Below are 71,571 nucleotides of genomic sequence, written 5' to 3'. Positions count from 1 at the left end.
CTTCATTATTTAAATATTATAAGGGATTGATATTTGTCATTTTAAATGACATAAGTTATGTCATTTTAGGAGAGAGATAGACACAGAAAAACAGAAATCATGGGAGAGAGAAAGTTAGTGGTTTTTTTAATTTAAAATTCAAATTTTCTGTGTCTGTATCTCTCTTAAAATGACATAACATTCTGTCATTTAAAATGACACACACATATTTACGATTTAAGATGTTCAAATATATTATAATGTTATACTTTCGGTTAATAATTCTTAATAATGTGATTTTGATTACTTGTATTGTCTAATATCTCAACGTTCTTAATTTGAAAATTAAGAAGCATATTTGAGGACGAATCTTTATTTAACAGTGAAGAATGATGCACTTATAGTAGGTTTATTGCACATAGCCCAACTATTTATTTAAGAAGCTCAGAGTCAATCAGAGTTGTGGCCCGATAAAAATGACCCAATTGTTTAAATAAGTAGTGATTCGAAATCTAACAAATTACGATCAAATAGTGATTTATTTGACAATAAAATGAAAACAACTCATTTGACATATTTGAAATTTAAGATTTGGGTAGTGTTTTGAATAATTTAATTATAATTATTTATTAATTTTTAAAAATTAATTACTGTTATATTTATTTTAAGAAATTTTCTTATTTTTAGGATTTTAAATTGACTTTAATGTTTCTAAAGTGAATGTAGATAAGTTATCTACATTTGCTGCTAAAGCGACGTCATTTTGGATTGAAAAATTAAAAAATTATAATGAAAAGGATTATTATAACCTATAATTACAAAAATACATTGATTTACTTCTTAAAATTACGTCGTTTTGGGCTCAATGTAGATAAATTATCTACATTGACGGTAGAAAAAGCCAACCCTTTAAAATTTGGCTTTAATGTTTCTAAAGTGAAAGTAGATAATTTATCTACATTTGCTCCCAAAATGACGTCATTTTGGGTTGAAAAATTAAAAAATTATAAAGAAAAGGACTATTATAACCCTAAAATAAATTATAATTACAAAAATACTTTGATTTCCGCATCAAAATGCCGTCGTTTTGAGCTCAATATAGATAAGTTATTTTTTTATTTTTTTTTGGTAATCTATAAGTTATTTACATTGACTATAGAAAAGTGAATCCTTTAAATTTGAATTAATTTATAATGGATATGATGTTTATCCTTTTAAAGGATATAAATTATGTCATTTTAAGAGAGAGATAGACACAAAAAATAAAAATATGGGTGATATTTTTAATTTAAATTTTAAATAAATAATTATTATTTTATGTCTATCTCTATCTTAAAATGATATAACTTTATATGATAAACACTTCTCCCATTAGTTACCGGCGTCACTCTCCACATCGATCCCAACAATATTAGGGTTAGGGTCTAAGGAAAAAGTGTTTGTCATTTTAAATGATATAAAGTTATGTTATTTTAGGAGAGAAATAGACACAAAATAATTTTTTATTTAAAATTTAAATTAAAAAAAAACCTCCCACTCCCTTTCTCGTAGGAGTGTTCATCAACCGATCCACACCGATTTAAACCGCGGTAACCGAACCAAAAAACCGATAACCGAATAAATCGAAAATCGGAATCCGAAAAAAAATCGCAAATTTTAATTGGATTGGATCGGTTTTTGGATGGGTTGATGAAAACCGATCCAATCCAAACCGATCCAATATATTAATACTCCTCTATCTACTTGGATTTTTCCCTAATCATAGCCTAAAAATTTCTAAACCCAAGATCCATTAACCCTTCAACTAAACCCAAGAAAAAATCTAGTCATATCTCATCAACAAAATTTTATAGTTTACCAATACTTTTGTATTTAAAAAAAATAAAAATTACAAAGCCAATATATACAAAAGATGTTATTTGCACATGAAATAAATTTTAGAATTTTTGAAAAACCGAAAACCGATCCAATCCAAACCGAAAAAAATTGGATTGGATCAGATCGGATTTGAAAAAAATCCAAAACGAATGGATGATTATATTATCAAATCGAAGGGGGTGGATCGGATGATTTTTGCTTCCAGAACCGATCCAATCCAGACCGCGAACATCGCTATTCTCTCGCATGATTTCTATTTTTTATGTCTATCTCTCTTCTAAAACGAGATACATTTAAAATAATAAATACAAAACCCTAGGGTTTAATTACCTTAATCGTTCGAGTGCAACCATGTCCTCGTCGAAAGAGACGGAAGTCATACTTGCGCGTCCAACTAGAGTAAAGAATAAATCGTCTGCATCCAATCAAATCACAGCGGAGCAGATTCTTCGTGAGTCTCGGGAGCGTCAAGAGGCGGAGATCCGTCCACCGAAGCAGAAGATAACCGATGCGACGGAGCTTGGCGAGTCCCGCTTGCGGAAGCGTAAAGAGTTTGAGGACTCGATTCGGCGATTTCCACGGAGCAATGGCGAGTGGATCAAGTACGCCCAGTGGGAAGAGTCACAGGGTGACTTCAAACGCGCTCGCTCCGTTTGGGAAAGAGCACTGGAAGTTGACCCCAAGAATTGCATCCTGTGGCTCAAGTATGCGGAGGTAGAGGCGAAGAACAAGTTCCTAAACCATGCTAGGAACGTTTGGAATCGCGCGGTTACTCTTTTGCCGAGGGTTGATCAGTTATGGTATAAATATATTCACATGGAGGAGATGCTCGGCAATGTCGCCGGAGCGAGGCAGGTTTTCCAGAGGTGGATGAAATGGATGCCTGACCAGCAGGGATGGCTCTCTTTCATCAAATTTGAGATGAGGTACAATGAAATTGAGCGAGCTCGAGGGATATTCGAGCTTTTTGTTCAGTGTCACCCGAAGGTTGGGGTTTGGATTCACTATGCCAAGTTTGAAATTAAGAATGGGGAGGTTGCTAAGGCAAGGCATGTTTATGAGAGAGCGGTGGAGAAGCTTGCGGATGATGAGGAAGCAGACCAGCTGTTTGCTGCATTTTCTGAGTTTGAGGAAAGATGTAAGGAGACAGAAAGATCAAGAGATATATATATAAATTTGCAGTTGATCATATTCCCAAGGAAAGGGTAGAAGATTTGAATCGAAAGTTTGTGGCCTTTGAAAAGCAGTATGGGGACAGGGAAGGGATCGAGGATGCTATTGTTGGGAAGAGAAGGTTTCAGTATGAGGATGAAGTGAGAAAAAATCCTTTAAATTACGATTCGTGGTTTGACTATATTAGATTGGAAGAAAGTGTGGGGAGCAAAGAAAGAATCAGGGAGGTTTATGAGAGAGCTATAGCCAATGTTCCTCCAGCTGAGGAGAAGCGCTACTGGCAGCGCTATATCTATTTGTGGATTAAGTATGCACTCTACGAAGAGCTTGATGCTGGTGATGTGGAGCGAACAAGATATGTTTACAGTGAGTGTCTCAACCAGATACCTCACTGTAAGTTCTCTTTTGCGAAGATATGGCTTCTGGCAGCCCAGTTTGAAATTCGTCAGCTGAATCTTAAGGGTGCTCGTCAAATATTAGGAAATGCCATTGGAAAGGCTCCTAAAGATAAGGTAATATTTATGTAGATTCGAGCATAATAACTTCTTTCTTTGCAGCATGGTTAACTTCTCACACTGCTTTACTCTTTGGACAACAGATTTTTAGGAAGTATATAGAGATGGAACTGCAGCTTGGTAATATAGATCGATGTAGAAAATTGTATGAAAAGTATCTGGAGTGGTCGCCTGAAAATTGCTATGCTTGGAGCGAGTATGCAGAATTGGAGAGATCTTTATCTGAGACTGATCGAGCTCGAGCAATTCTTGAGCTTGCAATCGCCCAACCAGCATTGGACATGCCTGAGCTGTTGTGGAAGGTACACACAAAATTTATTTCTTGTGTGAGTCAATGCGTGACATACTCGCATTTAACTGTGTGATTCATTCTTTATGAAGTGCAGGAATTTACTTGAATTTTAGGGTTGTTGATGGAAAGGGAAATTATGGAAATAGGTCGGGTAGCTTTTTACTTCTATATCAGAGCAAAATTTAAGCAAGCAAACTGTAGCATCATGCTGTAACCTTAGTATATTAATTCTAAATAATTTTTAATCCTAAAAATAGTGAATTGGACAGGCTGTTTCATCATTGACATGTCATTTATACTGTGCTTCTGAGATGGTTAGTCTTGGCTTCTGAGATGGTCAGACAGGCTGTTTCATCATTGACATGTCATTATATAAACAGTGCTTCTGACATGCTATAAGCCTTGGCTTCAGAGAGGAGCATGAGTAATTCCAACACTTTATGTAATTCAATGTTACTGTATACTAGCTAAAATTTGAAGAATGTAATGTCTCTTCTTTTGTAACCTGGTGAATACTTAAGAGCTATACATTTATGTGAAAAGAATTGTCAATAGGTAAGGCTGCCTTTTTTTAATTTTGAGGCGGATTGTGAACCCTACTTATGCAAGATGGTTGGTCATCATGTATGGCTGAATGGAGAATTTGTGATGCTACAATGAACATGATCCTTTAGCGTATATGGAGGTCATTGTATGATATATGATTCATGACTATATTTTTAGAGTTCTGAATTAAGATTATTATAGTTTAATATAAGTAATCACTCACTGACATGTGTTCACGGGCTTGTGTTATGCAATGATGTTTCAATAAAAGGAATATCGAACATGGGTCTATGACTACTTGAATGATAGAGAGGGGTCTCATTATCATATGTAAGATCTAAAGGAATGGGTATATCTAATTAACCCAACTGTAAATGGGGCTGAATGTTGATTTGTTCATATTATCATAGGCTAAGGTTTAGTAAAGTGTGGTATATGTGATAGGAGTTATAATAAGGTATGTGGGCATTTGTAACTTAATGTACAAGAGATGAATCTAAAGTTATCAGTTATGCAACCGAAGAGTAGGCAGTGTAAGATTGATGATGATGTCATGGATTAATAATGGACATCAGATTCTAGTATGTTAAATAAATAAAAAAATAATGCATCACTGTCATGGTTGAAATTAGATAACTAAATAATTCCTGAATGTATTAGGTAATAACTTACTTTTACCCTAAGATTGACATTTAATTGAAGTGCTAACCCAAACCATGAATGCCTTAAGAGTGATAAGGAAATATCTATTAATTAGAGTGACGGTGGTTTGAGGAAGTTTAAATAACTAAAGTAATAAGGTCTATGTTTTTACTCCATGACTATACATTGAAGTATAATTAGTCGGGTTAGTCTTGATAAAGTTTGACTTACAAGAATCAAATTTTGATTGAAGATAATTAATTCGACCTGTCTTGGGATTTAAATTTATGACACCTAATGCTTCTTATTGGAAGTGAGTGATGGTAATGATTTGCTACAACTAGACCTGTACTAAATATCCTTTTTGATGGTTGCGGCCATATTTTAAATATGGGGAATGTGTAACTATGATTAATGTTTGCGCTCTTTTTATTTCAAGTTGTTAATTGTAGTTGGATACAGAGCTTGATAAGATGGAGGGTAACAAACCGAGTCGACACGAGGCATTACAGTTTAATTAAATCAGCTGTGAATACGTCTTTGCTTGCTCACTTTAGAGACAGGGTTATCTTAGGGGAGTCTTATCCTGTAACCATAGAATAAATGTATGTGTTGATATAAGCTTTGACTTCACCGATGATTATAGCATTCAATCTCATCTTGTATTTTAACATTAACATTCTCATGTCTTTCAGGATCAGGTTAGAATTTGAGCTCAAAACACAATGAACACCATCTTTCACTATGCATATGCATCTTTTTTTGTTTTTTTATATTTGTATGATGCATTAACGTGGGAAAAAGTTAAACAAAAAAGAGGAAAAATTACTATCAAATAAAGTATAGTAAGTTGATTTTTTAGGTCATACGGGGGAAAAGACAAAGATATTTTTTATATTGTATATTTTGGAACTATATAGCTAGCGACTAGAACTTTAGATTTAAGAAAAAACATATGAATTATTGATGATGTAGAAAACTACAAATGAGCTCCAAAACAGTGCTCTATTTTGTCGATGTGCACATTTCAAAATTAAAAAAAAAAAACTATTATGTCTTTGTTTTATGAAAAGGTGTCACAAATTTTAAGGACTGGGCCATATGTTTGCTTTTTTGAATTGTTCAAGGAATAGTAATCTCTGTAGTATGGTTATAGCATTGTTTAATGAAAAAAAATGAGATTTTTTGCCGTGCAATTCCCCCATGAAAACATCCAATATAGTTCTCCAACATCTATTTTAGTTCTGCCCGGTGTGACACGGCCTTCCTTCATTACTCTGTTTTCTTTTATCACTCTTTTTTTTTGGAAACACATTCCTTCTCTTCCTTGTTAGAGTAATACTCAGCTCAGCTTATAATAGCAATGTAATTATCTATGATACAGTTATGCCCAGCTGTCAGCCTTGCTTGCAAGTAGTTATAATGGGTAGGATTCAGTTAGGAATCTGAGTGAGATTCGTAGTTGTAAACCTAGCCTGAACTTAATTAGGTTCGTTCAGTTTTCAGTTACAATTACAGAATGGAAAACACACAGTTTCTCTCTCTCAGCTTCTCTTTCAGTTTCTCAGTGGTTCTTGATTTCTATCACTGCTTAATTGTTGTCTTCTAATGCATATCTTGTCTAGGATAACTGTATACATATTGTTCATAACCTAACTGTAAATTTATTGATAATGATGATAATGACGGCGGTGGTGACCTCATTTGCTTCTTCTCTAGGATCTAATTCTTTTGATCTAAGGTATATTCGGCTAATACATCTAGAAGATTCTTTCTTCTACATGCTTCTATAAATCTGCATAGAAACAAACCGGCAACAAAAGAAAAATCATTTAATGAAAAAGGCACTAATTTACCAGATCACAAGCAAATTCTGAGATGATTTTTCCTTGTAAAGAACTAACCAAAGAAAAGAAAAGAAAAACTTACCCTAATAAAAATGATCCACTGCTGGTCACTTCTATTCTTACTATTACCTACAGTTGAAAATCTTGATTAACGAGAAGCGACATCACCACAAGTGGTTGTCAGTTCTAACTTGTTATAAAAAGATGAGCTCTCATTGACCTCTGCCAGTTAAACAATAATCAAATCTTTGTCCGTATATACACCCCAGAAGCATGAGAGCAATAAAATGCTGTCAATCATCACCAGAAGACAATTTTGGCTCCTTCTTCCACTTGTAAGCCTTTTCGACGATCATGTTGAGACCGGTTTCTGATATTCCTCAGGGAACAAATAGTCGATAAATTCTTCAATTCTGCCAAATCAAATTCACAGGAATGAAGTAGGAAAAACGACGGCTTGCAAAAATAGAATTGCAAAAAAAAAAAAATTGATAATTATAAAATTAACATCAATGCATTGACAACTAACGGCCTTGTCAACATTCACAATGCAAAAGCTCAAGTTGGCCTTATAAAATGGGGACATGAAAATAAATCCACAGAATCGCTGTGACTGTGTTGCATACATAACCATATCAACTAAAAGATAAACAATGAGTTAGTTACATACCTAGTAGAACCATCTTCAGTGCTAACTCGCCTTCTCTTGTTGGACTTCTTGGGCGGCTTAGACTGGACTAAGCTAACATCACCCAGCTCCCCAGAAGAAGCCTCCAGGTTGAGCCATTTCTCCAATAGCATTGCTCTTTCCTCTTTCAAATATGGAGCTGATGATCTGAAGTACTTAAGAGCTTCCTCATACACCCCTGTTGCAGGCACAAAATGAAATATAAAGAGAATCAGAAAATTATTCTTCTTCAATTCAAACTGAAAACATACAATTACAAATTAACAGCATATGAACATAGCATTGAGATCACGTACTTCTAGCACGCTGAATGCATTGCTTCTTTTGCTCATTTTCTGTTAAGTCTAAACCTTCATCATCCATAACTGTTGCCTCAAATTCCGCATAGCTTATCCACACCTTCAAGTGCTTTGTTCGATCAAGAAGCCTTTCATAAAGCGCTCTTGCTCTCTGGAATTCACCCTCAGCAGTCTCAAAGTCAATGTATGCCTGTTTAGTATATGTTGAGATATATAGTCCAACATTAGTTGTATGAGCAATTAATGTGGAGTTTATAAGACTTTGGGCACTCTCACCCTTTGAGCTAGCTTTTGGGATGGTGTATCCCAAGGTTATTTACGTGGTATCAGAGCCTCGCCGCCGCCCACTTTCTCTTGTGGAATTTCTTCGCACAGGTAGGTTGGGCCTGTTACATCATCCACTCTTCAAGCCCAATGGACTCTCGTGTGAGGGGGCGTGTTGAGATATATAGTCCCACATTAGTTGTATGTGCAAATAATATGGAGTTTATAAGGTCTTGGGCACTCTCATCTTTTGAGCTAGCTTTTAGGGTGGTGTATCTCAAGGTTCTTTACACATACTACTAACAGCAAGCGAATACTTGGAAAGACATATTGGTGTATAAGACTAGTTTTCCTTTCCTCCTTTCCCTTCTTTTGTTTTGCTCCCATCCCCTGTGGGTGTGTTTCACCAGACCTAGACCGAACAAATCTGATTTGGTTTAATTGCGTGACTATCACTGTGCAACACATCCAAGTAATTCATACCATGTTTCTTTTTTGATAATATTACACCGTTGAAGTTTCAATCTATTTTAAGCCACTCCAGACTAATCATAATTAAAAAAAATATATGTCTTTCTCACGATGAACATAGCCAGTTAATTTACCTTATCATTGATTCAGTATTCAAGATTGGCAGGTAAGACTTTTGATGAAAAATGAAACTCATAAACCTTAACCCAACCGAACTCGGTTATTACTGAAAGTGTTAAAATAAAGACTTTAGGTCTTGCTTCAGTTGTTGCCATTTCATATTTAAATCAAAGACTTAAAAGACATCTCGTTTGGTGAATCATGTTCTGATGGTGGTGTTGTCGATCTCTACCCTACCTAGTGCTTGTACCTTCTATTAGATATTAGGTATAAGGGTAGTTTAGTATTTCAATGATACTCTAGAATCTTCTCTTGCTCTTTTATATAAGAGCTTTATTGTACAAATTAATTAACCAATCAATGAAATCAATATTTTTCATTTTCTCTCTTTTACCTTCTAATATGGTATCAGAGCAATTTTTCATCCTCCATGAATGGAAATTCCGCTGCAATCATATTTTTTCTTTTTCATTCATTGATCTTCTTTTCTCTTTTTTTTTTTTCATTTTCCGGCGTGTTCCCTTATGTCTATAAGGGTAGTTTAGTTTCTATCTGTCTTGGGGTAATAGTCACTGAACCAATCTTTAAAATAGAAGAAATATCTTCTTTTTTCAGCTGTACCTTTATCAGCCTTATCATCAACAGGCTTAGTGCTGGTGACATCACCGCCGCTGATTCAGTTCCAGTGGTCAGCCACCGTCGCAACATCAGTTTTTTTTTTCTTCTGGTCATCTCTTTTCTTCTAAATCTCTCAGATCTGTTTCATTTTCTTGTTCGTCGGACCTTCGTGGACCTTTGTCGTGTCTTTCTCTCCTCTGGCCGCGTTTCTCTTCTTCCGGCCATGTCCTTCTCTCTTCCGGCGGCGTCTCCTTCTTTTCCGGTCATCGTCTCCGACCGTGTCTAATTCTCCGGCCGCATCGTCCATTTCTCCGGTCGTTTCGGTTCCAGACCTGTGTTGCTTTCAGATATGCGCTTTTGTCTACTCTGGCCGTGTCTTCCTTTTCTCCGGTCGTTTCTGTTCCAGATCTGTGTTGCTTTCAGATCTGCGTTTTGGTCTCCTCCGGCTCTTTCTGTTCTGACATTTCATATCTATGTTTTTTGTTCTCTGATATTTTTCTATCTACGTTCTTACCACGTCATCTCTTCTTTGTCATCTTTCAGCTTTGTCAAATTTTGGTCGCTGATATATTTTTATTTCCAGATCTGTCTACTCGTTCTCTTTCACTTCTCATTTTGCAGGTTTGTGAAGATTTATGGAGCTAATGGATTTTATTGCAATACATTTTGATGGATTTTATTCATGGATTTTTCATTCTGTTATTTTTCTCTTCTTTTCTTATGGTTTGTCATTGGCTTGTATTTGGTTTTGCCATTGTTTTGGCTTTATTTTGGCTTCCTATTCAGGGGGAGCATTGTTCATATTGCTGAAGTTCATTTCCGAACAGTTGATTTTGCCGATGTCCATCCTGGCAGTTAATATTAGGTTGCTGATGTCCATCCCAGCCCTTCCTTCCTTTGCTGATATCCCTTCCAGCACATTATAGCTGATGTCCATTCAAGCATTGTTTCTTTACTAGCTGATGATCATGTTATTTGGTTATTATGTTTTCTTGATTTTTCTTATTCAAGATGGAAGTTCTCTTTGTTCACTCTCCATCTTGAGGGGGAGTATTAGATATTAGGTATAAGGGTAGTTTAGTATTTCAATGATACTCTAGAATCTTCTCTTGCTCTTTTATATAAGAGTCTTATTGTACAAATTAATCAACCAATCAATGAAATCAATATTTTTCATTTTCTCTCTTTTACCTTCTAATATGGTATCAGAGCATTTTTATCCTCCATGAATAGAGATTCCGCTGCAATCACTATTTTTTTTCTCTTTGTTTCCTTTCTTCCGGATCTGGTCCCGATCTGTGAATTTTATTTTTATCATCAGAGCTACTCTTTCTCCTTTATTTTTCTATGTCCATCTTATTTTTAAATTTTGATTTCGGGTGATCTTCTTCAATGGCTTTCCCGAAAACCTTTTATCTCTACGTAAAAAAAAAAATAGAGAAAAAATGAAACATATCTAAGATCTGAGAACAGGGACGATGGCAGCAACAGTGGGTCTTGGACGCGACAAAGATCTGACACAGTAACAAATCAGACATGGCCGGATTCACAGGTACGAACAAGACATTTGGAGTAGTTGAATCGCAGTGAAGAAGGTTCAGTTTGGTGTTGGTGTTGGTGGTGATCTGAGTTGAGCAGATCTAAAGTCGTGAGGTGGAGAGTTCATCGACTCGAATGAAATAAAATTGAAGGCAAACAACTGAACAAAAAAATGTATTAGATCTGAAGGGGGGGAATAGAGTGAAAACGAAAGAGGGATCTTAAATCCCACCAAGCCATTGTCTGAAGCAACGAAAACCACTGAGAAACATGTAGAGATAAAAGGTTTTCGGGAAAGCCATTGAAGAAGACGACCTGAAACCAAAATTAAAAAATAAAATGGACAGAGAAAAATAAAGGAGAAAAAGTAGCTCTGATGATAAAAATAAAATTCACAGATCGGGACCAGATCCGGAAGAAAGGAAACAAAGAGAAAAACAAATAGCCATGGAGTTGCAACAGTTCCATGAGTGGAACAAGAGATCTGATGATTTTGGACGAGGGAGAGTGCCATCGATGAAACACGCCTTGTTCTTGGCGGTAAGAGCAATAAGCATGACCCTGCTCCACGAGTTGAAATTAGGACCAGTAAGAGTGTGAGTAACAAGAATGAGACCAGGGTGGTCACCATTTTGAAGATAAAAAGGACTTCCAGAATCCTCCATGGAAGGGAGTGAGGCACCTGTGTTAGATGTAGAGGTGGTGGATGTGGCAGGGTTTGTGATTTTACTACCACGAGAAATAAAGAAGAAGATGATCAAAAAAATTCATCTGATACCATGTTAGAAGGTAAAAGGAAGAAAATGAAAAATATTGATTTCATTGATTGGTTAATTAATTTGTACAATAAAGCTCTTATATAAAAGAGCAAGAGAAGATTCTAAAGTATCATTGAAATACTAAACTACCCTTATACCTAATATCTAATACCTTCAATGTAACTTCATAAATAAATAATCTCAAGAGAGAATCCATTTTAAATGCTAAAAGCATCAATTTAATCACTTTACAAAGAACGCAATATTACACAAGCCATCGAACCCCTCAATAAATGCTGTCCATAAGAGCACAACTACATCCATGGTTCCAATAACGGAAAAAAAAAATGGCATAGTGAAATACAGCTAGGGACAGCAGATGAGAACAGTGGGAAAAAAATTTCAAACAAGATACGATACACCTGTCCTGGATATTAATCAAATACGCTAACCAAAACAATATATAAACAAAAATTCAAAAAGAAAAACAAAATTTAAAAATCATATTAACCCACGAGAAGAGTCTCAATTGATTCGAAGAAAAGTGCTGACATTTCAGGGCTTGGAGTCTTGACTGCACATTTGACGCCAGGGTTTCCAACCACTGTGGTAAGTTCAATTAAGAATGGTATCCCTCGAGGGAGTTTAGCTGAGAAGTAAAACACATCCTGATTTGCATTCTTGCGCTTTGCAATAAAGAACATGTTTGACGCAGCCAGTCGATCCAGTGTTGCTTCCACAGTGCCAAGCACAACGGCTGGGAAGTCCTTGGAAACCTCATTTGAATCAGGAAGGGACCTCCATGTCTGCAGGGCAATTAATAATCAGGTTTTCCATTTCTACGTTCAAGTATTAATCAGCGAATGTAAAAGGTTTCACACTGTACGTGGCCATCTTTGTAACTTTTGTAGCTAAAGTGATTAAACATTGTTAGTCTAAATAATAATCCCATGAAAGAAAAATTGAAAATTTTACTCATCAAATAATCAAAAGTTATAGAAAATGAAATGAAAACTTATTGCAGTTATGCTAAAGGATCAAACAGGATGGAAAAAGATATACCTCTAGAAAACTGGAACGTTCCATTCTACCATCCTCAGTGAAAAATGCATGCAATAAGATTTTATCACTGAAATACCACACAGGCTGTTGATTGTTTTTCAAAGCAACCTGTAAAAGTGAGCTAGGAGGACCTTGGGACATATTCTGGAACATAATCATAGGAAGGAGTGTCCTAGCTGATGTTCCAGGTTGCAATTGTGGAACCTGACACATAATGAGTAATCTATTAGAACTAAAGTTGATAGAAATATCCAAGTAAAAACCATATATGCAATAATAAACCTGGAGGGGTCCAGCAGCTGCAAGACCAAATGTGTTCTTGTTAAATTGAATCATGAAGCCATCAAGTGGAACCTGAGAGTTGTTCTCAAACAACAAACTGTAAAATATTTGACCATCCCGTCTAGTCAGTTGTGCACTGATTTGTAAACCTTGACCCGTTGAAGCGGGTAGTAAAATAGGCAATGGAGGCCTGCAACCAGGGCATAAGATTTAATTAAGCATGATTTCACAAACTTCTCAGGACGTTGATGTCTTCTTGAGTTCGTGTAACCAATATTAATCTTTAATAGATCCATCCGCACATAGTTTATCACTAATCACTATTTTTATACAAAGGTAACATTCTTAAAAACATACAACAAATTACATGCAATGCTTCTAAAATATAGCAGATTACAGTAGATGATTTCGTAGAACTATGCTAAAATTACTTATCATAATGATTCCAGGTTCACTCACCCAGTCGGAGTAGCTGGCTGATCAAGAGGAACAATAGAATTATTATCAATGCCTATCAAATCGCCAAGTAAATCTGGCACAGGTGCAACAGATGGAGGTGTGGCTGGTGCAGCTGCTGCAGATGCAGATGCTGATTGCCTGGAAGTAGGAGGTGATGCAGGACCATTAGCGGGATTTGCAGATGACTCAGAATACCCTGTTTCACTTCCCTCGGGATAATCTTCGTCTTCGGTTCTCTGGGCTGAAGAGTGTACACGAGTTACAAAAGTTTCTGGAGGCTTGTGATAAACAGAAGATAATGTAGCAATATTGGCAAGAAGCTCATCAAGTAGAGAAGGTTCAAGTTGGTTTGAATCATCAGTTATCACAGGCTTCTCAGCTAACACAACATCCTTAGCTGCCTAAAGAAAACAAATTAGAAACATCAAATGTACAGCTCAATACTGGTATCCAAAGAATTTTTTTAAAAAAAGAAAGAAAAGACCTATTATTTGCATGTGATTAGACAAAGACCACATCAATTAGTGGCCAAAAGGTCAACCCTAACTGAATACTAGTATTTTGCACAGAATGGTAAAACAAATTAAGCAGTCCTCTGCAGAGAAGTAATAGTTAATAGGTTTGGTGACTATCTAATCTTCAGTTGGATATCCAACTCAATTAATTGACCTCATGTATACATGATTGCAAACGAGACGTTGAATTCAAAATCAAGAAATCAAACCTCGGGATCAGTTGAAAGGAGACGCCAATATATGTATGCACGATCTCGCAAATCAGGATTATCTGTCTCCACTGTAGCATTGTTCAAAACAACCTGTAAAGATAAGTAATTAAGTAAATCATAGCATGCAAGTTGAAGAATATACACGGTTAAACAACTCCCAGGCTGGGAAAAAAATGAAACAATATCAGGAGGGTATTGTCTTAGCTAAGACAACTAATGATAGAATGGCAGACTTGTCTTCTAAATCTGGTTCAGATAACTTTTGGAATTTTTTTAGTTATAATCTCAAAATGCACTCTTCAATAACACATGGATCTCTTTTTTGGCGATATTAGAATTGAAAACAGTCTCAGCCTAACTCAACAACAAAAGCTGGCTCAAGGGAGGAGGATTGCCCAAGTCATTTTAAGGGGTACTTTGCCAATATACTAAGCCAATGTGAGATCTTAACGCACACACCTCTTGCCCACGACTCAAATAGGGTGGTTTGGGGGGGGGAGCACTTTGCAAGATTGAACATTTACGGGTGGCCCAAAATTAGGACTGGAATAGGCTCTCATACCATATTAGAATTGAGAACGTACTAGGCTTAACTCGATCCCAAAAGTTAGCTCAAGGGGGGAAGATATCCCTAGTCATTATGTACTTTGCCCATATAATCAGCAGGTGAGATATTTTAACCAAACATAAAAAAATAAAATAAAAAATAAAAAAAATGTAGTGATTGAAGAAAAGTTACCTATCTCTAAACACTAAAAAGATACAACTACAATGCATAATCATAACACACATACATGTTGTGAAGACGGTAGTAGAAAAATAATGAAGTTTCTAAAGGCAAGGAATACACACAATTATCTATTATATCTAACAATTAATATTAAAATTATAAATTGCTTACAAATGCCACTTAATAAAAGAGGAAAAGGAATGAATATATTGCATAATTAGCACAAGATTTGTCCAATTTGATTTTGGCAGAGAAAGATCAAAACATTTAGCATAGTGGCACATTAATCATATCTATATGAACAAAAAAATGCGTTATGAGGAGAAACCTGAATCATCTGTTGTGGGCCTTCAGTTGGCTTCTTAAGGAAAAGTTTGACAGTAGCAGTCAGCAATTGTAGTTGGACTTGTGCAGGTTCTTCGGGGAAACTTTCCAAGAAACTTTCAAGTAGTTCATCAGCATTGTCAATTCTTTCCGCATATTCACCAATTATCCAGATCATTGATGCCTATGAATGCAGGGATGAAAAGATAAGTATGCATGCTAGTGCATAATGACAATTATAAAGGCACTCAGAGAAACTAATACCTTGGCTTCTGGTTCATCCAAGGTATCTAAGCTCTCACAGAGTGTTGCAATTATGGACTCATATCTGCAGAGTAGAACAAAGATTCAAACAAGTTAGAAGTGTAACAGTAATTTCTAACTGTGCTATCTTGTCGCCCCAAAAAATAAATGCAGAAAAAAAGAAGATAATATTACGTGTTGGGATATCTTCTAAATATATCTTTGATAACAATGATTGCCTCTTGAACCACGTAATTTACTTTTATCTTTATCAACTCAAGCAAAACACTAATGCATCGTTCAGCAGCTCTCTCTAATTTGATGGCACAACGACCAATTGCACGAACAGCCTTCCTAACAAAATCTACATCAACTTCAGTAGCATACTCCTTAAATTCCAATAAAACCTGCAGACATTATAATAAAAAAATTTATAAACAAACTGCCCCATTATTAATATACCAAATAGAGTGACGCTGCACGGACTTCCAAAGTTTTAAAAGAAAAGATGTTCAACTGAATTGGCAATGCACCAAATGCATGACAGATATGTGAGTCTCATCCATGCGAAAGATCACAAAGCAATTTATTTTTTGATAAAAGAAGAAATTTCATAGGGAGAATAGATAAACTACAAGGACAAGGTATCATCCAAAACACAAATAAAGCACAAAATTGCTAGATGGCTCAAATTGCAAGTCTCATCCATGTGACAGGGAAACTGATTACCACATATTTGGTAAGAAACATTTTTGCAAAGTGTTACAGAAATCAATTCTTACCGTATGAAAAAAACGGGGATGAAAAGGAAAAATATGAACCAACAATAGTATTATGTAAAGATGAAAAGGAAAAACCTGGTCTATGTTTCGGTCTGAGGCAAGTTTTATCATAATTTCTAACTTTTCCATTTTCACATAGATGGGATCATTGTACTTGCAGAAGAACACCTGCAGATAGAACAAGAGCTGCATAAGCATCCCTTCCTCCACAATGGAGTAGAGAAGATTTTCACTAAAGGGTATTATTACTCTGACAAGTTCATAATGAATAATATTTAAATCACTACCTTAATTTCATGAGCAAGAATTGTTGGCCTTCTTTGTACTATAAGATTGATATTGCGCAATGCTACATATTGTATCTCCGGTTCAGCAGAGAGTAATGTCACAAGAGAAGGAGCCATCTTTTTGCAAAGATTCCGAACCACATCAGTACTGGTGATAAGCTCCATTTGTTGAAGGATCATCTACAAGTCATTATAAACTTTTGTGAGCAAACCATATAAAAGGTGATCTCGAAAGTATCAATAATGACCCATAGTAACAGGATAAAAAATTAAAAAGAAAAAAACCACCTTAACAGCTGATAGAACAACTGCACAATTGGCATGCTGTAGCCGTGGAGTAACTCTTTCAACTATGTTTTCAGCCTCGCGAGCATCAGCTGCCTTGTATCTAGAAAGAGCATCTAATATAAAAACTTGACCCCATCTGGCAAGTGAAACAAAAACAAGTGTTGTTAGATTAAATGAACCAATATTTGATCATAGATGGACAAAGAAAAGCCAAGATAACAAGTAAAACAATAACCAAAAAATTGTGCAATTAATAGAACAGTGAACATACAGCAACTTTTTGGGTTTACAATACAAGTGAATCAACTCTCAACATCTGCAACATGTAAAATAGTATGATGGATTGATTTGTATTAGCGTAGCTTTTATACTGTAGTTCCTGTTGTATCAGATTCTGATTACTAGTTTGTTATTTTGTTACTAGTCTGTTAGATCAGTTAGTTAGCTGAGTGACTCATTGCTGAGTCATCAGCAGGTCTATATATAGTGCTTGTATCAGAAGCTTTTGTATCAGTTTTACATTCCACAAAAACCTGAATATAATGCGTCTTTTTCAGATTCTCTTTCTCTCTCTTTTCCAAACTTTCTCTTGTTTTCTTGATGCTTTTCACACAATTTCAATATGGTATCAGAGCTAGAAGTGATCATTTCCTTCACTTCTTTGAGCAGTTCAGCATCCATGTCAATATTGTGTTGATCAACAGTGTGATCAATCATTTTCACAGACATTTCCTCATGAGACCAAGTGGAGCCATTAAGAACCAGGGGAAGGAACCCACGCTCAAAAGTGTGGCTGAAGGGTCCATAACCAACATCATGCAGTAATCCAGCAAGTTTTACTGTCAATACATCAGAATGTTCAATACCAAGCTCTGGGCCTTAGTATTTTTTAATGACATAAATAGCTTTGCCACCCAGCCAATAAACTCCCAATGAATGCTCAAAACGAGAGTGTACAGCCCCAGGGTAAACCATATGACTTAGGCCAAGTTGCTTCAAATCACGAAGTCTTTGAAATTGTTTGGTGTCAACAAACTTCAAGAAGATTGACTCAAGGAAGACGTTGTCGCGAATGTTCTTCAGGAATTTCCTTTCGAGAGAGACGGAGTCAGTTCGTGGAAACGGGAACAGCCATGGCAGAGGCAGTGATCATCGAGTGAGGCAGAAGAGTGAATGAGAAAAACAGAGCAATGGAGCAAAGTCAAGTGTCTCTGCTAAGGTTTGCTACAAAGAAAGAGAGAGAAAGAAAAGCTGAGCGGAAGTTGAAACAGCAAGAAATACAAGAGCAAGGTCAAGGCTCTTTCTAACGTTACATTACCAGTATCATTATGTACACTCTCGTTTTGAGCATTCACTGGGAGTTTATTGGCTGGCTGGCAAAGCTATTGATGTCATTAAAAAATACCAAGGCCCAGAGCTTGGTATTGAACATTCTGATGTATTGACAGTAAAACTTGCTGGATTACTGCATGATGTTGGTCATGGACCCTTCAGCCACACTTTTGAGCGTGAGTTCCTTCCTTCCCCTGGTTCTTAATGGCTCCACTTGGTCTCATGAGGAAATGTCTGTGAAAATGATTGACCACAATATTGATATGGATGTTGAACTCCTCAAAAAACTACATAATGATACTCGTAATTGTAACATTAGAAAGAGCCTTTTACATTTTTCAGTTTTCACCACTCATGCACACACCTAGACAAACAGAAAAAAGAAAAATAGAAAAGGATATCTATAAGGATATGAACGAGAAGAGTGAAGATACAGATAGAGAAACACTTGTCCATAATAGTTGGAGTAAATGGAAATATGAAAACTTCCCCAGGACTGCCACTGTCTTTTATTTTAGTTATAATCTCTGCCAAGGATGGTTTGTTAAAATATATTTCCCTATAACAAGAAGAAGAAGAGCCAAAGCCTTTCCCCACTAGGTGGGAATTAAAATATATTGACCTAATGGAACAAAATCAAAACTTAAATCAGCTATAAATGATGCACACTCAATTTTACAGGGAGAGGAGTTGCATTAAAACTAAATTCAAAAAATTTTCAATTTCAATTATTGTAGCAAAAATGCAATGAACTTACTCTGTACATTCATTTAAAGCAGTAAGGAGCTTTGACAGCGTGTGACTAATGATCTCAAAGATGGGCCTACTACTGTTTTCCTGAATTTCAGCAAGCGCTGCCACAGCATTAGCTACAACCATTGGATTATTATCAGATATCAAATCCTTTAGGGATTCCAAGAAACCCCTATCCTCTACTAACTCTGCATTAATGTCATAAAGTTTGGCAACACAAATGGCTGCTGTCTTACGAACATATGGATCATCATCCTGTCAAAATATCATATACAAATTAGAGTTAAAAAATAGAGCACCATAGTAGTTAATTGCGCCGCAATAGCGCCGCGAGCCGCGCCGTATGGGCGTTGCGTTGCCTCGCCGCAAGAAACCGCGCCGCGCTGCACCGGAACGCAATAGTGGCCATTGCGATCGCATTTGCGGCCATATTGTTGTCATAAGGCAAAATGTCAATTTTGTCCTAAATTTAAACATGTAACGGAAAAAATTTAAGGGTTTTTTAGTCTATCCGTGTCTCTCTCTGTCACTTCTGCTATCTCTACCTTTAAAAAATGTTTCTTTTTGTCATTATTTCTGTCATATATCTATTCTGCTATTTCCGCAACCGCAACCCGCTATAGTGTTTTTCGGGGTTGGATGCGACATGCCGCAATCCGCATTTGATAACTATGTAGGGCACACAAAAAAACTTTGGCATTATTGTCAACAAAGTAAGAAGTCAAAACCAGAGGAATTTATCCGTGCAAGTACCTTTAGGCATCTTTGAAGGGGATCACACAGATATTCAGTGATTTTATCAACACGAATGCAGCCCATTGTCCGCACAGCTAAGGCACGAATCAAAGGATTTGGATCTTGTGAGTCCTGTGCAACGTTTTATAAAATGAAATAAGAAAGAAATGGATCATTACAACTTCAAATTAACTTCCATATTCAATTAGTTAGTATAAATATAATAACTAGTTAGCTATCTTTTCAGATGAAAATCTTCCTTGGAAAATAGACATCCCCAACCATTGTTTATAGATTTGGGATGAATTTCACAAGGTAAGATAATAAAAAATCATGAGATGAGGAGGGACGAGGAGATGTGTAGTCACAAAAACTCACAAAACCAACAAATAAATGATAGCAAAGGATAGGAAAAGAACTAATAATCAAGCCTCCAAGAGGAAGGAGCACAGTCATTACAGCCTTTACCTTAACAAATGTATTTACTGCAAGTATTGCTAGGTCAGGCTGGCTCTTTGCATAATTTATCAGATATAAGTAGACTAGCTTTTTCAGCTCCAAATTTTCTGTTTGCATGCAATTCACCACGTCAGTGAACAATGATGAGACATCCTTCCCAACAGTCATTGCAGCAATAACCTTTTTGACAGCATCTTTCCTTTTGTCCTGCAAAACATGAAAGAAATAAGTAAGGTTCACATACTTCCTTGCATATAAGTAAAGGAGGGGCTAGCAAAAAGGCAAGACAAAGAGGTCCAAGAAAACATGTATAACAATTTTAAACGGTGAAACAGTAATCACCATACAATCAGTGTTTTCCTGGGTTCGAATACAGAAAACTGCTTCTTTGCAATTATGCAAGGGTAAGAATGCGTAAGTGCGTACAAGGATTGCCTCCACTCCACACTCGCTAGTCAGGTTTAACCAGGAGTGGTTTTTTTTAATCAGTGTTTAATTTAAGAAAAAAGAGGAAGGCTATACTTACAACCTTTTTTTTTTACAACCTCTTACAACCATATCTTAACACAGTTGATTTCCGCCAATCAACGGTTATGGTTTTCGCAAATTAAATTAATTAATTAATTATTAATTAACAATAAATGATAACCGTTGATTGACGAAAATCAATGATGTTAAGATATGGTTGTAAAAAAAAAGGTTGTAAGTATAACCTTCCTCAAGAAAAAAATATTACAAAGATACGATGTAACTTAATATCCAAATTGCAGATAGGTGGAAAATTTTAGTTGGTAAATTGTTGAACTAAGATATACAAGAGGGGGAAATAAAAGATCCAAAATAACACATGCTAACTAGCAAAATAAAAAAATTAAAAAAATGATAAATTCACCTTTCCTCCAGATTTATCTATATTAAAAATCCCTATATTCTTTATTCCAGTCCTAAAATTCAACTGCCTCTGAATGAATGCTTACTACACATAGAATTCACGCAGATAAACAAACAGGAACATAGCAATGAGTTGCACAGATTAGTGTGTGAAAATCATATTGAATGTTGGTAGTTGAAACCCTGAATTCATGGGCTCAAAACATAAATCAAGAGCAATTGATTACTCGATAATATTTGCATAAATCAGAACGTTCTCATTTATCCAGTCATCATGTATCTATGAGCCATCCAAATCTGTGATATTTTAAAATAAAACACAAAAACAGAATCTCACTTGACATCCTATTAACTCGAACTCCAACTTATCCACATCCAAAAAGAAAATATCCGTTTAAACCAACAGCGACCTAAATTGCATCGTGAAGGATCAGGATCAGGATCGGATCCAGAAACGACAGCAATTTATAAATGTAAACTACAAATCCGAAGGAAATAAGTAAGAAGAGAAGGGATCGGAAATGCAGAGTGAGAGAACGTAACCTTATACTGAGAATTGAGCTCTTCTTTGAGCTCAGGGATTTCACCCTTCTTGGTGGTGGAGAAGTACTTGGAGTCGTTCCTACTCATCTTGCTTCGATTTCGACCTTCTTCCGCTTCCTCCAATTTGCAAATGGGAACGAAGAAAAGTAAACCGCTTCGAACGTTTTTGGCTCTGACTTGACCACCTTAGGCCAGACGAAACGGGGAGGGAGAACAGGCAAAACGCCGTCGTCGCAAACTCTTTATTTTATTTTATTTTGTCTCACTGATCGGTCCGGTTGAAGCAACCTATCGTCAAGCATTGGAATTTGCATGAACCGGTGCAATCTGGACGATTTTTGTTGAAAATCAATGACCAACCCAGTTCATAAAAAAAATATAAAAGATATTGTTTTTTTCTTTTATAAATGGTTCTTTTAAAATATTTGAGTGATTTGTTGTTTATTGACTTACATAAATTATGTACCTACACATTAATATTGTCTTGGTTATGCACTATGTAATAAATTTTGATTTACTTTATAGTTAAAGATATCGTCTACTAAAAATTAAACAATAGTATTACGAATATTATATATTTGCTTTATTCTTTATTAGATAATAATATGTGATTTATTATTTTTTATATTAAAATATTTAAAATTAGTATTATTTTTCTATAAGTAATTGAGCATGTTTATAATTTTTTAAATATATAAATTTGCATATACTTATCGAGTCATGCGGTTGAAGTCTAGTGACTCACTAATTGAACCAGTCATCCAATAGCTCGACCAAGTCAATCACTTGGCCGGGTTTAATAACATTGGGTTTTAGTCAATTTTAATAAGTTAATTTTTATTTATTTTTTATATAACTCTTGTCATTGACTTATTGTTTTTTATATACTTCATACTTTTCATCATTTAAATAATTTTTAATTTTTATAGGGTTCTCGGTTCTCGAATATCATGTTGCAAGAAAAAAAAAATTGTTGTCCAGCAGAGACAATTTTTGATGGGACAGATTAAAAATAAAAAAAGACAAGCACTATTATCGATGGGTGTGCAAGAAAAAAAAAATTCCTTATAAAAATTTTCAGTGCTCCCCCCAGATTAAAATTTTTTTGTTTAAATAGTTTTTCATCATTCATTTCATACTTTTCACCATTTAAATAATTTTTATGGGATTTTTGAATATCATGTTGCATGAAGAAAGAATTATTACCCTGACGAGCACTATTCTTTCTCTTTCTTTCTCCTAACACTCTTTTCTTCTGGACCAATATATTAGTGATGTGGCACGAGCGCATTAAACTTCCCTCCTATTGCATGACACTTATATTTTCCATTTTTTATATTCTAATAATTTTCTTTAATTTTTATCATATTTTACACTCCAAATATATAAGAGAAAATGTCAGATTTAGAACCCGTTTGTTTGGCCTTCTAAAAAAAGCAACTTTTATTTTTTTCTTATTTTAGAAGTGTTTTTTATAAAAGTTAAAGCTATTTATATTTTTATAAAAATATTTGATTTTTGACTTTTGCTTTTCTTAGAAGTTAAAATTTTTAGTTTCTAGAAAAAATAAATTTTTGGCTTTTTGTGACTTATGCTTTTTTATAAAAACAGACATCCAAACGAACTAAAATGGAGAAGTGCTTCTTCTTTTTTTGAAAAAAAAAAAAGCTTCTGAAGTAGCAAACTCGATAGAAGGATGAAGGGAGTTTAATATTGACAAAACTCAAACACAGTGGTACTCAAACTGTAGTGATTGTTCTAAGGTTTGAGAGGCAAAAATATTAAAACGTTACAAGTAAATGGAGCTAAATTTAATATATTGGTGAAGTTGACATGAGAGTTATGGATATTATTGATGCAACTTGGGTGTCTGTATAGACAAACTGTTAGAATAACAAACTCAGAGGATTTGGAATTTTCAATTTCATTCTGAATGAGTCATACGTACAATGAATAGTGGCCTTATATCAGCAACAGCCAAAGGGAAAAAATAACATAATGGAAAAATAACAGAATGGAGTAAAAAAGTGAGCACATGGGCTCATAACAGAAAATGCGATACACCTATACAGTTGTACAATAACTAACTTATAAAAATAAAAATGAATATTCTAATACTCCCCCTCAAGATGGAGAGTGAATATTGTGCACTCCCATCTTGGAAAGCAGGGAAGACAACTGAGCAGGATGAATAGCCTTTGTGATTATGTCAGCCAATTGGTTTGCAGAAGCAATGGGAAAAGTTTGAAGATTGCCTTGAACAATTTGTTGCCTAACCAAATGGCAATCAATTTCGATGTGCTTTGTTCTCTCATGAAAAACAGGATTTGCAGCTATGTGTAAAGCAGCAGAATTGTCACAAAACAAATGGGCAGCAGCAGAATGAATGATATTAAAATCCTTTAGTAAAGAAAACAGCCAAATAAGTTCACAAGTCACTGTAGCCATGGATCGATACTCAGATTCAGCAGAAGATTTGGATATTGTTGCTTGTTTCTTGAACTTCCAACTGATGAGGGAGTGGCCCAAGAAAACACAGAAACCAGAGACACTCTTGCGTGTGTCAGGGCATGAAGCCCAATCCGAATCAGAGAAAGCATTCAATTGAACTTTGGAAGAAGAGGAAAATAGCAAACCTTGACCAGCAGTACCTTTGAGACAAGCTAACACTCTGTAAACAACATTGAGATGAGGTACACTAGGAGCAAACATGAATTGACTAAGGTGATTTACAGCATAACAAATATCAGGTCTTGTGATGGTTAAATAGATTAAACGCCCAATGAGTCTTCTGTATTGGGTTGGGTCCGAGAGAGCATCACCTGTAGTTGAAGAAAGCTTGAAGTTGGGCTCCATAGGTGTTGATTTAGGCTTGCAGCCAAGGTAACCAGCATCAGAGAGAATTTGTAAAGTGTACTGCCTTTGACAGATGGAGATACCAGTAGTAGAGCGAGCCACTTCAATGCCCAAAAAATATTTCAAAGCTCCCAAATTTTTCAATTTAAAATTGATGTCCAGAGAGGATACGAGGTGATGAATCTGATCAATACTGTTGGAAGCCACTAGGATGTCATCAACATATACCAAAACAGCAAGAAAAGAACTTCCTGAATGCTTGATGAATAAAGAGTGATCAGTTTGAGAATGAGAAAAACCAAATGAGAGAAGAGTTGAGGAGAGCTTAACAAACCATTGAGGAGAAGCTTGTTTTAAGCCATATAAAGACTTGTGAAGTTTACAAACAGCATTAAATGGTAAAGACTCCCCCTGTTTGACATAACCAGGAGGCAAAGACATATAAACCTCCTCACAAAGGTCTCCATGTAAAAATGCATTATTGACATCTAATTGAATTAGATGCCAATTGTGAATGGCTGCAAGGGCAAGGAGAGGCCGAATAGTGGTGATTTTGGCAACTGGAGAAAAGGTCTCCATAAAATCCAAACTTTCTTGTTGGGTGAACCCTTTGGCAACCAAACGGGCTTTATAACGCTCAAGGGAGCCATCTGCATTGTACTTAACACGATAAACCCACTTACATCCAACTGGTTGTTTGCCTTCAGGAAGGGAAACAATAGACCAAGTGTTATTTCTTTCAAGGGCAGAAATTTCAGCAACCATTGCAGCGGACCATTCAGGTAATTGAGATGCTTCAGCATAAGAGGAAGGTTCAAAATGAAAGGAGAGGGTATTAATAAAGGCACGGTAAGAAGGAGAAAGGGTGTTGTAAGATAAATTGGCTGAGATAGGGTGAGCAGTGGAGGTTGGGAAAATATAATCAGAGAGATGGGGAGGGGTTTTCTTTGTACGAGAGGGTCTTGTTGGATTATGATCAGGAGCTTCAGCAGCAAGGGTAGGAGGGGATAAAGGAGGCAGTGAATTTAAAGGAGAAGAAAATGAAGTGGATGAGACAAAAGGAAAAATTGACTCATGAAATATGACATCCCTAGAAATAACAACACGATTAGTGTGTAGATCAAGGAGTTTGTATGCTTTATATCCAGGAGGATATCCCAGAAAAACAGGAGGAGAAGAACGGGGTGAAAATTTGTGCCTTGTACGAGATAAAGTTGAATAGAAACACAAACAACCAAAGTCACGAAGATGGGAGTAAGAGGGAATTTTATGACACAGAAGCTCAAAGGGAGTTTTATGATGAAGAAGTTGAGAAGAAATGTGATTAATTAAATAAATCGCAGTGAGAACACGGTCAGACCAGTATGCTAATGGGATGTGGGATTGAAAATGTAGGGCACGGGCAACATTGAGAATATGTTGGTGCTTACGTTCAACAACGGAATTTTGTTGAGGACGTTCAACACAAGAATGAAACAGTTGAATTCCTTTAGAAGAAAAAAAAATCAGAAAGGTTGAATTCTCAGGAGCATTATCACATCTAATTGATTTGATGGAAGATGAATACTGATTAAGTATCAAATTATAAAAAGAGGGAAAAACAGTAGAAACTCATACTTATTTTGTAAAAAATATACCCAGGTGAATCATGTGGCATCATCAACAAGAGTTAAAAAATATTTAGCACCAGAAACAGAAATGGGGTTGAAAGGCCCCCAGATATCACAATGAACTAAAGTAAAAGCAGTACAAGACATTTTAGGGTCCAAAATAAACGGTAATTTTTTTTGTTTAGCAATAGGACAAACAGAACAAGGTAATGCAGAAACAGAATTAGTAAAATTTAAAATTATTTTCATTGAAACTAAAAGGGAGGGGGATGGATGGCCCAAACGAGAGTGCCAAAGTACAAAAGAAGGAAGAGTGACAGAAGAACAAAGGGGATGGGGAACATTAAAAATGGGGAAAAAATTAGATGGATCAAAAAGATAAAGGTCATCCGTGCGGCTAGCAATCCTAATCGTTTGGCGAGTTGTAGCATCCTGGAGTAGGCAAAAGGAACCAGAAAAAAAGGCAATTATATTAGAGTCACGTGTAAGAGCACTGACAGATATGAGATTCATGTGAAAAGAGGGAACCAACAAAACGTGATGCAAAATGAAGGATGGTGAAAAAGAAACAGTGCCAACAGAAGAAATTGGAATGTGAGAACTATTAGGAAGGGAGACAAATGCAGAAGAAGAAGAGAGGGAAGAGTTGGAAAGGAGAGACGAAAGATAAGTGACATGGTGAGTAGCACCAGTGTCAAGCACCCAATAAGATAAAGGAAAGGAAGATGGATTCTTACCACTGAAGCTTGCGATCGTGGGGCTAACAGCATGTGAGGTGGTAGCGGGCAAAGCGGTGGAAGAGGTGTTGTCGGTGGGGGTAGGGCAATTGTTGAGAAGGGAAATGAGCTGAGTGTATTGTGTAAGGGAAAGAGGATCAGGTTGAGTAGGGGAAGTGGGCTGAGAGGTGGCCATGTGAACTTGGGCCTGAGGGAAAGTTGGGCCATATGAGGGCCTGGATGGTTGGTTGGGGTGTGGGCCGCGTGGCTTGTAGCCAGGAGGAAAACCGTGGAGCTTGAAGCATCTGTCACGAGTATGGCCCATTTGCTGACAATGGGAGTAGTAAGGGCGTGACCGGCGCTGATTGTTGACGACGGCAGCCATGGGAGGAGAAGCCAAAATAGGAATGGCGGAAGCACCAGGAACTGCATTAGCCAGAGGAGTGTCAGGCGAAGGATGGAATGAAGTAGAAATTTGCCATTGACGTTCCTCCTGTAAAACCAACGAGAAGACGCGAGACAGAGGAGGCAAAGGCTCCATGAGCAAAATTTGGGCACGGATTGAGAAAAATGAGTCATTCAATCCCATCAAAAATTGAATAGCACGGTCTTGTTGTTGAGAAGCAGATAAAGACCGGAGACCACCACAAGTGCAAGAGAAGGGTGGGAGTGTAATCTTGAAGTTCATGCCAAAGAATTTTCATCTTCGTATAATACGTATTCACATCGAAAGCCCCTTGATGTAATGAAGATAGTTGCTGTTTGAGTTGAAAGATTCTTGGACCGTTGGCCTGATGAAATTGAACACGCAGATATTCCCAAAGATCGTAAGCGGTGGGGGAATACATGAGACTATCGGCAATTTCCTTGGAGACGAAGTTGAGAAGCCAAGAGATAACCATGGAATTACAGCGGTTCCATGCAGCAAACAATAGATCAGAAGGTTCAGGGCGAACGATACTACCATCGATGAAGCACACCTTGTTTTTGGCGATGAGAGCGATGAGCATGGCCCTACTCCAAGAGTTGAAGTTGGGACCAGTGAGGGAATGTGTAACAAGAATGAGACCAGGGTGATCACCATTCTGTAGATAAAAGGGGCTACCAGAGTCCTCCATCGGAGAAGAGAATGAACCAGTGTTGGAGGTAGATGAACTGGAGGTGGCGGGGTTGGTATTCTTGCCACCGCGAGCCATGAAGGAAGAGGATGAGGTCAGAAAAAATCATCTGATACCATGTTAGAATAACAAACTCAGAGGATTTGGAATTTTCAATTTCATTCTGAATGAGTCATACGTACAATGAATAGTGGCCTTATATCAGCAATAGCCAACGGGAAAAAATAACAAAATGGAAAAATAACAGAATGGAGTAAAAAAGTGAGCACATGGGCTCATAACCGAAAATGCTATACATCTATAACTTATAAAAATAAAAATGTATATTCTAATACAAACTACTCTTTCAAAATGTTGGGATTTTTTATCCTGAATTATAAATAACTCGAGTACACGAGATGAATCTCGTATATAATAAGTTTTTGTAGAAATATAATAATATATTTATCATTAAAATTTATAACATGTAAACTAGATTGATTTCTGCCTGCGTGGTCCGAGCTCATTCTTTTTCGTCCAAAACCGAATGTAGAAGAACCCATGGCATGGTATTTCTAATTTAATGGGCTAGTTTGCTTCAAGAATCAAGATACACAAAAGAGAATGGGCTTGTGCATGTTCTTGCTAAATTTCAATATTCTCATAAGGCAAAGGTTACTTGTTGGGCCAAACCTTCTCAAAGTCCACCATATTCCTCAAATGAGCCTAAACAATCTTATTTGAATCCTCAACTATTGTTGCCCGCAAGGAGAAAGGGCCTGTAATTTTGAAGCTTACCCTCCTTGAGCGAATTATGGACATTTAAAATTAATTATCCTACCTGTACATTATTAAAAGAAATTTATAGTACAGAAGTTTCAAAAATAATAGAGTAAATATCATTTTCGGTCCTCAGCAAATTTCACGATGTCCGCATTAATCCCTAGTAAATAAAAAGGATATTTGTGATCCCTAAGAAATTGAAAATGGATCTATTTTAGTCCTTTTGAGGGACTAATGTTGGTCTTTTTTGAAATTGTGAGGGACTACGATTTCAACTAAATGAATCCATTTTGAATTTCTTAGGGACCACGAATAGCTTTTTTATTTGCTAGGGACTAAAGCGGATAATCGTGAAATTTGCTGAGGACCAAAAAAGGTATTTACTCAAAATAATATTTAGGGTTTGTAACAATGTTTACATGCACTTCTTATATTTATATACATAAAATATTTATAATTGAGTTATTTTAAGACATACAAATTACATATAATTGTTACTCTTTAATTTTTATTTACAATATTTTTTATTTTTGGTGCATTAAAGGGAACTGAAACAAAGAAAAAAAAACATAACCGAAAAAATAAAACTGCAAACAGACTAGATCAAGCAAGCAGCTGCAGAGGAGTGTAAATGGGTTAGGCCGACCTACAGGGGCCTACGGCCTAGCATATATTAGGTCAGACTTAGCCTGTTACAAATAGTAAAATAGAACAGGCCTAGGCTTTTAAAAAAACTTATTTAGAAAACAAGCCACAAGCTTTTTTGTACATATCGGGCCTATAAGCCTACAAGTCGACCTATATCATATTATTTATTTTAGATAAAATAATAAAATTATTGTTTTAAAAAAATTGAATAATAAATAAATATTATTTTAGTTATTCTTTTAATAGTTGAATATTTAATGGGCTTAAACAGGCTAAGAAGCCTAGGCCAAGGTTTTTTTTTTTAAATATAGGTCGGGCCAGACTTTGTAATTTGAGGCCTACACAGGCTAGCAGGACAGGCCAGATCAAATATTTTTTACATAAGCTTGGCCTATTTAAGTCAAAGCTCATCCTAGCCCAGCTTATTTACACCCCTATGCAGAACTATCTCTTGGGTTTAGAGTATCCGCCAATAAGAGAGGAATCAAATTATGATGAGGAGAAGAGAAGACTGAGAGCCCAAAGCAGTTGCTTATAGCATCTTTAGTCATTCAGTCTGTGAACCTATTGATAGATCTGGGAATAAAAGAAAGGGAAAGAGTCTAATCCTTGCACAACGAATCTCGAACCTTAGCTACCAAAGGAAGCTTTTGAGATTCACTACCAAAGATTATTAGAGGAGTTAAGGAAATTCTAGACTAATTTATGTAAAAATGCTTCATTATGTTTTCTCATATTAATGATTCCCAGCCCACCCAAGAAAATAGGGAGAGTAAGATGCTCCCAAGAAATCAAATGATGAGGTTTTTTGCTTTTAGAGTCTCCCCAAGTGAATTTTCTCTGGAGTTTCTCTATCTTACCGCAAATTCCAACTGGAAGAAGACTACTCTGCATGTGAAACATTAGAATAGCAAATATAATAGATTTAGCAAAGGTGACTCTACCTGCCATGGATAAACATTGCCTCTTCTATCCTTGTAGTCTATTGTGAACTGTGTCCATTATATCACTATGATGGTTTTTGTTAACTCTCTCATGTTTCATCATATAACCAATGTATCTGCCTAGGTTCTTAGTTTGCACAAAACCACTAAGCTTCACAATTTCATCAACGAGGTTATTCAAAACATTTTTGGAGAAGAAAATGTTAGACTTCATGAAGCTAACTTTTTGACCAGAGATGTTACTAAACACAACAAGGTAGTTCATTATAGTTGTAACTTGATCAACACTAACTTCAGCAAAAAACATGAGATCGTCAGCAAATAAAAGGTAAGAGATCTTAGGGCCTTTTTTACTTGTTGTCATTGGTTTTCAATATTTCCTATTAACTGCATCAGCGATAATATGAGAGAGTTTCTCCAAGCACAAGACAAAAATATAAGAAGAAATAGGATCCCTTGACGCAGCCCCTCACTAAGAGCAAGAGAACCAACTTTAGCACAATTCTATAGAATTTATAGCTCTATGGAAGAAATGCACTGCATGATAATATTGATCAAATGGTTAGGAATATTACAATATTTATTAAAATCTATCTTAATTATATTTTAATGAAAATTTTAAAGATACTATATGCAAACTATAATCTTTATTTACTATGTTATCTAGTATTGATAGGAATATTGACACATCTTGTGTGAATAATATTAGGATGGACAAAATAAATACACACCATTAATAAAATACACACAAATCAAATTAAATTTGTTCAATCCTGATGGATCAGGAATATCCAATCTGAGATTGGTCTCGATGTTAGATTTAGGTGCTATCTCAGATATCTACTGCAAATATATCTTAAGGGCATGTTTGGTACATAGTATAGTATAAGACCTGATAGTATAAGGCTTGATATAAGATCTGATTGAATTTTAATATTATCCAGCGTTTGACATGGTATTGTATAAAATAATATATTGTATAAGATAATATTATCTAGTATTTGGTAATGCATTGTATAGTACTATATAGAATAAAAATAAACATTTTTAATAAAAATATCTTTAATAAATAACTTATATAATTCTTCCAAAAATGTCATATGATATTAAATTTTATAAAAATCTATTGATCAGTGTGTCCAAAAAATAAATAAATTTTTAAAAAAGTAAAAATATTCAATATTTTAAAAATTAATATATTAATTTTTTTATTTTAATATAATAATATTAAAATAATATATTGATTCTTGAGAATTGTACTGGTCAACGATGGTAATACACCAATCCCTTATCAGGCCTAATCCCTCCCTGTTATGACGGATTAAGTTATACATCATTTTGATGTATTAAGGGATTATGTTGTATAAACTTATACTATACGATGGTCACACCAAACAACTAAAAATGTCATAACGTATAGTATAAACTCATACACTATCAGGCCTTATACATCATACCAAACATGCCCCAAGGGGAAGTAGATCATTATACACTATAAATGACGGATTGACCGTGTAGCCAATCGATATCTTTATGAATTTGTTTCCTTATTTTTCTCTTAATTATCTGTTCTTATTGAGCCATAAGTTGGGTCAATAACAAAAGGGTTCGTTTTTCTGCAGTTATTGAATATAAGTTATCTGTAATCTATGAAGCACCGACACTTCAAAAATCTTAACGTGTCGTGTCCGATACTTCTCGACACTCTCCGACACTCCAACACACGTTGTAGAAACTCAAAAAATGGTTCAAAGGTTGCGTTGCATTTTTAGTTCCAACCATTAGATTCGTTAGATTACGATCACCATTTTATTGAGTTTAATATAAATATTTGGGATATCTTATGTTTCTTTGCAAATTTGATGAGTATTATAAGTTTAACTTCATTTTTGTGTAAATTATTCAATATTAAATATAATTTATACTACATAAATTAAAAATATTATTTAATATCAAAACGTGTCCTAACGTGTCGAAATCTAATATTTTTTAGAATTAACGTGTCGGAGTGTCGTATCGTGTCCCGTGTCCCGTGTCAGTATCGGTGCTACATAGTCTATAATAAACTCAATACGACGTCGTTTTGAGCGGAAATCATGGTGTTTTTAAAATTTTAATTTATTTAAGGGTTATTATTGTATTTATAATTATAATTTTGTAATCTTTCAATCCCAAAACGACGTCATTTTGAAAGTAAATACAGATAACTTATCTGCATTAATTGCAGAAATATTTTTCTCATAACAAAATCATAATAATTACTATTTTTTTCATTAAAAAACGCCTTCGATTGTGGGTCTTGGAGAAGCTCTTAAAGAGCCCGTGAAGAGAAGGGAAATCAGGCATCGAGTCGAAAAAGGAATAAACTATACTGGAGGGTTTGAAATTACGCATATTTCACAATTTTGTCAATAAATCTGTCTCATGGGATTTATTTCAAATATTTTACCATTAAGACTTGTACTGCTAAGAATGATAAAAGAATGATAACGCATATAAATTAGATATTAGAACTTCACATGCAGCGTAAGGCCAAAGAGAATTTTATTTATAAAAAAAAAGTTAGGTACATCATAAACAAATTATTTTTTCGAGAAAAGATAGAAGTTTAAAAACTAGTACTTATAAACCGCATCGATTTATAAGTGAGAGAACTAGTTTCGTAGGTAGTAGGTACCAAAGGTGTAAAGATATCTTATAAAAAAAGAAAGAAATGTTTTTCTTAAATTTCACGACATAATTTATTTTACGTAACACAAAAAAAAAAATAGGTGAGATCTATTTTTTTCTTTTCTCTCTCCTCTTCTTAGTAGGTTCATTCATTTTTTTAGTAACTGATCCTAATTATCTTTTTGAGGTGAATCAGAACCCTCGGTATCCCACGGGTTCGACTCTTTGAACCGCTTATGGAACTAATCCAGAGTTTGGGTGCAAATTCAAGGATTACAGTACTTATGCCCTTCCCCATATGATGTTGGTGGAATTCGAACCGAGATCCTCTCTCACCACTCAGTCTCCATGCTACCAACTGAGTCATCACACTTGGGTTCATTCATTTTTGTATGTGTTATATGAGATATTATCTCATGTAACATGAGAAAAATATTTCTCAAAAAAAAAAAAACATAAAATTTTGAATAGTCTTGTCTTTCATTATTAATTAAGTTGTCTCAAATATATTGCGAACGAGACGCACAGACAGGCAGTGGTATTATACTATAAACTTACGCTCTTTGTTGTCATTTTCATATGGGTCTCACCAAAGGTTCAGTCAGTTTATTTTTGAATTTTTAAGTGTAAGGGCACAGTGAATTTCGAGCACGTGTTTTTGATAAAAGTTAAGATGGGAAACAGATTTGTAGACGAAAACGGTAGGTAGGGAAGCCCTACAATTTATCAAAGTATTTCAACACAGGTGAAGTCAACCGGTTTCATTGTCCCATAAACACAGATCATAAATGTACGGTCACGATCATTCCTTCTTCAATTACTGCAATCAAACAATTATAGTACTTCAAAAAATCTCGTGACCCTGGCTCTCGACAAAATCAAACCAAAGATCAATCATATTGATTTTCCCGCAACTCGCTCACGCCATAAAGTTTTGTTCCGCATTTTGTCATTATAAACAAACGTGATTTTTTTTTTCATAAATAGTAATTCATACAAAGTTTTTGCAATGTTAAAGAACTTAAAATATTATGTCTTCAAGAAATAATAGGTTAAAATTATTTATTAAAAAAATAACCTAATAACTTATTAATTAAAAGTTAAGAGTTTTGAAAAATTGAAAACAAATTTAGGGACCATGGTGCGTGGTTTTAGTACTTAGGTCTTAGTTGTGCGTCTGTGAGTACAGCTGGACTTAGCGGAGGCCAGCTGGTACTGTACGGAAGCCAATACGCAGCTACCGTCGCCGCTTCAGTCTGTTCTTTAAAGAATAAAAAAATATGGCAGCTGTATCTGAATATTATATAATTAATTATTAATGAGTTTGGTGTTTATCATTTTAAATGACATAAGTTATGTTATTTTAGAAGAGAGATAGACACGTAAAAACGAAGAGAAAGTGAGTGATTTTTTTTAATTTAAAATTCAAATTTTTTGTGTGTGAATCTCTCTTAAAATAATATAACTTTCTGGTATTTAAATTGAGAAACACTTTTCTCATTATTAATAGTACTTTTTTATATTTTTTTGAAAATAAATCATGTTCGCTTGGCAAATGAAACCAGTACGCGAGTGAAGCAGAGTGCCAAACCAAAAATACAGTCTTGCCCTTTTCTTTTGTTTTTATATTTTGAACGTTGAATGGTGGTCATTTTATTGGTCTACGTGCGTGGAATTTGCAATGAGAATGTGCTAGTTGAAAGTGGAATTACTAACGTACCCTTCCTCATTTTTATTCTCGGGCTTTAAAGGTTAGCAAGTAGTGTGACGGATTTAAATTCATCAACTTATATTGTTATAGTAATAGACTAATAGTTGATTCATGTGTATCTAGATTCGAATAAATAATAAATCAGAGTCTTTAAATATAAATTCGAGTTGTTAAATATAAAATAAAAATAAGAGAATTAAATTACTACCTAACAATATTGAATTAAAAAAACTAAAATATATTAAAATTATACATAAAAATTGGTTATGATTTTTTACTAAAGAATAAATAGAAATATTATAAATATTAAGAATGAAACAGTTTATAATAAAAAAGTAACGATGTCAAAATATTAAAATCAAAATATAAATACATTGGGGTTCAATCATCATATAACCCGCAATTTATAATAAACAATTTTTTTAATATTATTTGTATTGAAATTCAAGGGATAGGTCATCATATCCAGAATTATACTTGGGAAAATATCAATCTATACCAATATAAAAGTAAATGGGTACAGGAAACAATTAATATACTGCAACAGAATATCTTTTAATTTTTTCAATACGATAAAAATCCAGCAGTAACTTAAGTCTAGATCCCTTCAAGTAAATCAATAAAATTGTAACAAAAAAAAAAAATAAAAACAAATCAGTAAGATAACCTACATATATATTGAAATAAGGATAAATTATTATAAAAGAATTTATTTATTTTTGCATTCCCATCAAATCTAGGAGCTTAAGAAGAAGAGAGTTTGTTGCCGTGAAAGAAAAATATCTTCAATATTTTCGTAGTACTGAAAACTCATTATATTTTTTACTAAATTTAGATAGAAATAATATAACTGGCTTTTACCATTTTATCCACTTTTTTATAATTATTTTAACTTGAGTCTCACTTTTTCTTATTTTTAATAAATGAGTAAATACTCTTATAGTATTAAAGATATACTCGGAGTAAGAAATAAAAACGAATTGCTTTGTGAACAAATAGATGGAAAAACAAATTGCGCTTAAAAAATAGATCAATCAAGTATGACTAATAAAAAAGAATTAAGGATGTTATCAAAAAAAAAAAAAAAATTAAGGAGATAATAGATTTGTCATTCATCATATCAAAAGCCTTTTAAAAAATGACATTTTCTAGTAGTGTAAATATTCTATCCACAAATAAAGATGTAAATGGATCGAGCGGCTTGTTAAGAGCCCAAAACTTTGCTTACTTTAATTTTAACTTGGCTTAACTTATTTAATAAATAGGGTGAATTCAAACTTTAAAAAAAAAAAACTTATATAGCAAAAGAAGCACAAACTTAATTAATTTAATGAGACTTGACTTGAAAGTCCGTGAGTTAGCTTGATATATTATTATAGTTAGTGATATATTTTTTATTATAATAAATAAAATATAAATAATATATTTTACCATAAAAGATGTAATTATATGTGGATTGAATGTGTTCTATAATTATTTTTTCTCCGGAAATACAAAATTTGATGCATTTATAGTTTCAACATTTGGACCAAGGTGAATTTAGAAAAAATACATTTTATAATTATAAATGAGTCAAGTGAAGCCTTTAATTTTTCATAAACAAGTCAAGTCAAACTTAGAATTTAACTCGGATTAGGCTAATGGTTAAATCAACCTCAAAATATTTTGTATATAGACTTGATTCATTTGAGTTAAAACTTGGCTAAACTCAGGTCATTTACATCCCCATCAACAAATCATGACCAAATTATATCAGAAAAAAAACCTATGCATATGAAAAAGAATAATGCATGGAATTGTTTCAAATTCAATTTTGAAATTCAGAAAAATCGGTAGAAGACACTTTTTCAATAAGAGAGAATGCGAATCAGCAGATAACGTTTTTGAAGGGTAAAATTTTATTGAGGAAAGTGAAGCCTATCAAAACTCTTCAAGAAACTATCCTAAAATTATATACATTATTAACTTAGAATTTAGAATTTGTTGTCAAGTAGGGATTTGTCCAAAGTCATAATCCAACAATATTGTGTCTCTTAATTATTTGACATAAAAAGTATAAAATAAAATAAAAAATCTGTAATATTTTCGGAATTCTTAAAAAGATTAAAAATTTAAATATTTTTCTTACCTACATACTCTTGACACACACATTTCTATCAGAGATGTTCATCAACCGATCCAAACCGATTCAAACTGCGGTGACCGAACCAAAAAATCGATAACGGAATAAACTGAAAATCAAAAATCAAAAAAAACCGCAAATTTAATTGGATTGGATCGATTTTTGGATGAGTTGATGAAAATCGATCCAATATATTAATTTTCCTCTACCTAATGGGTCTTTCCCTAATCATAGCCTAAAAATTTCTAAACCCAAGACCCGTGAACCCATCAACTAAACCCAAGAAAAAATCTAGTCACATCTCATCAACAAAATTTTGTCTTTCTAGAGCTTCATATCTCATTGCAAAAAAAAAAACTATATTATAGTTTACTAATGCTTTTGTATTTCAAAAATAAAATAAAATTACAAAGTCAATATATACAAAAGATGTTATTTACACAATAATTATGAAATAAATTTTAGGATTTAAAAAAAATCGAAAATCGATCCAATACAAACTGAAAAAATTGGATAGGATCGGATTTAAAAAAAATTCAAACCGAATGGATAATTATATGATCAAACCGAAGGAATTGAATCAAATGATTTTTGCTTTCAAGACTGATCCAATCCAGATCACGAGCACTCCTAATTCCTATGCTATAAAGAGAGCATCGAGATTTGGAACATAAATACAAGACGATATTAATAAATAAACTAATATGATATTAACATAAAAACACGACTTTTAAATTACAATTAAGACATTAATATTCCATAAATTAGCTTTAAACATTATAAACCCGATAAAATATTAAACATTGCAAACACGATGAAATACTATCATTATTCTATTATTACGGTGTATCGTTTATTGGTAATTTTTGTTTTTTGAAAGATAGAACTTAATAATATCCAAAATTATCTAATATATTCTGGAGTTATTGATCCGACCTCCTCAAAGAGTAATGAGTTTGATTTCTAAGAATCTCAACTCACGAAAAGAATGAAAATACTCAAATCCAAAATCAAAATAAACAGACCCCTTTGGGTTTCGAATACTAATTGATACGTATTTTAGAAAAAGTATCAAATACATATTGCATCAAATATTAGTACAACAATCGTATTTAGGTATAAATGTTTCGTAACTCATATTTATGAACACAACACGATATTAATAAATAAACTAATATGATATTAACATAAAAACACGAATTTTAAATTATAATTAAGACATTAATTTTCCATAAATTAGCTTTAAACATTAAAAACCCGATAAAATAGGTTATTCATGTCACCAGTAACCGCCGCACACCTGCTTAAGCTCATTATTATTAGAACGTACGGTTGACAGAAGAAAACAAAAGAAATATAAATCAGTGCCCGATCTGTGTTTGGAACTTTGCTGTAAAAAACGTTGCAATCTTTTCTGGCATTTTTTAATCTAATAAATCATGTCACCAAAGACAGCCTTGTCCTAAACACTTGAGTTGCATCAATGAGAGCACAAACAAAACCCAGAGAACAACACCATATTAATTATGTGCGATGCCATGCTGCAGTAACTACCTTTTCACAATATCCTGGTCCCTACAGGACATTGCTTAAAACGAAACCTCTGCTTCTTGGGACGAAAGCCTTGTGAAAATAATTGATTCCACGTTAAAGAGATCAAAATACGACCAAAAGACACCACTATGTACAAATGTTGCACTACATAATCCCACCCTTGTTTAGATGCTAATTCCACCTCTCTCTACTATAAATATAGTTTACATCGAGAAATTTTATGACTTCAGATCAAAAGCGTATTCAAAATATATTATTTTATTTTTGTGTTGGTCGAGAAAAAACGTATTCAAATTATATTTTAATAAAAAAAAATAGTTGATTGAATGCGTAATTAATGAACGAGTTGTTAAGATTAAAGATTTTGACTTTTAAAAGAAGTTAATCAATGAAATTATTATAACAAATACAAATAATTAAAATAAACCCTACATATAAAACGGAACCAATAGTTCCCATGTAAGTATGTAACTAAGAATAAAGACAAGAAGCATGTCATATGCATGTTTTATAGTTTGGGAAGTCTTTCCTAAGAAGACAAAATAATCCAGCGCACCCTTAAGGCAAATATAGGGTTTTTTTAATAAAAGGAAAGCTTAATGGAATTTAGTATAATATTTTATATTGAGTGGTTAGATAAGTATTTAATTTAATTATTTAAAACTAAATGATTATATTAATTAAATAATAATTAGTTCATTCAACATATGCACTTTCTTATAAGAAAAATATAATATTTAATTCGAGAAGAGGGTATATATGATCTGTTAAAAAAAAGGAGATGATAAACAGGATATCTTATTCAACTCTGTCAACTTGATGCCTTACTAAAGTATGCATCTTAGTCCCGCTAATGTGAATGAATATTCCTATATAAAAATATAAAAATGTTAAATATTAGAAAAGTAATGTCCAAAAAAAGAAAAGTAATCCCTAGATTTATTATAAAAGCGGTTGTAAATTGTAATGACTTAAACTAGTATTTTGCTTCTACCTCCTTTTATTTTTCTCTCTTTATTAATGGCATGTTTGGTGCATAGTATAGGATAAGGCCTGATTGAATTTTAATCCTATATAGTGTTTAGCACGATATTGTATAAAATAATATCATATAGTATTTGATAATGCACTCTATAATACTATATATGATAAAAATAAATATTTTTAATAAAAATATCCTTTAATAAAAAATTTATATAATTCTTCAAAAAATGCATATGATATTAATTTTTCTAAAAGTTTATTAATCAGTGTGTCCAAAATATAAATTAATTTTTATAAAAATAAAAATATTCAATATTTTAAAAATTAATATATTGAAAAATTAATTTTTATTTTAATAGATTAATATTAAAATAATATATTAATTTTTGAGAATTACATTAGTCAACGATGTTAATACATCAATATCTTATTAGACCTTATCCCTCACCCTTAGGCCGTATTAAGTTGTACATCATTTTGATTTATTAAGAAATTATGCTGTATAAGCTTATACTATACGATGGTTACACTAAATAACTGAAAATATCATATAGTATAAATTTATACTATCATACCTTATTCATCACACCACCAAACATAGTTTAATACCACCATATATATATATATATATCATGCTTCTCCTAATAAGATTCACCAAAAGTGTTGCTTCGAAAATATGAAAACGGTAATATCGAAGACAGAGAATGGCAAATCTGGATATTCCGCTAACGAGGGAAAAACGGAGAAAGAGAATGAATGAAAAAGAAGAGCACAAGTCAAAGTTGTTCTTAACCTCAAAATCTGTCATAAACGGTAAAAAAGATCGCCGAGATAACGTGACAAATCCGAAATTTCTCAACGTGTTCAAGGGCAAATCTGTCTTTGTGCTCACCCTATAAAAGAATCAATACCGGTCCTCCTTCCAACAACACATCCTAATTCCAAACTAGTGCGGAGCCGCCGTGTGTCTCTTTCTCTCTTCTCTGCACTTTTCCGGTGACTTTCGCCGGAAAACCATTTTTCCGCAACCGCCGGCGACTTACTTGTCTTCGCCGGGGCGAAATCGTATATTCGAAAGCTTGTTCCTTTCTATTAGGTTGCAAATAGAGTTTCAGACCACTGCGTGCATGTTAAAACGGCGACGTTTTGTTACGATAAGTAATCGGAAGGGAGTGGGGAAGCGGCATCGTACGATGTAGTTAGTTTGATTGATCGGGGATATGGGAAGAGTGGTTGTCGGAGTGGCGGTGACGGTGGCGGTGGCGGCTTGTGCGGTGGCGGCGGTGGTGGTGGGGCGAAGAGTGAAGAGCAGAAGGAAGTGGAAGAAAGTGACGAATGTGTTAAGAGAACTGGAGGAAGGGTGTGACACGACGGTTGGGAGGCTGAGGCAGGTGGTGGATGCCATGGCTGTGGAGATGCACGCTGGTTTGGCATCCGAAGGTGGTTCCAAGCTCAAAATGCTTCTCACATTCGTCGATAAACTCCCTAATGGGTAATCGTTTTGTTCTTTGTCTTTCTTTTTGCGCCATTTCGTTCTAACTACTTTGCCCCTTTCGTGTCCTTAACTGTGCCATTGAATTAAGTTTCCTTTTTTTATTTTATTCATTTGATGGGGGGTATACTACGCGGTGTTGCTGATGGAATTTGATTATGTTGTTGCTTGGAAAATGCTGAGCAATTGGTCTCTTGATTCCTCCTTTATGGAAATGAACGTTTTCCGTGCCCATTATTTTGATTCTTTGGTTCAAACATGTCACGTCCCTGCTTTTTCCCGAGCTTTCCCTATTTTTTGGCGTGTTTTGTTTTTGTGTACTAGTAATATCTATGTACTGCTGTGTTTATAGTCTAATCACTACAAGTTATTGTTTTTTTTGCTGTTCCCTCTCCTATTATACATATTTCATCACCTATGAACCTTTATTTCTGGTGTAAATTGTTTTGAAGTATGTGTGAATGGCATTTTTTGAATTGGGAATTTTGTTTATACGAACATTAACTTTTCTCAACGTCCAATTAATGGGTTATGTGCTATGCTGTTTGAAAAATCGACATTGTGATGTATGATTCGTGTTTATACTTCAGATAATTTGAAAGCTGTCAGAATGACAAAGAATAAGGGTTGAAATTGACAATTTTTATTATTTGAAAAAAGAAGATACGGGAAGATAACACTCACGAAGAATGACACTAGCTCATAGAGCTCCAAAGACAAGATAAAACTCACAAAGGAAGATACTTGCCCTTTACAATGAGATCACTCTAACTCATTAGAAGATAGCTATATAATTTTCTGTCCATTCTCCTTACTGAGTCCTCTATTTATGTACTCTTATTGACTCCTTGCTGTCTCAAATCAGTCTCATTTTTCCGTAATTACCTCCTGTCGTAATATGCCATTATTAGGTCGATTTGCTTTCTGGTAACGGATCCTTATTTTGGCCTCTCCCCCTCCTTCATTTCATACTACCCGTTCCCGTTCCCTCATTAAAGCCTTTTGTCCCCTTATCATTCAAATCATCCCTATCAGAGTGATTAGTAGAATCTGTAGGTTCTTGTTGTGTAATTTCATTTATTCCTATTTTGAGCGTTACCGGGTGAAAAGATTCACACATTGGGTCTGGTGATGCTACAGTGAGCAGGCCTTTAAATTACCACCCTCACTTTCTTTAGTAAGAGATGGTGATGCTTTCATGTTATCCATATGCTTGAGAGCATAACTTTTATTCTGATTATAGAGTCGTATTGTTGAATGGACTTGTTTCTATACTTTTATTTGGGGATTGTATGGGTCTAATTGAATAAAAAACTGTTATGTTTATATATTTTTCTTTTACCACCCTCTTTTCATTAACTATCCATTCCCTCATTAAAGCCTTTGTCCCCTTATCATTCAAATCATCCCTATCAGAGTGATTTGTGGAATCTATAGGTTCTTATTGTGTAATTTCATTTATTCCTATTTTGAGCGTTACCGGGTCAAAAGATTCACCCATTGGATCTGGAGATGCTACATTGAGTGCACATTTTAATTACCACCATCTTTTTCTTTAGTAAGAGATGGTGATGCTTTCATGTTATCCATATGCGTGAGCTTAACTTGTATTCTGATTACAGAGTTGTATTGTTGAATAGAATTGTTTCTATACTTTTGTTTGCAGATTGTATGGGTCTAATTGAATAAAAAACTGATATGTTTTATATTTTTCTTTTATCAGGACCGAGAGAGGAACATATTATGCTCTACATCTAGGGGGTACAAATTTTAGGGTCTCACGGGTTCATTTAAGTGGTCAACCATCTTCTGTCTTTGAACACGAAGTAGAACGTCAACCCATTCCCCTACATCTAATGACTAGCACAAGCGAGGTGACTTAATCAAAACACTCAAATTTTGGAGTTCTCTGGCATTTGTTTGTTCTTTTATCATAATAGAGTTTAATTGATTTTGCTGCTTGCAGGATCTCTTTGATTTTATTGCGTCTTCATTAAAGGAATTCATTTCCAAAGAAGGAGATGGTTCCAATATTTCACCGGACAGAAGGGAACTTGGATTTACATTCTCCTTTCCTGTGAAACAATTATCTGTTTCCTCTGGCATTTTAATCAAATGGACAAAAGGGTTTTCCATTGTAGATACGGTTAGTCAATTTACTTTCCAGCGGTTTCTTTGTGAAAAGCTTGTATTCATAGGGAACGTGGTGATAGGCAGCAATTCTTAGCAATTATTGTTTCATTGCTCATGAGTAAAACTTGGTCACTAACTTTAGTGCTGATTTGTGCCTGTTTAAGAATTTTTTTTTGCATAATCTAAAACAGGGTAATAATTTGATTAGTTTTATACTTCTAAAAGAAAATAACTTTTAAGCCTAAAATATTCAATTTGATGTGTAGTTTCTTGTTTTGGATTACCTTTAATATAGGTCTCACTGTCTAATAGCAGGCCAATTAGTCTTTCGAAAGGGCTATTTTTTTTTTTTTTTTCCTTTTAACAGTTGCAAAATAGATATTAAGATCCTATTAAGTTGCACTTGGTCTTTTAGTAGTAGTGATACAAATATCAAAGCCATATTAATATTTAGTGCGGAAATTATTTGTTGTCAGGTAGGAAGAGATGTTGCTGCATGTATGCAGGAAGCATTGTCACGAAAAGGCCTAGATGTGCGGGTAGCTGCCTTGGTAATGAAGAACTTTCTTTTTTTCCCCAAGCTTATGATTCGTTTTTCTTTTGTCCTCCATTTTTACCACCAAAAGTAATGTTTGTCTTATAATCACACAACTGGGATTAAGTTGTCTTGTGATTTCTGAGATCACTTCTGCCTTTAATGAATTATATGGGAAAACTTCAAACCCCCCCTCCTCTTGTAAGTTTCCGTTTCCTTAGAATCACTTACCCCCTCCCCGATATTTTGAATCATTTACACCCCTAACTTAAACTTTCTTTATCATTTACCCCCCTAAGTTATGGGGGTAAGGGTATAAATGATTCAAAATTTTGGAGAGGGAGTAAGTGATTCTAGAGGAAACTTAAAAGAGTTTTTTTTGAAGTTTTCCCAGAGGATGTGAGTTTTTTTTTTTTTTTTTTTTTAATATCAATGTCTTGTGGCATTTCCATGCTGAAGTTTTGATCAATCTAGATGTAAGAAATGGATGTGTGTTGAATAAATAGCTACTTTTGCACAAAGTCATATATTTTTTTTAACTTCTAGTTCTATATTTTCGGACTTGAGGATAAGTGGTAGTACTTGTAGAAATGGCATCTGTATACATTCTACATTCTTGTTAAGAAATTGCGTGAAGTTTTAGTTGTGTGATTTCATGTAAAATGAATCCTTTGTGTTTCGATATATTACTTGAAACATGATTTCCTGTTCATTTTATTTTAATCAGGTTAATGACACTGTTGGAACATTAGCTCTTGGGCATTATCATGATGCTGATACTGTTGCTGCAATTATTATTGGTACTGGGACAAATGCTTGCTATTTGGAACGAATTGATGCAATTATCAAGTGTCAGGGTCTTCTAACAACATCAGGACGCATGGTATTGCCCTTGCTTCTTTTCGCTTTTGTTTTCTGGTTTTGGCTTTGAACTTATTGTAACCCTTCTGTTCTTTAGGTTGTTAATATGGAATGGGGAAACTTTTGGTCATCTCACTTACCAAGAACATTGTATGACATTGAATTAGATGCTGAGAGCCCTAATCCAAATGATCAGGTTAGGTTCTGCATCTAATGACTCCTGTTGCTTGATTTGTCATGACTAAAATTTTGGAGATTTTGGTGCAGGGTTTCGAGAAAATGATATCAGGACTGTATCTTGGTGACATCGTGAGGAGAGTCATTCTCAGGATGTCAATAGAATCGGATATGTTTGGCGCTATTTCTCCCAAGCTTTCAATGCCTTTCAGACTGACGTATGTAGTGAATCTCAGTCATGCACTGTATATGCCAAGAAATACATGCTAACAACCGAAATTGAATGTATTTATTTTTTGTTTTTTAAAAACATATTATATTATTATTAACTATTGATGTGGATATCTATCTGTGTTTGTTGATTTGGTCATTTCTAAGCTGAAGATACATGAGCTACTATGATTTTTATATGATGTTAAATATTTTTTTTTAGTTCAGCTTTTGTTGTGAAACATCTTTCTTTCTGTTTTGCTAACATATGCTCCTCCATTAATTTATTTTAAAGTCTCGATTATCTGTTAATAGTTCAATTTCATTTTGATTATTTATGACCAATTTTTGTGCCTGAAACATGGTTCATCAATTCTTCTTTTCCTCTTCTTTTTCCTCCTGTTGATGGTAATAAGATTTTTTGTTTATCTATTCCTTTGCCTGAGTACATTAGGTTTATTGCTTAGGAAAGTGAATTTGCTATATAGATTAGGTGGGTGTGGAGGGATTTAATTGACCCTGGACTTGCATGGTTATAGATTTTGATCTGTTTTTGCCTTTGGCATTTATGTTAGTTCTATGATCCTTATCATTATGTTACTGTTTTGTTCCTATTGCCCTATAGCAATTCTCTGGAAATGACGTGCTTCCATTTTCTTCCCGGTTATGCTTGTATATTATCTTTGCGTAACCAAATTTAAGACATCATGAGCAGTTTCTTTGTATATTTCTGGAATATGAGATGTAAAAGGGAGAAAAATGCCCTTAATGGCTGAGAAGATATATTTCCTTGGTGGTTGGAATTTGTAAGTTGTGGTTCCATTTCTGACATGGTGTGCATATAATCAAGTCTACAATGTTCCATGCTCAATTGTTCTTTTCCAAACCTCTGGTTTGGTTTAGATATAAACTATTTCCTCATGTAACTTCAGGACTCCTTTTATGGCTGCCATGCATAAGGATAATTCTCCTGACTTGAGAGAAGTTGCAAGGATCCTTAATGAAACCTTTGAGGTAAACAACTCAGACAGACACTATATCTTTTGTACCTAAATGAGTGCTTACTAGTCTATTAATAATTTATCATGTGTTTGTGGCTTTTTTAGATTGGTGATGTTCCTTTGAAGGCAAGAAAAATTGTGGTGAAGGTGTGTGATGTGGTGACTCGTAGAGCTGCTCGGTTAGCAGCTGCTGGTATTGTTGGTATCTTGAAGAAGATTGGTAGGGATGGCAGTGGTGGCATCACAGGTGGACGGAGTAGAAGTGATATGAAAATGAAACGAACAGTGGTGGCAATTGAAGGAGGATTGTATTCTAGCTATTCATTATTCAGGGAATACTTGCGTGAAGCTTTGAACGAAATCTTGGGGGAAGATATTGCTAAGCATGTAATTCTAAAGGTCACTGAAGATGATGGATCAGGCATTGGAGCGGCACTGCTTGCTGCCTCCTATTCATTCTAAAATGTGGATAGGCTACACCTTCTATGAATATATGCATTTATAAGTATATGTGTTTGTGTATATATATAAATGTATATACATATATATATACACATACACGTATAGTCCTGTAAATCAGAATTTGTTCTCCATATTAATATCTCTCTGTATAAAGGAAGGTTTCGTCTATTCTTTGACCATGTGTTATCTTCATTTATATAATTCTTGTTATATATTTTTTTACTGAATGTTCTTTTTTTATGACATTGTTCTCTTTGGATGTATCACTATAGTGTTAGGAGTAATGACTTAAGCTTGAACTTATGGAGTCTGGTATTATGCCTCCGACATGTTTTGCCTCCAGTTTTCACCAGTAGTTTTTGAAATTATTGATTTGCGAAATTATCTTTTATTACCCTGTGACTGTGGCCGTGATAATTGATAATCCTGTGCCTAATTATTTTTCTTCTCAATATTGGAAGAGATACTTGTTGGGACGTGGATATAAAAAATATTGTATTTAATTATTTGATAAAAGCAGTTTTTTGTTTTTAAATTTGATGATTAAACAAAATTTTTAAAAGTAATTTGATTTTTTTTTTATAAAGTAAGAATTTTATGCAAATTATGGTTGTTTATTTAGTTTATAATCACTGGCACCGATCTTCGTGTGAAGAGGCATATTATTGTTCCTATGAAGTTTACATTAATGGAATTTTTTTCACAACAAATACTTATACCACTCGATATATGAAATTACAAAATAAAGAATATTGTTTGCAACATCAGCAAATAACTTTGCAGTATTACCAGAGGATATTATTGCAGAGAGAATGGTGTAGTATATTACCAGGGGATTGTTGTGTTGTGCCATGTTTTGGTTGGAATTTGTCCCAAAATAACGTTAAGACTTGAATTATACTATCATTTAATCATACAATGTTGAATTATTAAATATATTTAACAGTAAATCTTATTAAATTAAAAATACAATTATGTCAGTGATATATTAATACATAATTAAATAATAGTATAAAAAATTGAGTTTTCATTTTAATTTTTCAGATCAAATTTAAAACAAATCAATTTATTTTTGCGTTGACTTATTGGTTATGCAATCAAATCACTTTGTGCTGCTAGCATGAACTGACCTATGTTAACTTAGAAATCTCTGTAAGTTTTAATCTAAATTTTTTGAATCTATCTGGTTTAAGATGGGCCAAACGCCCAAACATGCTCTCAATAAGTTTTATTTATATCTACATCCAAAGAGTTATGTTAATCGTACAAATTTTTTATTCATGCATAAATTATTCTGGAATAGTATAGTTTTATTTTTATCACTAATATAGTTTTGTTCACAAATTTGAACACTTAACCCTCCAATTCAATGCATGATATATTTTATTTAATTAGGGAGGATATTCATAATATCACTTTTCCCATTATTACTCTATTATCTTTTTAATCACGGTTGGATCAATATTTTTCTCTAAACAATTTTTGAAGAGAAAGAAAAAAATAACTTTAATATTATAATTATATATTTCGTAGAGTACGTAATTATAGTGAATAATAATAGATGATAGTAAAAAGAAGTAATAATATGAATATCTTACCTATTATATTATGGGAACAGATTCACTTATCACCAAAAAAAGTTTACAACTCTTACAATCTATTTACTCACCGTTGATTTCCGTCAATCTAACGGTTATAATTTATTGAAAATTAATAACATTTATTGTGTCATATTTATTAATTTCTAATAAATTATAACTGTTAGATTAACAGAAATCAACGGTAATTAAATTAATTGTAAAAGTTATAAATTTTTTTGGTGGTAAGTGAATCCTCCCCTTATTTTATAAAATATAAACCTCATCTTACATAAAAGAAATTATCTCATCCTATACATCTATAAAGTTTTGTGACAATTTTTTTTTCTTTTTAAAATTATTAAACCACATATTTTTCTCATCCGCGTGAAATTACTATGTCCAATAACATAGTATTAGTAACTCCCTACAAAAATTATGGATAATAGATTTGTGTAACAACAAAAGTTTAGTCAAGTAATAATCACTAGGTTTGCTAACTTGTTTTTTCTCCGCTATGGCTTCCGAGGGTAAACCCGATACCACCGCCGCCGGTGGCAAGAAGAGAAAACGCTATCTTCCTCACAATGTCTCTGTTCTGTTCTGTGCCTTTTTTTTTTTTTTTTCTTTCGCAGTTTCTGTTATTTAGTTGCTGAGCCTGTTTTCATATTATTGTTTTTTATTTTAATTTTCAGAAGCCAGTGAAGAAAAAGGGTTCGTACCCATTGCATCCTGGTGTGCAAGGGTTTTTCATCACTTGCGATGGAGGCAGAGAGCACCAAGCCTCACGAGAAGCTCTCAATATTCTTGAATCCGTACGATACGATATTTCATTTTCTCTTATACTCCTTTATCATTATCAACGTTGTAATTCCTCTTTACTTCTCACGAAATTTATTCACTCTCTTTCATTCAGTTTCTTTCGTTTCCAATTGTAAATGTTCAAATGCCTCTTATTGCTTTCCAAGCATTCCTGACGTCACTTGTTGTTTAGCTTTTCTACTGTACTTTGCTTCTTCACTATTCACTTATCGATTAGGGTATTTCTTGGTTTAATTTGAAAATTAATTAAAAAAAAAACTAACATTAATGGTGTAACTTAGAGCAAATCATAAGTGGCTGGGGTCTGATCTATCCTTGTATGAAAAATCAATCCTTGAATTTTCACCTTCAATTTTGAGGAGATGCCAAATAACGCTTGTTGATCTAAATTTATATAAGTGCAAGTTTCCGTTAGTGCAAGCTGTTTTTTTATTCCTTTCGTTTTTTCTATTATTAGTTTAGAATATTGTTCAAAGAAGACAAAGGCTGTAGGGTAATCTTACACTTTTCGTTACCTCCTTTTCTCTTGTTCTTCAGGTGGAGTAGTTTAAGTTTGAATGTTTTATCATTTGATTAACTTTTTAAATTTGTATTTTGCATTTAGAGGAATGATATTATTTTTTTTCCTTTGCAAAACGATATCATGCTTTTTGTTTTGATTTGTCTTGCAGTTTTATGAAGAGCTAGTTCATGGAGAACATTCAAGTGTAAAAGAGTTATCCAATAGACCCTTAAATACAAAAATTACGTTTGCGGATTCTGACTCTTCTAGTAGTGGTGAAGATGATGACGATGAGGAGGTGGAGGTGCAGGAGGGAGATGAGAAAAAGGGGGACAAAAAGCCTAAATTGAATATTTCTAATGATGACAATGCAAGTCATGATAATGAATTGAATGAAACGGGTGAAAAATCAGATCCTCATAAAATCGATGATCTGCTTGCTCAGGCGGTGGATAAAGCTAGTGATAATAAAGGAGACATTGACAATCTTAAGACTATAATAAAGACAGCTGATGAGCTACCAGCTATGAAAGAGTGCTGCAAAACAAATGTGCCAACAGGTGATTTGAGTGACAAAGTGGAGCAGAAGTCTATTGATAGGTTAATTGAAGCAGAAATCAGAGAATTGGGGGACAAGAATAAGGTGACTTGATAAGACTGCTGTTCTGGATTTTATTTTATTCTGTTAGTGTTACTAATCAAAGCTTAGCTCACAGATATTCTGTTGCTTACATTTTCTGGCTTCACACAATCATTTTTGTGGCCTATCTGATGATAATAGTTCTTCTTGTAGTTCCCTACACATATGGCATATTCAGAAGCATATGCACATATTTATGCAACTAATGCTGAGGGCTTTAATCATACAAGAAGATATTAGTTCCCCTGTGTTCTTGTTTGTGCCAATTTCTTTTTTTTTTTCTTTTTTTTTTTTTTTGCACCCATTGTAATGGCATACATATTACTCTTTTTGGTTGTCTCCCTACTTGCTTAGTCTTATGCCTCCTATCCCTTTTATGACTCATGAGATGGAAAATATAATATGATATTGGAAATATTATGCTTTAGAGTTCAAATTTGCTCTGGAATACAAACCGTCTTTACTTGACTTCTTCACGAAGGATGCTTTGTGTGTGTTTTGCTAAGAGTTTTGGTTTTTCAACAGAGGCGCTTTGTCAAGCTTGATTCAGGTTGTAATGGTGTAGTATTTGTTCAAATGCGGAAGAAAGATGGAGAAAAAGGCCCCAAGGATATAGTTAATCAGATAGTGACATCAGCAGCGTCGACAAGGAAACATATGTCAAGGTATTTTTGTAGTTTCTATTCTTACAAATAAAAGAGCATGCACAGACGAAACACTGATGCAGTGTTGACTACTTCTAGGTTTATTCTGAGAATTTTGCCAATTGAAGTCACATGTTATGCTTCAAAGGAGGAAATTTCAAGAGCAATCAAGCCTCTTGTGGAACAGAACTTTCCTGTGGAAACACAAAATCCATTCAAGGTAATGCTGTGCATTAGTATCTCTCAGCTCGTATTACATTCTCTTTCGAACATGCATTCCAAACTACACAAATGCTGCCAATGTTAATATTATGAAATTAACAAAGCTGGGTAGGTATATTTTCTGTAAATTAAGCATATTTAACAATTATTCCTTTTTAATATGCTCTAAATTCTACAACCAATGAGACTCACTCACAAGCTTGCAAGAATGAGAGTACTCTTGGGAAGCTAGCCTTTCTACCTTGAAAATTCTCGAAATTCTCTATACTTAAATGTGTCTTTCATGAAGTGCACTATTAGATAACTCTGTTGTCACCGCATTCTGGAATTTTAATTTTCTTAAACATCACAAACAAATCATTCTAAGAACTTATTTTAAATCTATCTTTTTTCCAGAGGGAGGGCTAGGGGGCACAAAGGTTTATTCATTTTTGATGTCTTATGAATGAGATAACTTAACCTCCATTTGGTGCTCAGGGCTCTTAATTCAAATTTGAAATTGGAAATTGGGCCATCAAATAGTAAATTTTCACGCATGTTATGGATTTTAGAATTGGAATCCAATTCCTTACTAGTTGGCAACAACAAAATAAAAACCTTCACAACTCTGATCCCAGACCCAGAATGCAAAATTTAAGATGCACTCTGCATGTGGCTATTTAAGTTCGATGCTATTACCATACAGCTGTTTTCATCACTATCATTAATATTACCACCATGCCATCAACTGTGCCCTCTGTCGCCACCATCAGTTTTGTACTGTTTGCACTGTTGTCCCAGCTACCATTTCTCATTATCACTGCTGCTGTCTACAATATTATGGCAACAATATTTATTTATATCTATTTCAAATTTCAATTATGGCATCAATATTATATATTCGCTTTTAAAAAATCTAGTTCAATCACCTAAACAATGAAAATATATTAACATTCAAAATTGCAATTTTAACTTTGTGTATGCAATCCAAACAAAGTTTACGGTTCTGAATGACTTATCGGAATTAGTATTGATAATGTGTTAAGTACCAGAACCCAGAACCAAGAGAAACAGCTTAGATTGTATTGCTATAGTAGAATCCCAATCAGACTCAACCATCTAAGTACATGAAGTCTTGTAGAGAGGAAAATATTGCAGAATTAACATGGAAGAAAATTACATGGAATTGCTATTACAAACACAGAAAATGATAACAGAATAACTAGCTAAAGATTAAATGGAATTACAGTAAGAAAAAGTAAGATAGGTTCAGAGCAAATTCGAGACTGCTCTGAGTCTCTCCCAAGTCCTAAAATCGTCCCAATTTCCAGCCTGCTTCCTATTCTTTTCATTCTTCTATTTATACTAATCATTCTTGTGTTCCACGTGTGACTCCCCTTCATTGCCTCTAATAGAATTTCCCTTCCAGAATATTCTCCCTCATTGCCTCTAATAGAATTTCTCTTCCAGAATATTCTCCCTCTAACTGCCTTGGTGACTCAGCATGAGTGATTGATTCTCTACATTTCTTTCTAGATTGTACCTTAAGAGATGGTATCCTAACATACTGCAGTCCTGAAACTTAAATACAAATTCTGATATCGAAAAAGAGTCTAGTATTTGACCAAGATGATATATGGCGTGTGTATTATGTTCACAACAGTGGGCTGTATAAGAAAAGGAGCCTAATTTCAAGCATTCTGGAAAGCTGATTTCATTGACGTAGATTTGCTCAGTTATATATATTATCTTTTGTCTAATTTGTCCTACAAGAAACAAATGTTGTTAACAAAGTTTATGCTCAGTTCTTTCTAAGACTGGAATCCTTTTGTCTGTAGCTTCACAAGTTTTTTCGTGTGCAGTTTGCTGTACTGTATGAAGCCCGGGCAAATACTGGTGTTGACAGGATGGAAATCATCGATGCTGTGGCAAAATCAGTTCCTGGACCCCATAAAGTTGATCTCAACAATCCTGATAAAACCATAGTAGTTGAAATTGCCAGGGTAAGAAATCCGTGGTCTGGCTGAAATATAATTTAAATTGTATGTTATGTCTGCTTATCTTGTACTCATCAAGTCATTTTTTTTTCCCTCTAGCACTGCAATCTTGTGAAGTGCACTTCTTGATGTGGCAGATTATTTTCCTTCATTTATCTTTTTAAATTGACTGCAGTTATATTTACTTCCTTGATTGTCCCCAGCAAATATTCCGCTTGGCGTTTCTGTGAAATCTATGCATTTTAATTGCTTTCCTTAAAAGCTCTTTTTTAAATTGCTATTAGAGAAACAAATTTGTCTAAAAGTATGTTTTATACTTGTACTTTCGCTTTGCTGTAGAACCACCAACTTCTTGCTGCTCTTCAACGGCAGATTTTCTGATTTTTTTTTATTTTTTTTATTTTTTTTATTTTTATAAAATAGCAATTATAAAGAAGCAAATTTGTCAAAAAATATACTATTTTTGTTTTGTTGTAGAGCCATTAATTTCTTGCTTCTCTTCAACGGCAGATTTCTGATTTTGCCTTTTTGGTATCACCTAAAAGCAGTTCATAAAGTTTGGCCATACAACTTGAAAGATTATAAGTGCATTACTCCTGTAAACCCTGAACATGCTGTACCATGTTTGGAATCAACACTTCCACAGTGCTTTAGTTTTTGCAACATAATATGTAATTTTCTATATTTTGTATTAGTTTAGCGTAGAACTAATACATCCTCTTTTGCTTGGCAGACTGTGTGCTTGATCGGGATCATTGAGAAATATAAGGAATTTTCCAAGTACAATTTGAGGCAGTTAACATCACGTAAAGTCTGAGCCTTCCAGACAGCCTATAGTATACTTGTCGTTTTTGCGAAATTTTACTTACTCGCTTAACGTATTTATACTTGGCTTTAGTTTTGACTGCTGCTGATACTGGTCTCTCTGGCAGTTTGTCGTTTTGGAAAATAGTTTCTAGATAACTCTTGCAGAAAGTCCTTTGAATGTAGTTCTCACTCACTGATCGAAATCAGAAATTCTGATGCACTATAAGATTAATAAAAATATTAATGTGGATTTAAAATATTATGTAATAAATTTTAAATTAAATTTCAACCATTGTAATCTTAGATTTTCTACCTGATTTATGATGCTATGAAAATTGAAGTGTCCAGCCTGCTGAATCCTGTAGTAGCATTAATACCTAACTTCGATCATGACCATGATTAAGATAGGTTGACGCTGACAGTCAAATATAGGAGTCTTCATATTGGCTTAGTTATTAATCATAGATTATCAGGGACTTAGGGTTATAAAATTAAAATGCCGGTGTGCCACATATTATGTGGATTTGAAATATTATTGGATACTCACCAAAAAAAAAATAAAAAATATTATTTGATAAATTGAGTTCAAGGTGCTGGGTATATGATCTTAATCCAGGTTTCACACGTCGAAATGGAAATTCTAATGCACCACTAGATTGATATGTGGATTTAAAATATGATTTAATAAATTTTAAATTAATATCTTCGAATTTTTCCTTGGTATGCTATGGAAATTGAAATACTATGTGCGCAACATCCGTTGGGATTAACTCCTACATCGTTATAACTTCTATGTTCTATCATCTTGGCTAAAGATTGGCATAATGAATTTCTCCTTGTTATGCTATGAAAATTGAAATGCCGATGTGCCCCAACAACACATCCTTTGCCTTTTGACGTTATCCCAAGTTAAAAATACTCCCACATGTCTACCAAAAAAAAAAAAAAATACTCCTAAGTTTTTAATCACAAATAAGAGAATTATGCTCTGAAAAGTGAAGACTTCTAATGCCGATGTGCCACTATTATTATGTGAAATATTATTTAATAAATTTCAAATGTCCAAGACAAGACCATGAAAGGATGATTGTGAAAGTGACCATTACCTGGCTAGTTTGCTCAGCAACATCCTAGTTTACTAACTAGCCAGCACAGTGGGGGGACCGGCGTGCTCCCCTTACGTAAATCAAAATTATATCTGAAAATTTCTCCATGGTTAAAAAAATATATCTGAAATGCCAGTTTGTCCAACCTAAATCAAAATTGTTCCTAAATATTCGTAAAATTTGATACTAGTTCAATTTCGTTTTGTATTTCATCGCAATTTTCTTAAAACTGAAATATATCAAGTAAATAAAATTATCAACTATTATTAAATGATGTCAATATAGAAACCTTTTTAATTTTTTTTGAAATTTGGTACGCAAGAATTTTTTAAATTAGATACCATTTAATTGATAATAATTATGTTTGAAATTATTAAGTGATGCAATGTAAATGAGTGTATACCATAGTAATTAAAGGGAAAAAAAAAAAACAACTAAATTGTTGAATCTAGTAGCTTGTACAAAGGATGGAGGCTCCCACAAGCGCCCCCAAAGAGAAAATTGAAAATTGAAAAAGCAAAGAATGGAACACTCGGAAAAAAAAAAAAAATCTCTCATCCCTCTCTTCTCCAAAGCAGACAAAGAAGACTCGAACCAAATTAAGGAACTCCCAGATCAAGATCAAGGCTAAGCACTAAGCACTCGGAGATTTGTACAACTTCTCCACCATCTTCCTGTAATCTGTACAACATAGCAAAAATCACTTTATAAAATCTCTTTCGGAGTGCATAAATTTACAAATCCTCTGCTAAGTATTAAGAATGTTTGTTTGTTTACCTTCTTGATTGTTCCAAAGCTGTGCTGCTTGTGTATTTAGCGGTGAGCTAATGTTTGGCTCTAAATTATGTAAAACATACAAGAAGAAAGAAAAACAATGTTAAGGCATGTCATATTTATTACAAGGAAACAATTTTAAAACAAAAATCATTGTGTTTTGGCTTTCAAAGTTACCTCCCAGCAGGCTTTGGATTGATAGAAGAATTGTTCTGACATCATAAGCAGATGACCATTTATCCTATATAAAATAAAGAACATGAATATGCATCATGCAATTGGATGAATATTACTACTGTTCAGAATGACATAACACAAGACAACACAAGGCATTATATTATTACCTGAAGAATGTCCAAGCATATATTGCCATGCACATCTACATTGGGATGAAAGCAAGTGGTTTCAAACTTGACCTTTGGTGGCTTAAAAGGGTAATCATTGGGAAAGGAAAGGGATAACTTGTACTCAGTTCCTTCAAACACAGTATCTTTGCTTCCTGTTATTGTTCCTTTCCAACAGAATATGTTATCCTCCTCAGGGAAGGCAGATATACCAGAATCTCCACCCATCTGAAAACCCCCAAAGATTCAATCAAAGAAAGATAAACCCTATTAATTAATTAATATCTTTTCCAAATGAGAGATCTATACAACTACAAATTACTCTCTCTATTATATATAAAATTAGAAAAACTGCCTCAAAGATAGAAAGAGACAATGATTGATTGATTGATTGATTGATTGGGGGGATATTGTTCTTACCATCAAAGCCATCAATTCAGACTGCAACCTGAGGCAGAGCAGAAGCCACAAAAACAAAACAAGAAAGGAGTTAAGTTAGAAACAAATGCCCCAACGATCTTTTAAACCATCTATATATATAATTTTAAAAAATGCGTGAGTGAAAGTATAATCAAGAAAAAGATCCATTAAGAATTTGATTTCTTGTGGGAAACACAGAAAACAAGAAGAAACTGTGAGCGATGATGAATCATTAGAAAATACAAACCTTCTGAGAACAGAGTGAGAATCAACGGTCTTTGCCTGGGGGAGAGACTGCTTTGCTGAAGCGATGTTGTCTTGAGCACCTTCGGTTTGCGCAGCATTGATGGTAGCCATAACAGTAATAGTAATAGTAATAGAGAGAGAGAGAGAGATTAGAAGAGAGAGAGGTTGCTTATGCTTATTGCTTAATCTTTCTTTGTTTTCTTTTCTTTTCTTTGCTGAAGGAAGGAAGAAGCTATGTGGTATAGAATTGAGAGATTAGAAGAGCAAGAAAGTGTTGTTCTGTCGTTTGACTTTATAAGGATTTGCGGTTTCAAATAATTTGAACGTTGCAATTGCAAGGGACAGCCACCCACAAAACTTTACCAACCCACAACGGCTAGTAATAGGGTTGGAACTTGTAACTTGTTAGGAGCGCTCTCTTTGTGTCGGATCAAATTTTTTTTTTTTTTCTACCTTGGTTATATTCTCTTCAAATAATTTTTAAAAAAGTATTGAATAAAGAATATATTTAATATCTTAACAATATAAAAAGTATTTACTATTTGTATTTAATAATTAAGGAAATTTATAATTATTCTAAATATGATCAAGAAATAAATCTCATATTAGTAAGTCTTGATTCCCATTGATTAAAAATTATTTCAAAATTTAACTTATCGTAAAATTATAAAAGAAAAATACTGAATGAATTGTAACAGTTAAGAAATTAATAATATAACAAAAGCATAATCTTATTAATCAATTTAAAATATTTTGAAATCGAATCCCCCATTGATTTAAGATTGAAACACTTTAGGAAAGATTGATTTAAATAAATTAAAAAGTTTGAATAAAAAGTATGATAAATTTGGCAAAACCAACAAAAGTAAGGCATGTTTAAAAAATTATTATCCAATTCATACATATTTAAACATGTTTCCTCAAATAATGTAATTAATTGCGTATGAAGTATATGGAAATGCACAAAAGTCAAGCGGCGCAACCCAAGTGCTCATATGCAACTAATAGGATCGTAATCGTACCATGTCTCAAAGTTTAATGTTACTCGGATATCTATCTCCCACTCCATATAAATATTATTTAACGTTATAAATAATAATTAATATATAATAATTACTATAATAAAAAATATAATTTTATTATTTTAAAAATTACATTAAATTCGTCTGATCAAATAATAATTAATATTATAAATTATTCTATGTCAGATTTTTTGAGTCCTTATTAAATTTTCTATTATCAATTATGATTTTATAATTGGATAATAATTTTATGTTATTTTATGTTATTTTGTAAAAATTTAGCATGATTTTGTAATAAAGGTACTGTTTCAATTTTTTTGAAAAATCAATGATTATATAAAATAATATGTATAGAATAACAGGTTTACATTTATGGAGCAGGTTATATTTGTAAACTTTTTTGCTTACCAACTACATTACCTTCTCCCGGAAGAACACTAATTACACTATATTCTCCCGGAAGAAAATAATATAATTTGTAAAAATTTATAAAAAAAGTTTGTAAACGGATCCTTCCTCTACATTTATAAGATTCTAAAATTCGCTTGAGATTTATTTACTACATCAATTATTATATAATAGTTTTTATTTATTACATATATTAATATTATAGTAGGTTATATTTACAAATATTTTATTTATACACTCTTACAAATTGGATACTTAAAATGTATCATTTCGCTCTATAAGCTTAGCATAAGAACATATCAATCAAGTGTGACATTGATTGATTGAAAAGTCAATCGAGAAAAGAATAATATAATAAAATTAAGAAATGTCGAAAAAAATTAGGCTTTGCGCCTTTCACCCTTATTTATAGAAAAAAAATATTAATTATACTTTAATCGATTATATTGATCCAACAATTACATTAAATATGAAAAATCATAATCATGTAAAGATGAAAATAAATATAAAATATTAAATATGAGAAATTAGAGAAAAATGTTTGTTTTTTTTTTTATAATAAATGTTTGTCATTTTAAATGACATAAAGTTATGTCATTTCAGGAGAGGGATAGACACAAAATAAATTTTTCTATTTAAAATTTTAAAAAAAAACCATCCACTTTCTCTCTTCCGTGGTTTTCATTTTTTGTGTCTATCTCTCTCCTAAAATGACATAACTTATGTCATTTAAAATGATAAACATCAAACCCGAGTAATTATAATTATACAAAGATAAAAATAAATATAACCGTTGGATCAACATAATTGATTTACAGGTAAAATTGATTGGTAGTAACATTGATAATAACATTAATTGGTTATTACAATATCCTATCACATAAAAATATATAGTCAAATAAAAATAATTAATTATTATACTAATTGATTGTTGTAATATCCGGGCGATATATTAATGCATTAATTTTTTTCCATTCACCGTGAACTATTCAATAGGCAGTGTGTGATGAAGGGTTGTTTGTAAAAGGACAATATATGTAGCGAGAGACAGAAAACGCGATTTGCAGGTGCACCGTTTCCATGTTGAAGTATCAGAGTATGACGTGAGATCAGGTGACATTTCAGCCTTACGATCGAGAGAAGTATCTCTGTATCTGTATCAACGCTGGACTGGTTTCCCAATATTCGTACCAGATTTTTAAATATTTCTTTATCTCTGGATCAATTACGGAATTGCAGAATCCCTGCCTGATCAATTAGGGTTTGGAATTCTTTAGAGTTTGAAACTAGAAGAGTTTCTGTTTCAGAGTCTTTGTAACACAAAGTGTAAAATTTAAATTTTATTATGTTGTGCTGCGTTGGTCACGGGTCACACGGTCTAGGGAAAAAAAGCAACAGTGATATTGATTTTAGAATGTAACTTGTTAATCTTCAAAAAGAAAGAAAGAATGGAACTTGTTATTAGAATATGCTTTCTTCCCGCCAGACATAGACATCTACATGATTCACATCAACATTACGTGAAAAGGAGAAAAAATTTGAGCTCGGCTGCTTAATTCTCATTAGGTATCATGAACTCTTCAAAGCTGATAAAGCTTCCTTTGTCGCCGATGAAATTACAGCATCTGAAGCATTTGGCAAATAATAATACTTCCCTGCAGTATAAATGTTTTTTATGAACAATATCTTTAATTTCAGAAACGAAATACATTGATTCAGTAAAATTGTAGTACACTAACCTTGGGCAACTCTAGCAATCTCCTTGGCGAAACCCGTTGAGACAAACTTATTTTCAGTGTCGATGACAAGCAGGGACATTCCTGCTTTATATATCTTCCCAGCCACCTCAAGAATTTCATCCTTTATTAAAACACAGTTAACAGTTAGTTCACAGTGAAACAAGTTGGAACTGAACATGTAATATGTAAATCCTGCCAATTTATACAGATTTCAAAAGACCATGAACGGAAATGCTTACCAAAAGAATTTAAAGATAAAAAAATAACGCATGATTTTTGGTCTTATAAAAAAGGAGATAAGAAAACAAATGAACAAAATGTATAGCCTCTATCTGTCATGTTAACAATCCTCCCCACGTTTATTACTAAGTGGTAAAAATAGAAAATGAAACCTCAAAGGAATGATGTAAATGTATACTAATTAGTAATTACTATTAGAAGGAGTACTACCAGTCTTGAATTTAATATAAATGGATTCCAAAGAGCGCTGAGTATAACATGTTCTCCTAGAACTTTTGCTGTCAGAAAATTGGCCTCCATATGCCATTGGGAATTTGTCTGAGGGTACCCATACGCCTGATCCTTGATGAGGATGCAGGTTCAAACTAACGTCCCCTCCCCTACTAACCCTTCCCTCGTGCTCTAATCGCTAACCCTCATGTAAGGTTTAGATAACATAAAAATGACATTTGAGGTTTAGATTCTCATTTCTCTGGTTACTAAGGAGATGGTTCATGTCATTTGGAAGTCAATACGCGTCCAATTACAAAGCTTATCAGTACCTTCAATTCTTGCACTGAAGGTTTAGGGGTGTCCGCAGCGGCAACAGCTTCAGGGTCAGTTGACCTTTTCAATGATATATTGGCTCTGCCATCAGTGATTGCAACAATCATTATACGTCCAACATCACCACTTTTCTCTGCATTTAATCCAACCCTAACAGCCTAAATATTTTCATGAAAAAATAAATAATAAGCTTAAGAAGATTTAGCTAAACCAATTACAGTGTGATAACCAGAAATAATTTAGGGACAAAAGTCCATATTTGACACATGAAAGACGAAACTAGTATCAGGATGAATTTTATATGAATTTATACAACAATTCTTAATCAGAGAATACTACATCTTCAAAGATCGAAACTAACATTCTCCATCTCTCTTCTGCTTTGAGTCTATGGTCATTGTCATTTTCGTATAACTGGTAATGTCTTTAAAAATGTCAACGGTTGGAAATCCTTTGAAATATTAAAAACAGGTCCAGAGTAATATAAATAGCAGAGAATAGTTTTCTAAATTTGACCGCAGTAAAATTTCTGTTTGTTTAAACATGTTACCGTACTAAGCATGAAAGAGATGTAAAAGATCTGCTTACCGTGGTAAGACCATGAGCAAGGGGGGACCCTCCACCACATGGAAGCCTTTCAAGACGTTTCCTTGCCATCGCAATTGATCTAGAAGGTGGCAGGAGAACTTCAGCTGAATCTCCACGAAATGGAATTATAGATACCTGTTTAATAAGAACAGTAATTATTAGTAATAAAATTATTCAGACAGCATCATAAAAATGAATCGTGTTTACTGTTTAGTCCAGCATATCATCAGCTATCCTCTAATGTGTCTAGATTTATCAGCACATGATGAATCATATAAGCAAATCAAATTAATTGTTCCATTCTAAAACAGTGATTCTGGTTCAAGGATTTGTAATTGTACCAATATAAATATCATGGTTGTATCTGTAACCAGCTATGCACAATTAACCCTGAAAATAACTAGTACCAATCCATGGACACCCAAGGAAGTAAAGAATAGTTATAATTTATAAACTGCTTGAGTTTTCGTTATTATAGTGACAGAGTGGATCCTCTCGTGGGAAATTTTATATTTTATGCCAATCTCTCTCCTTACAAGCACTAAAATGGTGGGCCCTATCATATTTGTGAATATATATGGAGATAGACACAAAATTCTCACATAACCAGATCATGTGAAATTTACACGAGAGGATCAATTCCCTTACAATGACAATGTAGCACCAATTCTCCATCAGGTGGGTATATAAGCCGTATTTGAATTATGACACGTCTCATCTTTCAAACTACATGTTATGACTAAGAATTCGTATATGAAACCTAGATTCACCATTCAATTATAAACGAATTCCTATTAAATGTTAAAAATCATGTGACTATTCACCTGATCCCGACTTGTATAACTTTCTGCCAGAAGCTTAAGCGCCGCACCTTTTGCATTCTGCATCCTGTTCAATGCCATGCTTCCACTTGCATCAACCACAAATATCACCTGTCATAGTTAAGATTATTTAAAAAAAAATGTATAAAAGCTTATGACAAACTTCACATCAGACTACCTATGAGATTTAAATTATATTCCATACTAGCATAGCTGAATAAAAGTTTTCTATACAAAATTGATTACTCAGGCAAAAATATTAAGTATTAACATTTAAATCTTACAAGAAAATCTGAATTGATTAATTACTAATAATCATCTCAACAGTAAGACAACTCCGAAGGCTTTGCAGAGCAATCTTAATTGGACATAAGCACACACTAACAAGTACGCAAATTTATAAGACTATTTTAAAAAATAAAAGTGATAAGGACTGAGATAACAAGAGAAGAATAAGAGGATGATAAGGAAAGTTGAGAATATTTTAGAAGAAATAGGAGGAAGATCAGGGAAATTAGAGACAACAAAGTAAAATATTTTTTTTTTGTTTTAGTTAATCACTGAAAATACAAGTTCTGAAGTGAGAGAACATACATACCAATGCTCCTGCTTTACGTGCCATTCTCTTCGCCCTCATGTCAGTTTTCTCAACAAACACTTTTCTACGGTTTTCAGGGTCTTTTGCCCTTCGCAACTTTTGATAAGGTGCTGCAGCTCTAAGGGTTGCATCAACAGCTAATCTCTTTACAGGGCCCTGCAAACAGTGACGGTATTTGTTGAAAAAAAGCATAGACAATACGAACTTTTAATCAAAACAAAGTAATCTTGATGATAACAGATAGTTAGTTAATGGGCATGACAAATATAGTCAAATTAGAATACAATGATATAAATGCAAGTGGATACAAACTAATCAGATCATTCAATTATATAACTGAACGGCATTCATCAAGATTTCTAGGGAAAATTAGAAACTGCAAACCAGCTAGAGATATTTGATATTTTCTTTTCCAATTGCAGGACAAACAAATGGGGTTAGGAGTACCAACCTTCGGTAGCATCGGCTTGATGTATCGGCCTCTATCCTCTGAAAATATGACATTTTTTGCCCTTCCAGCCCTGCCGCGGCGTCTCTGTGCTTGTTGGGCAAAGAAGAGGAGTTTTTCATCCACCAAGCCCCCTTCCGCATCAAAGATAAACTCTTCAGGTAATTGTTCTTGCTGTTGTTCATTCTCTTCATCCTTGTCATCCTGTTTAGAAAGACAATATTCAAAATTTATACGTACAGCGAGGTGGATGTCAAAACTTAAAAGCATTACTGAAAATTCCATCCATTTCTCCATCAACAAAATATTACGCAGATAAGTCCAAACACAAATTTTCATTTTAAAAGAAAGGAAACCCACTGAACTTGACATGGCTAATATTCTCTGGTAAATGGACCAAAATCTATAACTTTCAAAAAGGGATTGTCCTCAGAACTTTAGCTTGAAAGATGATGATTTAACTCAACCTCTTGTTCTTCCTCTTCATTCTGTTCTTCACCAGATTCTTGATTTTGTGGAGGAGGTGGAGGTGGAGGTGGCTGATTTTGTTGCTCTGGTGGGTTCTCAGTAATGATTGACCGGGGGAGAATGACCAACTCTACCTGTATCAGAAAATATATGATAAGTAATTTATCAGATAGGTTCTTTATTTTCAGAAAGTAATATTGAGAAGTCCATGCAGTGTTATTGGGCTGGGTTTGTACTAATTATACCACGCTTATACCTAGCCAAAATTCATTAGTATAAATACATATAAAGGGAGCCTAACTAAGATTAAGTTAGAGCATACCATTCACCATTCCTTTCTCTCTCTCTCGAACACAGTATTAGAACTAGGTTCTAAAACTAGTATAAACCCTAACCTTCAACATCTCCTTCCAAAATAAAGAAAAAATCATATTTGTCAGAGAAGATAGATTTGCTTTCCTTCATCCACTTCATGGAGTGTGCAGGCCATATCAGTCGGATTTGTTAGATCGCACATTTTTGTGAAACTGCAGACAAGATCTGGAGCCACATAAAGATGCAATAGACACCAACTAATTTTTTTCAGTCAATTTCATATTCTGATTTCTCTCTATCATTGCACACCTAAATTGGTACTCGAATCACTCTTACCAATACCAACTAAAACCTAACCCCATCCCAAGAGAAAAAGGTAAAAAAGGAGTTATAAACAACTACTACTGAGAAGGGTGCTGACTGGTGCCAAATAGTTTTTTTCTTTGCGCTTCCTGTTCTTCAGATCATATAATTACAAGTCAGGTTATAACCCAAAAGCAATATTTTTGTATGATCTCTTTGCAGTGTAGTGGTAGCCAATGGACATAGAAAGGGCAAGTCATGAAGTCTGTCAAAGGCTTAACCCTCATGGACTTCAACCTTTCCTTAAGTCTGCAGTCATATCTAGATTCTTGCACAACTTAAGACAGGACTTAGTAGTGCCTTGTTCACAGCTCATCATGCACTCGATTCTTGCACATGGTTGAAACATACCAGAGAATGCTGTCATGATGTTCGCCATACAGCAATCATTTAACAAGCTATCCTTAAGAGCTTAAACTAATTGAAAGATGGAAAGCCATTTAACCTCTAAGAAACAAAAGGACAAAGCATAGACCATCACTACTTTATGCTGAAATTTTAAAATTGTTATAATGGAGATAGTATGGATCAAATTGTTGACCTATTAGTCAAAGATGCTCTGATTGGTAGAGCCGATAAGAGTAGCTAATTATTTCAGCTCAGATAAAGTTCTTTTAAAACATTTTTTTTCTATATTATGCTTTCACTTTATTGAAACACAATATATCATTAAGCTCAAAAACAGAAAGCCCAGTGTAATTTAATTAAATTTAAACAAATCCTTAATAATGCTAGCAATCTGTTCAGCCTGTACCGAAGCATCAATATATGATTTTGCATATGCCGTGAACCTTTAGTATGTATAATTCAAGAAGACTCTTTTGGCACACTTTGTTTTTATGAGTTTATCAGTACCCTTAACAATTAGTGGCAAATATTCAGCCACGTGTCCCATTAATTGAAACATAATTCAAAAATAACTAGCTGAATTCTATACTTTAAGTGGGACACTAAAGGGTACCAGTACCAACAGAAAACGAAAGTCTCCGTAGTTCAAACTATTGGTGCTTAGTAGTTATGTTCCTCGGAGAAGACTATAAGAACAGTAAAGTCAGCAATCTGAGGTATACCAAACTCTTGCATTTAAATTTCAAAGAAATCTTACAGCTTTTTTTAGGTCATCCACATAAACCTTTTCACGTCCCTCTAGAGCAGCTAAGCACTTTGCAACACGGGCAGCATATAGCTCAGCTCTGTGTCCCTGTAGTTCATAACGAGTATTCAAAATTATCAATCCACGTGACAAGGGCTTGCAAATCGGCTTGGTTCAAACTACATAGATGAATGAAGACAAATAAATTGTTTATTTTTTCTCTCGAATAGAGTATTTGTAGAGTGACAACATATTGTGTCAAAATGTTCCAAAAATTTGTTTTAACTCTCCTATGGTATCCCCGATTAAAATTTTTGAAATTATACATAGAAGCAAAAGTTTGATAACTTCTATATTTTATATTGCCAAATTCTGCTCTCTCTCACACTTCCCTCTGACAAGTATAACTTACATGCCCAAGATTAGCTTGAATATGATGACATCATATATACTCATGAATTAATGCCAAAGCAATGTAACAGTTTGAAAGAAAGAAGAGCCTTGATATGGAATAATAATGGCATACTATTAAATAACCTCATCTCAGCGATCAGCATAATAAAGAGGGGCACAGAAAAAGAACCCAGAAGGTTTCCTTTAAAATTGAAATCTTTCTTTGGCCTCAAGCAGATGAAAATATTTCTTGAGTTCCCAAAATTTACATCATACAGAATCTCCCAAAAAATCAGCTAGTAAAAATGAGACAATTATGAACAAAATCATGTGTTAAAATGAAAAAATATATATAGTTGAAAATAAAGACAACATTGCTTAGGATACTTATAAAATGGTAGATGATTGAGGCAATGTTTGATTGTCCTGTTTACTTGATTGGTTCGAAACGTCATAAAATAATTAATAGTAATATAACAAAAACTTGAAAGGTTGCTTTTATCTGCAATGAGGCATTCACGAGCTGATTTATTTCATGAGACAGTAGAATCAGTTGCTTCCCATAAGAGACAAAAAGAATTGACCTAAATTCACAATCAATGGACATCTGAATATCAGTAGTGCACATCAAATGTACTGCATAAATTTTTTTGCAGAAATGTAGGAAAAGTGACAGAGTTTACCTGGCAACCACCTCGTAGAGCTTCAATAACCAGGTATTTTAATTGTTCTCTGCTAATAGTAACATCCTTTAGATACTCTCTAGCCAATATGATCTGCACTAGGTAAATATCAAGTAAAGTTATAGTAGTCTGAATATCAATCTACAGAGCAAAACTACAATGGAATAAACAGTGCCAACTCAGAAGTTCCATTTAAGTATAGAAAAAAAAAGAAAAGAATAAAGAAATTCAAACAGCAGAGGGACCAGACCAACATATATAGTAAAATTAGGAATTTGGTTGCAGGGTGTACAAAATCTCAGCTGTGGGACTCAACCTGCATTGTTAGATCTGGGACGCCACCCAAAAACCTAGATTTTGGATAAATTCTGTAGGTCCTCACCATCTATCTTAACCCTCATTCATTTTGTGAAGATGACATACTGAATGTGAATCTATTCATTATGGTTACAGCTTTACTCGCTAAGTTCATGTTGTACAGTAGCTTGCATAACATATAGAACTCTTTAATTTTGTTTCCTAAATAGATTAGTCTTAAGGCTACTCTTCTTTACGCTCTTCATTTTCAATCCTCGACATACCTGAGTTTTTGCATTGTCTGTTTCCTCTTCAACCATCTTAAATACTTGGTCACTGTTTTCCTGAAATTCTGTAGCAATTCCAACAGCTGCAACACGGTTTTCAAAACTCATTGGAAGATCTGCACTGCAGAGGGGTGCATAGTTAGAAATAAGAGAGATGATAAAATTTTTGATAACTCTTTTCATTAGCTAAATATTGGGCCAGGGTTTTTTACACATTCAATCTTTTAATAAAATAGGGAGTTTTGAATAGTTTTTCAATGGTTTTTTTTTTTACCATGTCAGATGACAAATCATAAATGTTCAAAGTTTGACTAAAAATGCCAATGAATCATCTGTTGTTAGAAAGAGCGAGAGAAACTAAGGAAAAAAAGAAAGAAAAAGGTGCAAAGAGAGGGCAGGAAATGGAAGAAGAGAAAAAGTGAAAGAATACTATCACTTCACTTGAGGACAGTTTCAGTGCCTTTTAATACCATCTGTTGTACAGATGGTAATTTTCCTATTTCAGAAAATACTTTAGCCTACTCTACCCATCCCCACACTAGGTCATGGATCTCTCTAGTAATTGGGGGGAGAAGAGACCTGAAGGGGTAAAAAAGTTGATTGCAGAAGTACCTCAAATTAATTGCAACACGATCTAGCAGGTGTTCACGGACAGCACCCTCATCTGGGTTATAGGTGGCAATCAGAAGGGGCCTGCAGGGGTGCCTGAAGCTGATCCCTTCTCTTTCAACAGTATTTACTCCTTCAGTCAGTACGTTAAGGAGCAAATTACTAATACCCTCATCCAAAAGATTGATTTCATCAACATATAAAACACCTCTATGAGCTTCTGCAAGTAGGCCTGGCTGGAAAACAGTTGTGCCTGTTTTCACAGACTCCTCAACATCAACCGATCCAATGAGTCTGTCCTCCGTGACTCCAAGAGGAATCTGAATTGTAAATGAATATATGATGTTTATCTTCCATAGAAAAAGAATTTCTTCACAGATAGTAAACAGAAAATGAATTTTGGACGATTGAACATAATCACATCATGCAAAGGTTATTATCTGAACAGTACCTGAACAAAGGGAGACTTGACGATACGAGTTTTAATATTTCCAGCAGAATCGTATTCCAGGTATTGGCTAAGACCATCTTCCCATCTACAAATATTAACCTCTTGATCTATAAATTCAAATAAAAGAAAAAAAAAAGGAAAGAAAAGAATCCAAGACAGTTTTTAAGTCAAAGCCTCAAAGGTAAAAGTAAAAAGGGGGTTCAACAAAAATTGCTTCATCCCAATTAGAAAGATGCAATGTCCATCAGGGTTACTGAAAATTAATTTAGTATATCTTCACCAGAAAAAGAGAGGAATGCAATAGCTTCCAGGGATTAACTATCGCTGGTTCTAACTACTAGGCTGAATTGGTGTATCTCAAAGATGAGACACATGAATTTAGCAAGTGGATATATAATAAGAACAATTAGCAGCATCACAGCATCAGCAATTATGAATGACCACATCGTGTTCCATTGAAACAGTATGAACAAAATCACCCCATGCGATTAGAAGGCCAATGTGTTTCTCCCTTAAGCTCTTATCTATTTTCATGATATAAAAAACAATATGTCACCCTTTGTTATCTGGTTTTGCCTTAGAGAGTAAAACTTGTAAAGTCTTTTTACTTCTCAAAACTGGTAAACTTTTTCTCATAAATTGAAGAAGTCAGTGACCTTACTCTTCTGGGTAGGATGGATCTGCATTGGCTATGGATCCTACTACTACATCAATAGGTGGCAGTATTGCATGCAATCCACGTGCCATTATAGTTTTGGCAGTTCCTCGCTTTCCTGATATGGCAATTCCTCCAATCGCAGGGTCAATGGCTCCAAGTAAAAGTGCAGTTTTTATAGAATCCTGCAGAACAACTAGAATTTGTAAATTCATCCTTCAAGAGAAAGCAAAAAATAATTAGCAATTGCATATTTGGTCATTAAATTGTTAAAAAGCTTAAGGCTTTCAAAATATTTGAAAGATAAAGATGACATATTTTAGTGTTATCTGTCCGCCATTTTTCTATCACTTCTTGAAATAAAAAACAAAAATTCATGAATTGTTTATGCAAACGACTTTAAGTTATTTATTACAAGGCAATGCCACAACGAAGAAGAAAAGCAATAACTTCTTACAAGTTAAGAAAACAAAAACCTAACTATTTTCCAAAGAGAAAGGAAAATTAGCAACCAATATAAACAGAATTTCAAGGAAAGAAGCAAAAGTTGAAAGAATAAGAGATTATACTTGGCCTACAACAGCGGCGAGGGGGAAGTATTGTCTTCCATAATTCGTGTCGTGCTTCTCAGAAGTAACCACAGCTCCATTTTCAGATTGAGCACGAATAATCGAAGGACGCTTTGGAATGCGTTTGGTTCGATAAGTATAACACAAAGAGAGAAACGGTTTTGATCTGAATGCAGCAAATAGAGAGTGAGATTGGAGGTTTGGAAGATTTGAGCAAGTTGGAGCTGTGTATGTGAAACCCATTTCAGAGACTGAGTTTCATGCAATCACAATGATCAGGGTCCCTTCACTCACCTCCACCTTTCTTATCCGTTCTTTTGTTCCATTTGTTCTTGGAAAAATATTTATACTTTGAAATAGTACCATTTATATCATTTTATTTCTTCCACATTTTTTTTTTTTTTTTGTCAATTCTCTCTCCTCTTATATTTATCTCTTTCTATTTTAAAATGACACAACTTTATATCCTTTAAAATAATACACACTCTACCTTTTGTTTATAAAGTTTATAATGTAAATGACTATACTGAATATTATTATTTTATTTATAAACAATTGAAAAGTAAAGTTCAGTGGTATTTAATAATAAAATTTAACTTGATACAAAATAATAATAATAATAATAAAATTTACCTTTAATGATTTTCATGTTATAAGACATAAATTTATCTGTTATATATACATAAAAATATATGAAATCATGTTTTATTTTTTCCCGTTCTTCTTTTTATATAGGCTCACATGACTCTACATAAATTTATCTCAACCTTAAACTACAAAATAAGTTTTTGCCCCAATTTACCACGATTCTAGTGAAATATAAAGTTATAAACTACTGGGTACAAGAACTTCTATAATGCTCAGTTATTTATCATGCTAGTATCCAGGAACCCAAAGAAAATATAATAAAAATTGAAGCCCTAGATTTTTTTTTTTTTTTTATACAGGCTATAGATTTTTTATGAACAAACTCTTTTTTTTTTTGGATACAGAGGAATGAAAAAAAACTAGACAGAAACTCTTTTTTTATGAACAAACTCTAAATGTTATCTTCGATATTCGAGTTAGGGAACGAGCTCTACCACCCAATTCACAATAAAACTATTATGTGATGGGAGATATCATTAATCGATTAGCTTATTCTATTTCAAACCATAGGTAATGTAGTGTGAGTTTGAATTAGAGTTTGAAAACTTTATTTTGAATAAATTTGATTTTTTTTTTATATTAATTTGATTTTGTAATAGTTGATTTTGATTAAAAGTGGATTTGTGTGAAATAGTTTATGTTTAGAAACATTTATTTGAAAAGTGATTTTAACATAATAAATATTGTTGGGATAGTCGTAGTTGAAATAACTTTTAAATATGGAAAAACATTTTTTCATGTTGCATGAGAATTCAATTATCATGTGGTGACTTTTTGATTTGCGTACAAAATTTTTTTTTTTAATAAATTTGGAACCCACCACTAGTTGAGTCACAACATGAAAATTTAATTGTCATGCAACATGACAAAATTAAACTCCTTTAAATATACAATAAAAAGAGCTTTTATCTTTTGGATTAGATTAAGAATAAATTAATGTTAAAAATCTAATTGTAAATACATATATAAACTTGATTTTGCTCACCGTAAAAGCAACAAAATGAGTGTTAGAATCAAGTTTTGCTTCAAATTTGATTTTGCCTCAAACATTAACATATTATGAGACAATTTTTCATCAAACGGGTTTTAGATGATTCAACGTTATGCCAAACACAACAATAATTTTTAGAGAGTTTCTTAATTGTAGCAACGCGTAACTTTACAAAAATGTTGGTAAAAATATATCGATAAAAGATAAATAAATGACAAACATTTTTTCCATAAATAAATAAGATGTTTTTGAAAACTAAGCGAGCAATGGCCACCCCAAAAGTTTTGAAAACTCAGGAAAGTACTTAACAAAATTGCCATACTTCTCCTGTGTTATCAAAACATCACGTGGCAATCCAAAAATCGAATTTTTTTTTATTGAAGACCTACACCACTGTTGTCAAAGTGTCTTATTTAGTTAGACTCATCACAATTGAATAACTCAACAATCTTTTCTTTAAGTGTGAAATCCAACACTGGTATGCTCACCCTCAACCGAATACTCCAAGGTCCAAGTATTTAACCTGCTTCCTAACTAAACACCTGGCTAGCTCGAGCCCAACCCAGCTATGATATCACTGTCAGTGAAGTCCAGGGGAAGCACGTGGTGAGAGACCACCACCAATGGGTTAAGCTACACCAAATGTAGCAAGTGAGTCCGATACCACATCTCAATCCAAAACCTTCAGGTATTGGATTCATGGGTTCATACACTTATATCCACTTCACTTAGCTCATTACCAATCAATACGAGACTCATCACACTTGAATATCTCAATAATCTTCCCTCTCAAGTGTTAAACTCAATATTGGTATGCTTCCTCTTAAATGATATAAATAGATAGACCCGAGGCCTTAAGATTTTGGGTTGTAACATGGTATCGGATTCACTTGATGTGATTGACCTAGCTTAGTTCATTGATGATGATCCCCTGCCACAGGCTCCCCTGGATCCGCTTGACAAATATGTCACAAACAATCTTAAGAGCAAACCCATTATATTGGTTCTCTACATTGGAATGATTTAATTCTCAACTTTTGAGACAAACTTATTTTCCTTTTGAAAATTCATATATTCAAAATATGTTAGTCACAACTTGTGATTGAAAAATATCTATATGTAACAAAAGAATTTAAATAAGAGGTCTATGTGTAATCCTTAAAGAAA

At 33.8% G+C, this 71,571-nt stretch overlaps 6 protein-coding genes across 10 annotated transcripts; 3 read left to right on the top strand and 3 right to left on the bottom strand.

The window, feature by feature from the left end:
• The first annotated feature begins 2,208 nt into the window (after positions 1-2,208).
• Positions 2,209-4,480, top strand: LOC133316415 (uncharacterized). Its single transcript, XM_061518162.1, is given in 3 exon segments — positions 2,209-3,015; positions 3,018-3,542; positions 3,629-4,480. Coding segments are annotated over 3 exon segments (1,614 nt in total). The 3' UTR covers positions 3,911-4,480.
• A 7,292-nt stretch (positions 4,481-11,772) lies between these two features.
• On the bottom strand, positions 11,773-21,692 carry LOC133316391 (beta-adaptin-like protein C). Its single transcript, XM_061518131.1, has 15 exons — positions 21,527-21,692; positions 20,102-20,299; positions 19,652-19,765; positions 18,903-19,153; positions 16,814-16,949; positions 16,526-16,705; positions 16,314-16,406; positions 15,652-15,863; positions 15,478-15,541; positions 15,218-15,397; positions 14,157-14,249; positions 13,433-13,833; positions 12,974-13,163; positions 12,692-12,895; positions 11,773-12,435 (listed from the first exon to the last, which is right to left on the bottom strand). The coding sequence occupies exons 1-15, from the start codon at positions 21,611-21,613 to the stop codon at positions 12,136-12,138; spliced, it is 2,703 nt and encodes a 900-aa protein (XP_061374115.1). The 5' UTR covers positions 21,614-21,692; the 3' UTR covers positions 11,773-12,135.
• Positions 21,693-40,171: 18,479 nt separating this feature from the next.
• Positions 40,172-46,387, top strand: LOC133316394 (hexokinase-3-like). 2 transcript variants are annotated; one of them, XM_061518134.1, is made up of 10 exons: positions 40,349-40,364; positions 40,452-40,713; positions 42,437-42,587; positions 42,680-42,859; positions 43,323-43,397; positions 44,109-44,264; positions 44,340-44,438; positions 44,510-44,637; positions 45,562-45,643; positions 45,736-46,387. In XM_061518134.1, the coding sequence occupies exons 1-10, from the start codon at positions 40,349-40,351 to the stop codon at positions 46,090-46,092; spliced, it is 1,506 nt and encodes a 501-aa protein (XP_061374118.1). In that variant the 3' UTR covers positions 46,093-46,387. The 2 variants fall into 2 exon arrangements, with proteins under 2 accessions (XP_061374117.1, XP_061374118.1); XM_061518133.1 differs by having other exon boundaries at positions 40,172-40,713.
• Positions 46,388-48,124: 1,737 nt separating this feature from the next.
• Positions 48,125-53,552, top strand: LOC133316427 (uncharacterized). The gene is made up of 7 exons (XM_061518173.1): positions 48,125-48,258; positions 48,365-48,484; positions 49,163-49,636; positions 50,159-50,298; positions 50,377-50,497; positions 52,341-52,481; positions 53,209-53,552. Exons 1-7 carry the CDS (start codon positions 48,187-48,189, stop codon positions 53,290-53,292), a joined length of 1,152 nt encoding a protein of 383 aa, XP_061374157.1. The 5' UTR covers positions 48,125-48,186; the 3' UTR covers positions 53,293-53,552.
• A 1,470-nt stretch (positions 53,553-55,022) lies between these two features.
• Positions 55,023-56,353, bottom strand: LOC133316425 (ubiquitin-conjugating enzyme E2 20-like). The gene is made up of 6 exons (XM_061518172.1): positions 56,174-56,353; positions 55,927-55,954; positions 55,507-55,734; positions 55,340-55,403; positions 55,166-55,225; positions 55,023-55,069 (listed from the first exon to the last, which is right to left on the bottom strand). Exons 1-6 carry the CDS (start codon positions 56,281-56,283, stop codon positions 55,023-55,025), a joined length of 537 nt encoding a protein of 178 aa, XP_061374156.1. The 5' UTR covers positions 56,284-56,353.
• Positions 56,354-58,999: 2,646 nt separating this feature from the next.
• Positions 59,000-69,055, bottom strand: LOC133316397 (magnesium-chelatase subunit ChlD, chloroplastic). 4 transcript variants are annotated; one of them, XM_061518138.1, is made up of 15 exons: positions 68,766-69,055; positions 68,203-68,381; positions 67,542-67,626; positions 67,094-67,410; positions 66,479-66,602; positions 65,898-65,990; positions 64,834-64,929; positions 63,050-63,184; positions 62,586-62,786; positions 62,135-62,290; positions 61,540-61,647; positions 60,716-60,850; positions 60,124-60,285; positions 59,342-59,462; positions 59,000-59,257 (listed from the first exon to the last, which is right to left on the bottom strand). In XM_061518138.1, the coding sequence occupies exons 1-15, from the start codon at positions 69,006-69,008 to the stop codon at positions 59,172-59,174; spliced, it is 2,241 nt and encodes a 746-aa protein (XP_061374122.1). In that variant the 5' UTR covers positions 69,009-69,055; the 3' UTR covers positions 59,000-59,171. The 4 variants fall into 4 exon arrangements, 2 of the variants coding, with proteins under 2 accessions (XP_061374122.1, XP_061374123.1); XM_061518139.1 differs by lacking the exon at positions 68,766-69,055 and having other exon boundaries at positions 67,542-67,648; positions 68,203-68,359; XR_009752203.1 differs by lacking the exon at positions 59,000-59,257 and having other exon boundaries at positions 60,124-60,208.
• Positions 69,056-71,571: the final 2,516 nt, after the last annotated feature.

This window comes from Gastrolobium bilobum, unplaced genomic scaffold (genome assembly GCF_033153095.1).
Source record: "Gastrolobium bilobum isolate Gb01-03AN ecotype WA unplaced genomic scaffold, APGP_CSIRO_Gbil_v1 utg19495, whole genome shotgun sequence".
NCBI lineage: Eukaryota > Viridiplantae > Streptophyta > Magnoliopsida > Fabales > Fabaceae > Gastrolobium > Gastrolobium bilobum.
Note: the sequence above shows the minus strand (reverse complement) of the source record. Positions and strands in the feature narration are given on the sequence as shown.

Bases quoted from the DNA above. Each gene is read 5' to 3' on its own strand.
- LOC133316427 (XM_061518173.1), top strand. From the start codon at position 48,187: ATGGCTTCCGAGGGTAAACCCGATACCACCGCCGCCGGTGGCAAGAAG. The intron at 48,259-48,364 runs GTCTCTGTTCTG...TTTAATTTTCAG, and splicing joins AACGCTATCTTCCTCACAAT to AAGCCAGTGAAGAAAAAGGG. The intron at 48,485-49,162 runs GTACGATACGAT...TTTGTCTTGCAG, and splicing joins CTCTCAATATTCTTGAATCC to TTTTATGAAGAGCTAGTTCA.
- LOC133316397 (XM_061518138.1), bottom strand. From the start codon at position 69,008: ATGGGTTTCACATACACAGCTCCAACTTGCTCAAATCTTCCAAACCTC. The intron at 66,603-67,093 runs GTACTTCTGCAA...ACCCCTCTGCAG, and splicing joins CGTGTTGCAATTAATTTGAG to TGCAGATCTTCCAATGAGTT. The intron at 64,930-65,897 runs GTAAACTCTGTC...TATGAACTACAG, and splicing joins CTCTACGAGGTGGTTGCCAG to GGACACAGAGCTGAGCTATA.
- LOC133316391 (XM_061518131.1), bottom strand. From the start codon at position 21,613: ATGAGTAGGAACGACTCCAAGTACTTCTCCACCACCAAGAAGGGTGAA. The intron at 13,164-13,432 runs GTGAGTGAACCT...CCCTGGTTGCAG, and splicing joins CAGCCAGCTACTCCGACTGG to GCCTCCATTGCCTATTTTAC. The intron at 12,896-12,973 runs GTTTATTATTGC...ATTATGTGTCAG, and splicing joins CAGCTGCTGGACCCCTCCAG to GTTCCACAATTGCAACCTGG.
- LOC133316425 (XM_061518172.1), bottom strand. From the start codon at position 56,283: ATGGCTACCATCAATGCTGCGCAAACCGAAGGTGCTCAAGACAACATC. The intron at 55,955-56,173 runs GTTTGTATTTTC...GCTCTGCCTCAG, and splicing joins TCTCACTCTGTTCTCAGAAG to GTTGCAGTCTGAATTGATGG. The intron at 55,226-55,339 runs GTAACTTTGAAA...TACATAATTTAG, and splicing joins AATCCAAAGCCTGCTGGGAG to AGCCAAACATTAGCTCACCG.
- LOC133316394 (XM_061518134.1), top strand. The intron at 44,265-44,339 runs GTATTGCCCTTG...TCTGTTCTTTAG, and splicing joins TAACAACATCAGGACGCATG to GTTGTTAATATGGAATGGGG. The intron at 45,644-45,735 runs GTAAACAACTCA...TGGCTTTTTTAG, and splicing joins TCCTTAATGAAACCTTTGAG to ATTGGTGATGTTCCTTTGAA.